Genomic DNA, 72,089 nt, shown 5'->3' with positions numbered 1-72,089 from the left:
CATAGGAAGAACGTTGAGAAAGGAAGGAGGCGATCAGACGGATATAGTTATTAGGGAGGGCGCAGGTTTGGAGCTTGAAGAGGAGACCGCAATGGCATACACGGTCCTAAGCACGTTCAAGGTCGAGAGAGAGGACGATGACGGAGCGACAGGAATTGAGTTGTTCGGAGAGGAGGTGAGAGAGGTGAATGAGAAGATCATCTGCAGAGAAGGATGGTCGAAAGCTACATTGGGTAGAGTGAAGGAGGTGGTGCAGCTGGAGGTGCTGGTGGATGCGTCGGGTGAGGGTGTATTCCAGGACCATGCTGAAGACCGAGGCGAGGCTGATGGGACCGTAGGAACGAAGACGGTTTTTTTTTTTTTTTTTTTTTTTAGATGGGATGGGGCCCCTTCGCGCCCACACCAACGTGGTGACCAAACCAGCAGTTCTACTGTCGCCTCCGTAAACATGTTAGTTTTTGAATCACGCGTCACAGGATGCGGGCTGTGATGTTGTCCATGCGTCTGGGTAAGATTACTCATTAACATGGTCCATCAGGAGATAGAAGTGGTCGAAAACGATTGAAGGGTAGCGGTTGTAAGGGCAGAGGAAAAAAAAGTGCCAAGGCAAGAGCCAAGGGAAAAAAAACCTCTGCGACAGTAGGACGGGTGGTAAGAGCAGTAGCGGCTTACTATCTGCGACAGTGCATGCAAGGTGTGGTTGCGTTAGTTCGAGGTATCGTGCATCGTTACCTTTGTCGTTGTTGGAGCTTGTTGCGGCGCTTGCTGCAGTTGCTGCGTCCCTGCAACAGTTCAAGGTCGTTGTGGATTAGTGGGCGATCGGTCATAGATCGGCTCACTGACGGTGTAGGGGGTGCGTGTGGCTGGTTTGCGTGCTGTGTACACTACGGTTTCCCTGCGGTTGCCTGTTTTTCGGCTAGTAGTACATATGGGTTTCCAGTAATAACTGTGTTGCAGGGGCTCGCCAGTACTGTCATGTTAGCGTTCTATAGACCATAGATGTTCAGTTCCTAGCCAGTAATGTCGTTGGTCTGTTATGCTTCCATCTATGGTTGTGGTCGTAGTTACCCAGAGAAAGGATAAACGGGTTGCGCGAGTGTCTCGTGTTATTGTACAGTCGTGTGGAGAGTTTTTGGAATACCTGCAAGATAGTATCTAGCCGATATTCTCGGTGAAGGTCCGCGATGCGTGTGTAGCGCGGAGCGTTGCTTATGATTTTGAATACTTTGTTCTGTATGAGCTGCAGACGGCGCAGGCGAGTTGGCGCAGCGTATCCCCAGACAGGGGCTGCGTACGTCATCAGGGGTCAAATAAGTGACGTGTACATGGACCTGGACACCCTCCTGTTCAGTGTGCTACGCCTGTTAAGCATAGGGTAGAGTTGTTTGAGCCTCGCGTTAGCTTTGTTGGTCACGTGTTGAATGTGTGCCCCCCCCCCCCCCCCCCCAGAGTAGTTTCCTGTCCAGCCAGACACCGACGTATTTGACCTTCTCGCGGAAACGTATTGGGCGTGTGTGTAGTGTTATTGGGTTGCAGTGCTGATGTTCGCGCAGTTGCTTCGGTCTTCTAGTGAACACGCCATTTCACCAGCCAAGGCTCCGCCATTCTGAGTGCGGTCTGTAGTCGTGAGTTAATGTTAGACGGCTTCCAATCTTGCGCAAGGATGGCAGTGTCATCCGCGTAGATTGCTACCGTCGTGTTATGTGTAGCTGGGAGGTCGTTAATGTAGAGGTCAAACAGTAAGGGCCCTAGGATTCTTCCTTGGGGTACTCCTGCTTGTATACCATGTCGTATCGATTGTTTGCCCTGCACGTCGGTGTTGAAACTCCTGTCCGTGAGATATGAGTGTATGAGACGTACGAGCCCGTCGGGGAACCCTGCGTCACTAAGTTTGCGTATTAGGCCGTTGTGCCATAGACTATTGAAAGCCTTTTCGATGTCCAGGAACACCGCCCCAGTTGCCTTGCTTGTGTTTTATCCGTGTGTTATGTATTCAACGACGCGGAGGAGTTGTTGTGTTGTTGAGTGGTGATTCCTGAAACCGAATTGCTCCGGTCTCAGGGTGTCGTTTGTGATGCAGTGCCTGGTGAGTCGTTTTAATATTACCTTCTCAACGATCTTACTGAGCGCGCTCAGCAGACTGATGGGTCGGTAATTTTGTGGGAGGGAGTGGTCTTTCCCCGGCTTCCTGAACATCAGGACCTTGGCCGTCTTCTAAAAGGCGGGGAAGTGTTGGTGATTGAGTATGGCATTCGTGATGTGTGTTAGGTAGTCTACAGCTTTGTCCGTGAACTCCTGGAGGACACGGTTTTGAATGCCATCGTGACCAGGGGCCTTCCTAGCGGTGGTATGCATGATGGCTCATTTGTCTTCTGCTGTACTAGCTTGTCGGATGATGTTGCGCGCCGGTTGGGCCAAGATGCGTGTGACCTCCTGGTCCGTAGCAAGTGTGAACGCTGGGTCTGAGGGATCCAGGTTCGGTGTGAATGACGCTGCGAGTGTGAGGGCCATCAGTTCCGCTTTTTCTTCCGCAGAATATGCTGGTCCGTCGGGCCCTTGTGACGTGGGGGTGTACAGTTTCTCCCTGGTGAAGTGTCGGGCTAGCTGCCACACGCCAGGTCGCGTGGTGTCCAGCCCTTCGAGTTTCTGGTCCCACTGTTGTGTCTTGAATGTTTGTATTTTTTCCCGGATTATACCCTGGAGCCTGTTAATGTGCCGTTTGAAGTGCTGGCACCTGGTATGCTGCCAGTGTCTCCTGAGGCGGTTCCTCATTGAGATTAGGCCCAGGATTTCCTGGGGCAGGGCAGCACTATGTTTTTGTGGCGTGCGGATTGGTATGGTATCGGCTACTGCATCCTGGACGGCGCCGGTGAGGGTGTCGACTGCCTCGTCAATTTGGGCTGTCTCGTTAATCGCGTGGGTGGGAGGGATGCGACTGTCAAGCGTTTCCTGGAACTGGGTCCAATTCGCGCGCCTGTAGTCTAACATCCTGCGTTGTTCCATGTGCTGCAGTGTTTCTTCGATGTACAGGATAACGGGTTGGTGATTTGAGGGCAGATCGTTTTCAACGGCAACGCTGAGTGTCGTTGTTATGCCCTTGATGAGGACCATGTCTAACACGTCTGGCCTGTGTCCCCTCCGGTAAGGAATATGCGTCGGTTCGGTCGGCGCTAGTGTGATGTAGTTTCGTCCTAGCGCGTGTTCGTATAGTTTCTTGCCGTTGGAGTTTCGTATTCGTGAGTTCCAGTCCGGGTGTTTTGCGTTAAGATCTCCAGCGGGTATTACGCGCGGTTATATGTTGAGTATTGTGCTGATGTCGCGTGTTTTAACGTTTTTAGGGCTGTTGTATATTGACACCAGTGTAGTGTAGGCTCCGTTGAACATGACCCTGACGGCGGTTGCCTCTAGTTTTTCAAGTTCAGGGACCACCATGTTTGTGTGTTCTATGTCTTTGTGTATGATGATGGCTGTTCCGCCGTGACCGGAGCGGTCCGGTCGGTCGGTACGATAGACACAGTAGCCGGTGAAGTTTAGTTGGTTGCGTGGTTTGAGCATAATTTCGCTCAATAGTGCGATAAGGATACCCTTACGCTCCATGAGCGCGGCAAATTCCACCCTTTTGTTGTTGATCCCGTCTGCATTGCAGAACAGGATCTGTGTCAGTGTCTGGTTGTTGGCGATGGCGGTGGGGTGCGGCGTGTTATCCATGTATGGGTGTAATCAGTGTGGTGAGGGCTGTTTGTATGGCAGCCCAGTGCTGCCCGGGTTGCGCAGTCATGAGCTTTGTGCAGGGTGTGGCGACGACTGTCAAGATCTTGTGAAAGATCTGAGCGGTCGTGTGACGGGGGAATATTGTTTCCAATAAACCCTCAGATGTTGTGTTGGTGTTGTGTGTGTCAGCCTGTGGCTCGGTTGTGGTGTTGGCGGCCGCTGGTGCGGGTGTTGGCGTTATGTGTGGGCTGGCGCTTGTGTTGTTGTTATGTGGAACATTTTGAGGTGCCTATGTGTCAGACGTGGTGGGGGGTGGGGTAGCGTGTGTGCTAGTGTCGCTGGCTTGCTGGCTGTGTGGCTGCGCGTCAGTGTTGTGTTGTCGCTGGGTCCTTTGTTGTGGTGCACGTGTATTCCCACTCCTGTTTGCGCGTGTTCGCCTACGCCTTCTCTGGGTTTTTGGCTCTGGGGCTCCTTGTGTGAGTATGTTTTCCTGTGTGTCGTGTGTAGGTTCGCAGGCAGTGGCTTCAGGGAGCGGAGTCGTGTTGTTTTTGGGGGCTGGTGTTGGTACCGGTGTGGTTGCAGTGTCGTGCGTTGGCTGACACGATTGTGTTGTTGTCGTAGCGGTCGTGTTCGGTGCGTGTGCTGGGCGCAGAGGTTCCGCGGCCTGCTCCGCTCCTCCAGGGCGTGTTGCCATGGCTAACGACACTCCGTTCCTGACAGGGTTTGGTGCGGGCTTTGGACGTGTTATGACGTTGGGTGGCTTCGACTGTTGATTTTTGCGCCTCTGCGCCTCTCTGTATACGTTGCAGCCCCTGTAGTTGGCCGCATGGCCTTGGCCACAGTTAGTGCAACGGCGTATGTTTTCGTGTATTAAAGTGCACGTCATTTATGTTGGCGGCCGAGTTTAGGTTCGTTCTGCGCATCCGACGTCACAAAACACAGTCAGCCAATGAACAGAGAACTATGTTACCAGATCTCGACTGCAGTGCAGAGCATGGACGAGTGTCTTCAGTTTTAGAAACGTTCAGTCATAAATAAAGTAATAGAACAATAGCAATGTCTTGATAGCAGACTTTCTTTTATACTGATTTTTCGCAATAAAAAACAGCGATAATTGTTTATTTCCTATTGTACTTCGACGAAGCGTGAGTAATTCATTGTTATACCAACAGTGTTTGTCAGTATTTTGCGTGATGTGTTATAGTCCTCATGGCATTTGTAACCGGACGACCCGCGATAGCGTAAAGGTTAAGGTTTTAGGCTTCTACGTTAATGGTTATGAGTTCAAACCTTGTGTGGTGCTTAATATTTTCATTATTTAAAAATAATATCGAAGTGCCTTACTTCACGAATTATATTTGTTTGAATGCAATTTTTTGAAATTTCTAGTGCTTTGTCTCTTCATTATCCCTTTCGCTGCTGCAGACACGTGCTCCCCGCATTCCGCGCTGTGGGCGATTTTGTCATCACTGCACTGCTCGCCTGTGCAGACACATGGTGTTCCCACTGCTTTGACACGCTTATCATTCGATTTCACAAAAACTATTTGGCCCAAAACTTTGATTTTTACACGGCTTCTTGACTGATACCTTCCCCCCATAAATGACTTAATTTTGTTTCGATGTTCAACGCAGTTATTATGCAGCATTAAATGTAGTAAACCATTGCACGAAATTTTGAAGAGTTTCCAGAGGTAAAAGTCCATAGAGCATACTTTCCGTATGGTCGATTTTAGTAGCCACAATATTGAGTATGAAATGTATACAAGATACCTAAATTTCATATAAAATTTACTGTATAACAATATCTCATTTAATTTAAGTACCACATAGGTGTCGTATGTAATATTGAGAAATATTCCGTCTTTCGCGACTGTAATAAAAGTTTTATTTACACCAGGCGCGTTTGGCTTTATTTTAAAGCACTTCAATCAATGAAAGGTATGGCACATACACAATGGTACTCATGTTCTCTTTCTTTTTTTTGTTCCACAGTCGCAGTTTTACCAATAGTACTGAAATATATTCCTCCTCTGCAACTGTAATAAGCGTCTTATTTAGACCAGACGCGTTTTTCCCTTTTGAAGCATCTTCAGTGGACAGTATTTTGTCTCCTCAATTGCCAAGTCACCTATCGTAGCTTTGTGCTGCGGTAACACAATATTCATCGTTTGTGTCGGCTGATCAGTGTTTTAGCAAATAAATGCTGTTTGTGTGTGCCACACGCAAAAATAGTATTTGACATAGCTCCGAGCTCTTCACTGATACACTGTATATTCAAGTCCTAATGTTTTTGTAAGTCCACAGTTTTGTTTAATGTATTTTGTCTACTTCCTTTTGATTGACTGAAGTGCTTTAAAATAAAGCCTAACGTGCTCAATGTAAATAAAACGTTTGTTACAGTCACGAAAGAAGGAATATTTCTCAATATTACATAAGACACCTTTGTGGTACTTAAATGAGGTATTGTTATACAGTAAATTTTATATGAAATTTAGGTATCTTGTCCACATTTCATTCTCAACATTGTGGCTACTAAAATCGACCATACGGAAAGTATGCTCTATGGACTTTTACCTCTGGAAACTCTTCAAAATTTCGTGCAATGGTTTACTATATTTAATGCTGCATAATAACTGCGTTGAACATCGAAACAAAATTAAGTCATTTATGGGGGGAAGGTATCAGTCAAGAAGATGTGTAAAAATCTAATTTTTGGACCAAATAATTTTTGTGGAATCGAATGATAAGAGTGTCAAAGCAGTCGGAACACGATGTGTCTGCACAGGCGAGCAGTGCAGTGACAAAATCGCGCACAGCGCGGAATGCAGGGAGCACGTCTTTGTAGCAGCGAAAGGGTTGATGCGGCCGTAGTGGCTTTACTTCATGAACTGCGCGCTCCCCCCTAAACGTAAGCTTGCGAACTATGCTATACTATGGCGCTGCTTCTTTTGGCGCGTGCGTCGTGTGCAACTGGCAACGCAGCAATCTCCCGCGTCTGGCCGGGCATGCGCGAGCCGCCAAGATAAAAGATTTGAACTATAGTGTACGTGGGTTGGATGCGTGTTTGCCAGCGCATCCGCGGCAACGGGGTGCCAGGCCGCAGCGGAGGGCCGAATGACCGAACCGCTGGCAATTGTTACATTGTTGTGGGACCTGTGGCGGTTCGTAGATTTCTACCCTTACGTCCATCCGCAGAAGGCTTTTTATATGCAGAAGGCCGCGGGAGGCGGCCGTGTCGGCCATCTCAACCAGGTAGTGTGGTAGACGGTGGTGGGAGCGGAAGCCTGTCATCCTGGAAGCACTTTTGCAGTCGAATCCAAGGAAGTTAAGCGCCGCTTGTACTGTGCTGTTAGGGGTACTGGGGTCCACTCCCTTTACCACGTACTGCTGTGTCCGTACTTCGGCGGTCCTGTACGTATAGTGTTCGATCTCCTTTTCCTTGAGGAAGATAAGGAGATCTTTATATTCATTGTTAGTTGATACGTACAGTGAGGCCCTATACCCAGAGTACTTCGTGTGTAGCGTGCAAGGTGAGTGCCTTTCCGCGAAAGTTGTGTTGAGGACGCTGAGGTCCCCGTAGTTCTGTATTACGACTGGGGGAAAACCAGTCTTCTGTTGTGCGGGCGTAGCTGCGGTTGGTACTTGTGTGGTGTTGCTGACCGCAGGTCGGGTCGTGTTTGTTGTTGTATTGGTGTTCCTAACCGGAAGTGCGGGTTTTGGTGTAGGTAGCAGCGCCCTTCGGCTACCTTCCGAGTGTGGTTGCTCGCTTGTTTGCGTGGTGTTTTTCTGTTTGCGTCGTGGGCCCTCCACCTGCCAGGGCCCAGTGTAGTGTTGTTCTGTGTCTGCATCTGCGGCTGCTGGTTCCGCCGTTGTAGTCAGCTGCCGCAGTGGGACAGTGGTGCAAGAGTCACCAGATTCAGGTTAATGTAGTGTTATGTGCAGTGTACTTGTCCGCGTTGGGGACTCATTTGGGCCGCAGAGGTCGCTTATCAATCGACGCTGGCTCAGCAGTTCCTGTGCTTGCGCAGCGATCTGCCGGTCCTTGTCGGTCAACACCTCCTCAACGACGGCAAGCGGGACGCTGACGTCGACGGGAACAGCCGACTCTCGCGCCTCTTTAGCTGCAACCTTGCTGCGGGTTAGGGCGGGGGAAACACCGGCGGAATCTGCCATCGTAGTGTTTACAGAAGCTTTATTTGGTGTGGGTAGGCACGACAATTATGTTTTGTCTGAAAAGAAAAGGCTAACGGGTAGGTCCTACAGAAGAGGGGGAATGCCCTACGGCCTAGCGTGCGCCGTTGGTGCAGTGGCGCGACACCTAAATGAGGTGCGGGGGAAGAGAAGTGGCCAGCAGTACGCGGGGTGGTCCGACGTGAACGGGCCCCTGGCGCTGAACAACCCTAACACAGAACGAGAGAGTCTCGCTAGGTTTGTAACCGAAGTTACGAGTTACTGTGAGTCGGTGACTCTTACGACAGTTGAGCTTCTCGGCGAGCTACGCGGCTTTTCGACGAAAGGGAGCAAGCTCAACCTTCCGCCGATCCCCCGAGCGCTACTGGCTCCTCGAAAGGAAATCTCTGTAGAGCAGAGCGGTCAGCGAGGCCTAAACCCCAATAGCTACCGTTGCACCGGCCATAACCGGCTGAGAGTTCCTTCCGCTACGACGGCAGGAGCGCGTCTCCACTCCGTGTTATATAGTGGGCTGATGGTACTGCTGATTATGCGTTGAAATCGCGGAGACAGAGGACTACACCGACCAGCGGCAGCGCCCTCACTTGTGGAACTGCAAGACTCAGATGCCGTCGGTACTGTCGCAGGCCGCAACTACGAAGTATTCTGGTGTCTCATCTCGAGCAAATTTCGGAGATGACAGGACTCCACGCGATATTCAATTTTTTACCACCGTCACGGTTCATCAGATTTTCCGCAATGGATTCTTTGATGACGGAGTCCGAAAAGGTTGTTGCTGTGGCTAAAATCTAAGTTTTGTCATTCTCCATTGAAAGTCCGTTGGAAATACCAAGTTTTGCAACTGCAGACTTGCTAGAACGAAGTAGGCCAGTGCTACGTTGATGTTCTGTGCAATGGTCTTCCACTGTACGCGTTGTGTGTCCTATGTAGACCCTACCAAATTGACACGATATATTATAAAGTCTCCCCTTCCGCAGTAACAAATCATCCTTCACCGATCCCAGCAGATCCTAAATCTTAGAAGGTGGAATAGATACCACTTTCACATGATAACTTAACAATCCTCTTTATTTTGTAGGAGATATTTCCAACGAAGGAAAGAAAAGCTAGGGAACTGGTTGGCGCGTTCTCCTCATTATCCACTTCCCGGTTCTTGGCTTTGGTTGAGAAGGCGCTGTTAATTTCCCGATTTTGGCCACAGCAACAAGCTTTTGGGAGTCCATTATCAAAGAATCCGTTGAAATACGCATTGCGGAAAATATAATGAACCGTGACAGTGATTACCAAATGAATAACTCGTGGCCGGCTGAAGTGGCAGTGCGGTTCTAGGCGCTGCAGTCTGGAACCGCGAGACCGCGACGGTCGCAGGTTCGAATCCTGCCTCGGACATGGAAGTGTGTGATGTCCTTAGGTTAGTTAGGTTTAACTAGTTCTAAGTTCTAGGGGACTAATGACCTCAGAAGTTGAGTCCCATAGTGCTTGGAGCCATTTTCTGAATAACTCGTGGAATCACACCATCTCCGAAGTTTGCTCGAGACGAAGACGCCAGAAGTCTTCGATAGCAGCGGCCAGCTACAATACCGATGACAGCTGAGACTTGCAGTTCCACCTGGGAGGGCGGTGTGGCCTTCTGTCTCCACGACTTCAACGCATTTTTTTTTTTTTTTGTCATCAGCCTACTGACTGCTTTGATGCGGCCCGCCACGAAATCCTTTCCTGTGCTAACCTCTTCATCTCAGACTAGCACTTGCAACCTACGTCCTCAATTATTTGCTTGACGTATTCCAATCTCTGTCTTCCTCTACAGTTTTTGCCCTCTAGAGCTCCCTCTAATACCATGGAAGTCATTCCCTCATGTCTTAGCAGATGTCCTATCATCCTGTCCCTTCTCCTTATCAGTGTTTTCCACAAATTCCTTTCCTCTCCGATTCTGCATAAAACCTCCTCATTCCTTACCTTATCAGTCCACCTAATTTTCAACATTCGTCTATAGCACCACATCTCAAATGCTTCGATTCTCTTCTGTTCCGGTTTTCCCACAGTCCATGTTTCACTACCATACAATGCTGTACTCCAGACGTACATCCTCTGTAATTTCTTCCTCAAATAAAGGCCGGTATTTGATATTAGTAGACATCTCTTGGCCAGAAATGCCTTCTTTACCATAGCGGGTCTGCTTTTGATGTCCTCCTTGCTCCGTCTGTCACTGGTTATTTTACTGCCTAGGTAGCAGAATTCCTTAACTTCATTGCCTTCGTGACCATCAATCCTGATGTTAAGTTTCTCGCTGTTCTCATTTCTACTACTTCTCATTACCTTCGTCTTTCTCCGATTTACTCTCAAACCATTCTGTGTACTCATTAGACTGTTCATTCCGCTCAGCAGGTCATTTAATTCTTCTTCACTTTCACTCAGGATAGCAATGTCATCAGCGAATCGTATCATTGATATCCTTTCACCATGTATTTTAATTCCACTCCTGAACCTTTCTTTTATTTCCATCATTGCTTCCTCGATGTACAGATTGAAGAGTAGGGGCGAAAGACTACAGCCTTGTCTTACACCATTCTTAATACGAGAACTTCGTTCTTGATCGTCCACTCTTATTATTCCCCCTTGGTTGTTGTACTATTGTATATGACCCGTCTCTCCCTATGGCTTACCCCTACTTTTTTCAGAATCTCGAACAGCTTGCACCATTTTGTATTGTCGAACGCTTTTTTGAGGTCGACAAATCCTATGAATGTGTCTTGATTTTTCTTTAGCCTTGCTTCCATTATTAGCCGTAACGTCAGAATTGCCTCTCTCGGCCCTTTACTTTTCCTAAAGCCAAACTGATCTTCACCTAGCGCATTCTCAATTTTGTTTTCCATTCTTCTGTATATTATTCTTGTAAGCAGCGTCGATGTATGAGCTGTTAAGCTGATTGTGCGATAATTCTCGCACTTGTCAGCTCTTGCCGTCTTCGGAATTGTGTGGATGATGCTTTTCCAAATGTGAGATGGTATGTCTCCAGACTCATATATTCTACACACCAACGTGAATAGTCGTTTTGTTGCCACTTCCCCCAATGATTTTAGAAATTCTGATGGAATGTTATCTATCCCTTCTACCTTATTTGACCGTAAGTCCTCCAAAGCTCTTTTAAATTCCGATTCTATTACTGGATCCCCTATCTCTTCTAAATCGACTCCTGTTTCTTCTTCCATCACATCAGACAAATCTTCACCCTCATAGAGGCTATCAATGTATTCTTTCCACCTATCTGCTCTCTCCTCTGCATTTCACAGTGGAATTCCCGTTGCACTCTTAATGTTACGACCGTTGCTTTTAATGTCACCAAAGGTTGTTTTGTCTTTCCTGAATGCTGAGTCTGTCCTTCCGACGATCATATCTTTTTCGATGTCTTCACATTTTTCCTGCAGCCATTTCGTCTTAGCTTCCCTGCACTTCCTATTTATTTCATTCCTCAGCGTCTTGTATTTCTGTATTCCTGATTTTCCCGGAACATGTTTGTACTTCCACCTTTCATTAATCAAATGAAGTATTTCTTCTGTTACCCATGGTTTCTTCGCAGCTACCCTCTTTGTACCTATGTTTTCCTTCCCAACTGCTGTGATGGCCCTTTTTTGAGATGTCCATTTCTCTTCAACTGTACTGCCTACTGCACTATTCCTTATTGCTGTATCTATAGCGTTAGAGAACTTCAAACGTATCTCGTCAATCAAAAATGGTTCAAATGGCTCTGTGCACTATGGGACTTACCTTCTAAGGTCATCAGTCCCCTAGAACTTAGAACTACTTAAACCTAACCAACCTAAGGACATCACGCACATCCATGCCCGAGGCAGGATTCGAACCTGCGACCGTAGCGGTCGCGTGGTTCCAGACTGTAGCGCCTAGAACCGCTCGGCCAACTCGGCCGGCTATCTCGTCATTCCTTAGTACTTCCGTATCCCACTTCTTTGCGTATTGATTCTTCCTGACTAGTCTTGAACTTCAGCCTACTCTTCATCACTACTATATTGTGATCTGAGTCTATATCTGCTCCTGGGTACGCCTTACAATCCAGTATCTGACTCCGGAATCTCTGGCCGACCATGATGTAAACTAATTGTAATCTTCCCGTATCTCCCGGCCTTTTCCAAGTATACCTCCTCCTCTTGTGATTCTTGAACAGGGTTACAGAACTCGATTAGTCTTTCTCCTCTTTCATTCATTGTTCCAAGCCCATATTCTCCTGTAACCTTTTCTTCTACTCCTTCCCCTACAAGTGCATTCCAGTCGCCCATGACTATTAGTTTTTCGTCCCCCTTTACATGCTGCATTACCCTTTCAATATCCTCAAACACTTTCTCTATCTGTTTATCTCCAGCTTGCAACGTCGGCATGTATACCTGTACTATCGTTGTCGGTGTTGGTTTGCTGTCGTCTCTGATTAGAACAACTCGGTCACTGAACTGTTTAGAGTAACACACCCTCTGCCCTACTTTCCTATTCATAACGATTCCTACACCTGTTATATCATTTTCTGCTGTTGTTGATATTACCCGATACTCATCTGACCAGAAATCCTTGTCTTCCTTCCACTTCACTTCACTGACCCCTACTATATCTTGATTGAGCCTTTGTAATTCCCTTTTCAGATAATCTAGTTTCCCTACCACGTTCAAGCTTCTGTCATTCCACGCCCCGACTCGTAGAACGTTATCCTTTCGTTGATTATTCAATCTTTTTCTCATGGTAACCTCCCCCTTGACAGTCCCCTCCCGGAGATCCGAATGGGGGACTATTCCGGAATCTTTTGCGAATGGAGAGATCATCATGACACTTCTTCAATTACAGGACACATGTCCTGTGGATACACGTTACGTGTCTTTAATGCAGTGGTTTCCACTGCCTTCTACATCCTCATGTCGTTGATCATTGCTCATTCTTCCGCCTTTAGGGGCAATTTCCCATCCCTAGGACAAGAGAGTGCCCTGACCCTCTATCCGCTCCTCCGCCCTCTTTGGCAAGGCCGTTGGCAGAATGAGGCTGACTTCTTATGCCGGAAGTCTTCGGCCGCTAATGTTGATTATTTATCAAAATTTAGGCAGTGGCGGGTATCGAACCCGGGACCGACGACGTTATGATTATGAATAAATGACGCTATCCCTACACCACGCGGTAGTACTGTAAGCGCAGTATATAAGACGGAGTGGAGGACGTCTTCGTCAGTCCTCGTTCGGCTCATCTGAAGATGGCTGGCAGTTGTCCAGCCCAAATATCGTGGAATGAAGTTTACGACGACCATCTGAAATCCCGAAATCTCTTTGAACAGTTGATTCATCGGGAAAATTTTAAATTTTACAACCTTAATGCTCACTGGTGATCTGTCTACCTCTCACAGAAAACTGCTACTATAATATTTTCCACATCCACCGATATAATGAAAGTACTAAGTTACATTGATATGCAACTATGTCGTGCTTCACTCATATCTCAGGAGGTACATATCCACTGAGACACTGGTAATGCTTCTGTTTTCTCGTATACTCCTAGGGAGAATCAATGGCTTCAATTTTTGGAAATCATTTGCGTGAAAATCAGTGAGAATTAACGTTTGAAGCAGGGCTGGAGAGATCCCAGTTTGCCCCACTGGTTGTGGTGACTGCATGCGATACCCAAGCATTCCATGTTCGAGGTGCAATCTGGCTCTTATTTCCGATTCTCGTGACTAGTTGACAATAGTCTTAACCGAGAACATTACAATCTATCTGAGAAACCGCCCAGTTAAAACGTCGTATCTGCTGTAGAGATTCTGTGATTAGTAAAAGTGCTGCGACGATCGGCGGAATGGAATGGAGCTGCAGATGCTCGCTCTCTCTAACTCGCGGCTGATGTCTAACCCTTTCTACCGCCAGACACGTGCGCTTAACACTTACTAAAGTGCCTAAATAAAATCCTGTCGGTGCTGATGACCGACAAAAAAAAAAAAAAACAAACAAAGGTAACCAGGGAACAGTCTAGCAGGCTGAAGTCAAACTACGAATCCAATGTGTGTGTTGAGTTCCTAAAAATTCACAAGTTTTTATTCATAGCTGAATACAGTTCACTATTGGTGTCTTCCAAACAGTTACGTACCTTTTAATTATCTTCGATTCCCCACTAGCGATACTGAACGCGCTATAAATTTTAATGAAAGTTTCCAGAATGAGATTTTCACTCTGCAGCGGAGTGTGCGCTGAAGTGAAACTTCCTGGCAGATGAAACCTGTGTGCCCGACCGAGACTCGAACTCGGGACTTTTGCCTTTCGCTGGCAAGTGCTCTACCATCTTAGCCACCGAAGTAAGGGTAATTAATGTGCCGTCTGAGTGCCCTAATGACCTGATTGCAAGTTCTCTGTCACTGTACGGTGCTGTTTTGTCAATTACAAATGAAAAATGGTCGAGTTCATATCGCTACCAAGTTAACAGGGGGGGTGCGAAGTGTACGTGTAGACTTAAAAAAGCATATACCTTCGTATGTTGCCATTGGCGGCCGTCGTGCACAGGTAACTTACATTGGACAACCCCCTACCTGTTCGATCTGCCATTCCGCAGAACATCTGCGGATGAACGGTACACGTCGACGTCCATTTCAACTTCCACATGAACGTCCTGCTGACGGTAGTGAAAAGCTTGTTCCGCTATTGAGTGAGGTAGTCGCGGGGACTGTATCACCATCCCGGCAGCCGGAAGGTGTTAGCGAGGCGGAGATGCCAGTTCAGGTGGAATGCAGTGCCGAAGACATTCACGGCAGGGCGGACGTCGATTCGGCACAGTCATCCTCACCGGGGCAGTTACCGCTGGATAGCAGCGATGCGCCAGCCACCTCTGAAACTAAGCCGTGTGAGATACAGGAGAGGGTGCAGATCAGTTTGCCTGAACCACCCATATTGGTAGAGACTGCAGCAGGAACGAAGAAAGGCCGCCAAAGGAGAAGCAAAGGGAATAGTAGCAAAGAGGAAAAGTCGGATGATTTGAGGCCCGTACACATGTCAGAAAGTGGCAGCGAGACTGAACCTCAATCTTCTTGCTCCGTGCGCTGCGAGGACACCGCGAGGCAAGAACGCATTCGTGAACAAACCAAACACCTGAAGGCACTACTGAGCGCTGAGAGGAAACAGAGCACCGTAACGGCTAAGAGGAAGAGCGAGCAGAGCAGCGAGCAGCTGCAGCAGCGCTCCCGCAGGAACTCGTCCGTCGCAGCCCCGCGTGGTGGCCAGACGGATGCGACCACGCTGACAGACTCAGCCGGCGGTGGCGGGCAGGGCGGCACGCGCACCGCAGAGCACCCCGACAGCAACGAACCGTGGTGGCGGCAGGACGAGGAGATGCAGCAGTAGCTGCTCTCGCGCATTTCCATCGCGCTGCGACATTTCCACTCCCTGACCCGTTATTGGTTCTGACATTTCGTTTCGTACTCCAGACGGTCCCAACGTGTTTGGTTCAAAGCCGTCGAGACGGACGATCCAACAATCAGAGCTCATTGTCCTCTGAACCATCATTTGCGATAGCCAAACCTACAACGTTACCACACTTAACGTCAATAGAATTCAAAGTGCGGTGAAACTCCGTTCGCTAACTGATTTCTTGTATGGTACCAGCGTTGACATCGCCCTCCTACAGGAGGTAGTCACAGTCTTAGAAGTGCCCGGTTACGTTCTCACTGATAAAATCAACCTCCAGGATGCTGTAGGCACTGCCATACTTCTGCGTGACGGTATGCCATTTACGGATGAGCAGTGGCTGCCTAGTGGTCGTGGCATTTCTCTTCGAGTGTGCAGATTGTTAACATGTACGCCCCCTCAGGTAGCACTCATAAGAGGAATCGTTCAAAATTTTATAAAAACGAGGTTCCCATTCTTCATAGCGCTTATCGTGCACATCTCATCCTCGGTGGTGACTTCAATTGTGTGCTTAACGACAGAGACCAAACTCCTAACATGAACAGATGTATCGAACTTGAACATTTAATTCATGGCATGCGTCTTCACGATACATGGCAACAACTGCACGGTGAACGGGTAGCGTACACCTTCGTAACCAGCCATTCTGCCAGTCGGCTGGATAGGATCTACGTGTCCGATGCCATCCAGCGACACACTGTGAACTGTGACATAGCTCCTGTCAACATCTCCGACCATTGTGCATATCAGTGTTACCTTATCCTACAACGCCAGCAAATATACCGCGGGAAAGGCTACTGGAAATTGAGTGTCAGCCTTTTGCAGGATGCCCAACTTGAAGAGGAGGTGAACATAACGTGGCAACAGCTCCAGCGGCAACGAAGTCGTTACGATAGCGTTCTCCAGTGGTGGATTCAGTGTGCTAAGCCTAAATTACGCCTCACCCTCATGAGCTACGGCCGACAAAAAAGCTTTTGGCAGAAACAGACTATTTAGTTTTATTATCGCTATTTGAGAGAACTGTACTGTCGCACTAACAATCCTTCTCGCGATATCTACGTAAAGATCAAACGTAATAAAGCGAAAATCACGGCGATACAACGCCAACGAATGCAAGGCCTCATCGTGCGAGCCCACCCCAAGGACGTTGCCGCCGATGAACAGGCCTCTCTGTACCACATCCTGAGAACGACGAAACGGTGTAAAGCCATGTTGATTGAAGCCGTCGTTGATGACGCTGAGAATGCCATCACGAAGCAACGTGACATCATCTCGCACGTCTACGACTATTATAGTCAACTTTACAGGAAGCAATTCGTTGATGAACACTCGTGCGACGATTTTCTTAGGACCTTGAGCTGTCGCTTGTCACAACAGGATAATGCAAATCTGGAATCTCTTTTCACAGAGGACGAAATCCAACTGGCGCTCCACAGTGCAAAGAAAGGGAAGTCACCCGGGCCCGACGGTCTCAGCGCTGAGTTTTACCAGCGTTACTGGAACCTCCTCGGTCCGACACTCCTCGAGATAGCGAATGAACTCTGGCACCTGGAAGTTATACCCAAGGCATTTACGGAAGGTATCATCCTGCCCTTACCGAAAAAAGGGAACAGCAGGAAGGTCGAAAACAAGCTATCCATCACACTCCTGAATGCCGATTTCAAAATCAACACCAGATCGATTAAGCTAAGGATGCAAACCGTTATGTACAAGGATTTAGGCAGTTACCAGTACAGTGCTGTGCAAGGCCGAAGTGCAATTTCAGCTGCCTGCGATTTGAGGGACATCATCTGTTAATATGCTGAAACCAAAGGACAAGGCGCTCTGATCTTTCTAGATTTTGAGAAGGCTTATGACCGCGTACGTCATGACTTCCTCTTTAAGAGCATGAAGAAAGTAGGATTTGGGCATCTCATAGGATTAATTCGCAAACTTACTACAAACGCCTCTTCACGGATTCTCATTAATGGCCATTTTACAAAAGAAGTTTCCATTGAGCAATCCATCCGCCAAGCATGTCCTCTGTCAATGATTTTGTACGCCATTGCAGTAGAGCCGCTACTGAACAACTTAGCGCATAGCGGGATCGGGTTTAGCGTCGAGTCTGTCACTATCCCATGCATTGCGTATACTGACAATATATGCGTAACTGAGTCATCATCGCAACAACTTCTGTCAGCGGAAATTCTTTTACAAACATTCACATTTCTTTCAGGAGCAATACTAAATAGAACTAGAACCACAGCTTTGCAGATCGGTGGCGGTATCGGAGACATATCCCACGTTACCCGCTGCAAGGTCAAGGATTATCACACAACCCTCGGTGTTACCTTTGAGGCCAAACCTAACAAATTGCTGACGAAGAACTGGTCACACATGTTTAATAAATTACGTGCTGCATTGATACTTCACTCCGACCGTGACTTGAACATACTACTGAAAGTTAAGACCATCGAGATCGCCATTACGAGCAAGATGAATTATTTGGCGCAAATTCTTCCAATCTCCGAACATCTAGCCAAGAGTATACAACAAGCGTTATGTTGGTTTCTTTTTAGGGGGCACATTTTCAAAGTTCAATTCGATACCTTACCCTTACCTTCGTTCAAAGGTGGCCTTAACCTCATTAAAGTACACAAAAAAACTGTCACCCTGCTCCTAAATCGCATCAGGAAGGAGTTTCGTACCCGGAGGACCAGTATCATCTTAAACCTCATTCAGCGGTGGAAGCCTCATAGCCTTGACCCACCAGTTAATATCGCCGGCATTCCACTTTCTTACCGACATGTGCGACTGTACTACATGGAAATGAGCTACATTCGACACAACATCGTCGATAACGGAAGCCTGCCGAACAGGAAGTTTTATGGCCTTCTCATGACAACAAACCACAGGAATCGTCTCGAAGAAAATCATCCACATACACATTGGAGTATGGTACGGCGGAATGTGCACAGCGACGTGTTACCACCACGCGTCATAGCCGACTGGTAGCTAACAGTCAACGATAAAGTTGCAACGAATGAAAAGCTACATAAAATAGGCCTTCGTCCAACGCCCAACTGTGACGCATGCGGAAGAGTCGATACGCTTATTCATAGGTTCACGTGCGGACATGCAGAAGAAATTACTACATTTCTTCGTCAATGATTGTCGGTGATAGACCGTACGACGCCCTGTGGTATAGACCTTTTAGAGATCAATCAGCCACAAAAACTGAGATATCCACGAGCAAAAAACAACGCTGCAACGTGGATCATGGGCCACACAGCATCGTTTATTATGCAGAATAGGCATGCTACTTTCCTCGACTATTATTCTTACATAGAAATTGAACATTTTAAAATGAGCCAACATTGTGACTACAGGAGGATATTTGGAAATATGCTGAAAATCATAATTAACTGTTAAATGCACGAAATACAATTTTTCGGATAGCAGAGGTTGCCAGTGACCTGTATGTATGAATCCTATTTGCTTCCTGGGACTTAAGTTCTTGTCCGAATTTTACGATACTATTCAGATGCTCACCAATGCAGAAGGCATTTTTTCTTTCCCATTTTCGTTTTCACATTTCCCTTCTCTCGCAGAGCAGTGGGGCAACTTTCCTTCAACTATGAAGTGATAGTCTTTTGTGCACCATAAAAATTTCTGTTTACTACTTGCCCAAAAAAAAAGACATTTCATTTCTTATATTGCGCAACGGCAGCCTAGAAATGATATATACTTTGTTCATTCTATTCTCATTACAAATTGGAGCAAATGTTTACTTTCCTTCCTTATGAAGAAAAGAAAAATTGCGTAACGGTAAGCGTCGTGCTCTAAATAAAAAAATTAAAAAAGAAAGAAAAAGAACAAAAAAAAGCAGTTGATCCGGGTTCGATTCCCGGCCACCGCAGGAGGATTGTCATTTATGCGTAGTGTGATACTGTGTGTTCAACACCATGCGATCCTCGATTCCCGGCCACCGCAGGAGGATAGTCATTTTTGCGTAGCGCAATAGTGTGTGTTCAACACCATGCGATCCTCGAAATTGCCACGTGTCGCGGCACAGGAAATATCTCCTCGTCTCTCGCCTCGTTCCAGCTAAGTGGTCGAGTCTCGGTCGGGCACACAGTTTTAATCTGCCAGGAAGTTTCATAACCTAAAGTTCACTCGACACTAACGCGAATTCCTCAGTGTCGGATGTCGCAAGGTAATCAACATTCCGACTGATTTGAACACAGTTAAAGTCCAGTGACACTGTTTCAGAATCTGTCATCTAAATGGTGTGAAAATAGTAAGAGTCCAGTCCGACCGTATGAGAATCTTAACTCCCGTTAATATCCCAAAACACAGTTCGGAACGCTCAAACATAGAGTTCCACAGTAACACTTTAGCGGCTAAGTGTGGCTGCACTCCAAAGGAAAAAGAGTCCGACAGCTACGATTCTCCAGCATAGTCCCGTTTGTTACAAAAACTACCCTCAAAAGACACAATGCGTGAAAAACACAAATCCCTACTGGATACCACATCGAAAATATTCTAAGTCTCGATTCTTTGCGCGCACACGTGAAATTCGGCTGAGTTCAACACTGGAATCGCAAAATTACCACGAAAGTGCTGCGTCGAGCAACACAGGTACGGCGTCGGCAAAGTCGCGCAGACCTCTGACTTGGAGCTTTGTGTCAGCTCCGCTTAAAGACCCTCGATCCGAAATTCCCCAACCTACGTCAGGTAACGGCTTTCCACTGATCACCACTTCTTTGCATAACTTTGACATAGAAGAGCAACCTTAACTCTATTAGTATCACTATGCGCGAGGTCAAATTCTCATCAAAAAACATACATTACACAAATTTGTAGCAGCAATAGTTTGCCCAGAATTATGTTTTAATGTTTTGCAATCATATTTCCTGAGTGCGAAAATAGTTTTTGTCCGTCTGTACCACAGAATAACATTACAGTTCTTTATAAGACACAACTTGCCATACGGATTTGAATGGCTCTTTTTGATGTGCTAATCAGAATTTCTGTATAAAAAATGTATATGGATAAAATTATGCAATAATTATAAATAAACAAAGACGACAGATCATAATAATAACAGATATCACAAACTGAACACGCTGAAACGTGTATAGCACCACCCGCTATCATACAGTGCCTTGCTGCTCGTGTATCTGTCTTGTTTTATTTATTTTAATTAAATATTAGCATCAAATTAATAAAATTTGTGTTTTATCAGTGAAATATTAGTGCTGCAAATTATACAAGTATGTTGGTTATTGCGTTTCTACGAGTCCCTCAAAATGAGCGCTTGCTCTGCTCCGTACCTGCACTGATTCAGAAGTTAAAACTTACTCGATAAATTGCACATGTTGCACATGTGTCAGCAGCTGGGTTAATTTGTCTCAGACCCCTCCTTCACCTGCAACATCGCACTTCGTTGTACTAAATCTGCCTCTGCGTGTGATCAACGCAAACTTGGATAAAGCCTTGTCTTATAGCTGTGAAGTCATGTAATCGCCAGCCGCTTGCAACTGACAGGTCCACTGGAGTGACCTGCTGCTGACACTCACACGCTGCCGTCTTCTCCCACTGCCATTAATGGCCGCCGTACGCGTCCTTTAAGCGCAACCCGCTATCAAACTTCTCTCTCTAGATGACAACAAATAACTGTCGTGTCACAGGACGGACCTGAGGCTCGCAGTTACACCCCAGCGATGTAATCCACGACTTCTGCTTACGTACTTATACTTGGTTTACTGTTTCCTCAGGACTTACATTTTACTGCTTACTGTATCGCATGAGCCCGAAGTAGTTCTTTGAGAGCTGTGACAACATGTGTATTGCAGCTGCGAACATTTCGTGAAATAAATGGCCTGATTGTCACACTGCTACACTACCATGGCCATGTGCTCTGGACGCTCGCAGTTATTACTGAGACACTAACTGTAAATCAGGCATGTGCTTCCCAAGGGAAACATCAAATTAATTTTCCTCTAAGATTAAATTTTAATTCCAGAGTATGCAGAAGAAAACATTGGATATGGATTTATATTCTCATCATGCCTTTATTTCTCGTTATGACACCAACAAGAGGATGGTTGAAGCTGAACATTTCATCATTGTCATGGGCAGCAGAGGTAAAAGGTAAGGAGCAGGGCATTTGGCGTATAGCTTTGGCATAAATCATACCGGAAATGGCAGCAAGTCATTTAAGGGAAGCATTAAAATTCACTGTGCCTTCAAAATCTGAGATTAGTATTATAATCATTGTACCACCCCGCTTAGTAAAGCACAAGGAAGCTCATGAAAACTATTTCTTATCCTGCTAGAATTACATGCAAATATAATGTAGCTCATTTAAATTTTGTGATGCATCCCTGGAAACAAACGTGCCCAAGCTTCAATAGAATGCAATTAAATATGACTTCTGCTTACGTACTTGTACTTGGTTTACTGTTTCCTCAAGCCCTTACATTTTACTTGCTTACTGTATCACATGAGCCCGAAATATATGGAAAAAAATGCAAAGGAATGAGGGCTTATCTGAAACTTCTTGGCAGTTGAAATACATATTTCAGACCAGGAAACATAACCGGAATGTCTGACTTTTGTTGGAAAATACTGTACTGACTGAACTACCCAGGCAAGACTCACGATTCGCTCTCATCTTTAGTTCCACCAGTACTCATCTCCTACTTCACAAACTTCACACAAGTTCTCCAGCTTACGTTTTGGGGGACTAGCGCGACTCGAAGAATGGTGGTTACACAAAACTTGCATTTCTTGTTAATATGAGAAGGTAGCCATTTGGTGTAAGGTAACCAGATGGAGACATATGTGTTAAAGGAAAATAAATGAGTATAATTTAAACTGAAATAAACAGACATACACAGAATAGATTTATAATTTTATGAGTTATTTATATTTTGATGAATTTTCCCTGACGATCGCAAATTGTTTGTGTTCACTTTCGATATGTATCTTCAATTTGGAACCAATTTTTCGCGTGACTACACCTTCAGTAAACAACACATTTATTGTTGAATGTGATTGCTTTTTTAAATGTCAAATGAATACTCATTACGCTGGATAAACTTCATGGCGGTTGTTTCAGATTCCGCCTATAGGTGATTCACTTTCAAATGAACACAATTTGATATTCTTGGATTGATGCAAAATCGGCACATGTACTTCATGGTTAGGTAGCATGGCAGTAAATCTGCCGACTCAACTTAGGTATACTATGAACATGGCCGTACAGAATTAACAATGAGCAGGTTCACAAGATAATTTTATAACACCTCAGACCGAAAACATTCTACTTCCTTTTGAACTTAAACTTTGTATACAACAAAAAAGACGTTAGTGAAATGTTCTGATAATATTCGCCTTTTTTGTGTAAAATTTTGACCCGAGAAGAAATGCTGACGCGGTTCGATTTCTTCATTTTAGCTGATATATTAAAAAGTTGGGAGAACTGTCACAGTGAAATTAAGAATACAAACGAGGCTTAAAAGTTATTTTAAACCAGTACTACATGAACTGGGAAATGTTGCTGTTAATGGCAGATTGCTTGCTGAAGGCCAATGCAATGAAAAGTTTGTGCGTTTACCAAATGCAAATTGAAATAAGAATATAAGACCACGTGTGAACATCTCATTAAAGCAGTATAAAGCCTGTAAATTTCTGTGGGGCGAAATTGAATCAAGAAAATCTATAAAATATTTTTGTTGCTCTTCAGTAACCCAATAAGAAATGGTAATAACCGGATTGCAGTCGCTCTTCAACAGATCAGTAGGAGAACAAATCAGCTAACATCAAAATCAGTATAAAAGAAAAACTCAATCAGCAATTACCCAAATACTTTTAGAATAAGTGAGAGGTTAGCGTGTGCCACGGTCTACACTAGCAGATGAAGACATATGTTACAGATATTCATCCTCGATTACGTCTCTTTCAATAACGGATCGATGCCGTTGATACACAAAAGATAAAGTTCATTCATGACACTAAACACTCAGCAACGAAATATTGCTACAAGCAGGACTAGGTAGCAATGGTCTCATAATAAATTCAGATGTGTTGCTCCATGAAAATGGCCATCGCAAAGGAATATCATACGAATCATCTGATAAGTGCAGGCAGTATCCACATGATGCGTGCACCACAGAAGGCAGTGCATTAACAGCGACTGAGGAACATAAAAGTATACCTTAGTCCTTGCTGTACAACCAAGCACACTTCTGGTTTGACCTGAATGTTTTTAACACAGACTATGAATAATAACTCTCCAAATTATAGTGCATAGCAAATTACAACAAATATTTAACATTCACCAATATGAAACAAACTTAGTCTTACGGCATATCTAGAGTTTATTCGGTCATGTGACTGAAATTTACACATTGTACCACTACATACTTAGCTGGAAATTGTTGTGGCTTCCATTTCTCCTTATTTGTCTTTGTTTCCGTTTTTCTTCTTAGTCTTCTGCGTCTTAATTGTGGTGGGCAGACCATTGTGTTCAACCTGTTATCAAATAATTGTGCATAGTTATCAAGGAATTTTATTGTTTGATGTTCTAGTTCTATGCGTGAGTAACAAGTTAGTAGTGTCCTGACGTCATCGGAAAATTCCCTCTGTAGCACCTGCAAAATTGCAGATGGTGGTAAATGGAAGTGTATAAATTTACCTTTACTAGGCTACTAAGAACTCTAGCAGACAAGAAACAGGGTGTAGCGTGTCTTTGCACTTCGTTAGTGAATTGTGACGACCTGCATAAAAAAAAAATTGGAAGACGTTACTTAATGCATGGCATTCAAGATGTTCAGATATGTAGTAACCATTATTTCATCGCAGAAATAATGAAAGTAAAAATTTTACAACAGAGGTACAGTTTTTGAATATGTCTTTAGGGATTTATTCACGGGGAGGTAGTCTGCACCACCTCAAACAATAATCACATTAACCACTGTTTAACAATACGGGAGACGGAAGAAAATTTTTGTGAGCAGCATAGCTGATCCATTATCAATTAATTTAATTTAGTTATCATGCAAATAAAAGCGATTAAATTAATGCAGCTTTCCTATGTCACTACACTTCTTAACCTTGGTTATGCCCCACCAGTATGTGTGTCAGAGTGAGTTTGCAAATATCATGCAGATGAAGGGCCATGAAATATAAATATAGGCGACACTTTGTTATAATGTTGCCTTATTGTGGATGGCCATGCAATATTATTTCCAAGTATCATTCAGGGCCATTTTTTTATTTTACTATAAGATCTTGTTTGGAAATTAGCTACAGTTTTGCTGTAACATAAGGCAGTTTGTTAGCATGTTGCTGTAGTATGGGGCAATATGTTATTATTTTTCTGTAGCTTGTATGTGAATTTGTTAGATTTTGTTTAACAAAGGGTCCATTTGTTCATTTTCACTATGACATGGAGGGCAATCTACTGTAACAAGGCAATGTATGGAGGTGTGAAGTCTCATGTCGTCTCTACCGTGCGACAGCGTAATTTTGCAATGTTATTATGACAAACATTTCGTACTGCAAGATAAAGTTAATACCACTGAACGGGGCCACTATAATAGGGTGGTTTTGAAAAGTAGTCGAAAGCTCAGTAACAGTTTGTTCCTACCAGTACTAATATGAATTGCTGTTGTTTATTATGTTGTTTCATCTAAGTTGCAGATACAGTGGTGTCCAAAAGTAAAGCGACAATTGGGTATTTTTCAAGGTTGCGTTTATTTTGTCACAAAACAATATAAACAGGCGATAGTGAAGCAGAAATAATGTAAAGAACACAGAACATAAACAAATACGACATGCCCTTCTTTTTTCCAAATTAACGCATTGGCACACACTTTCTGACAACTGGTTCACACTCTCCCTACGGGGTGTGACAATCTCTGGCAGTAATACAGGCCTAACAACGATGGAGCACGCTGTGAATGATTCCATCAATCTCGGATTCAAGTAATAACCCCCATTCTTCCTGCAGAACTGTTCGCAACTCTTGGTTTGGTTGATGGATGCTCACGGGATCCAACCTGTGTTCCTGCAGCATTAGAGTACAATGCCATGAGTACAATGTCTTCCATTTCCAAGAAAACATCAACCACCCGTGCACCATCAGGTCGAGCATTATCGTCCATCACCAGAAAGGTCAGGCGAGCAGTACCTCGCAAAAACCACACTTGAGGTCCCAAGATCTCATCATTATACCTGACAGCAGCTAAACCTTGCCGATTCAACTGTACAATTCCATGAAGAGGTGATCGAGTAGCCAACATAATGCCTTCCTACACCATTAGGGATCCACTTCAATATCGGTCTCTGTCCACAGTGATTGAGTCATATTCCACATTCTATCCAGATGCAAATCCGTCGAGAATCACACTCCAGACCAAATCAGGAACTATCTGTGAAGAGGCCATTGGCTCACCGATCAACTGTCTTGGTGTCATGTTGACAACTCCACTATACACCTTCTCTTCTGTGAAGATGCGTCAGACGTACACGCACAACAAGTCTCCAACAATAAAGGCCACTTTCCGAAGCCTTCTGTGCACCGTTTTGCCATGATACAACACATAAAGTTTCGAACATGGCTGCGTTGTCAGAGACCGTTTATAAAGTAAAATTAAAGCAATAACAGCCTTTGGTTGCAAAAATGAAGTCATTTGACCTAGGTGCCATCATCAGAAATAAATCGTTCAAACTGGCATGTCACGTATAAAATAAATATCAACCGATACAGGTTTAGTCACTAAATTTTAAAACAGAAAACATAAAAGGCAAGCCAGTATGGGCTGCTCACACATGTCGACCTGCAGTAGCATCAGAGTCTGATTCTGGGGCGTGTACAGTTGGGGTGATATGGGACCCGTGATACACCTGGATACTGCTCTGTCAGATGACACGTATGTAAGCATTCTGTCCGATCACCTGCATCCATTCACGTCCAGTGTGCATTCCGACGGACTTGGGCAATTCCAGCAGGACAACGCGACACCTCAAACGTTCGAAATTGTTACAGAATGTCTCCAGGAATACTCTTCTGAGTTGAAACACTTCCACGCGCCACCAAACTTCCCTGACATGAACATTATTGCGCATATGGGGGATACCTGATGGGATATGTGCTGTTCGTAAGAGATCTCCCCCCGTCGTACTCTTACGAGTTTGTGGACAGCACTGCAGGATTCCAGGTGTCAGTTCCCTCCAGCATCACTTCAGGCATTACTGAAGTTCAACGCCACGTCGAGATGTGGCACTTCTGCGTACTCGCGGGAGTCGGCAGGTGTACCAGTTTCTTTGGCTCTTCAGTGTAAATCATCTGTAAGCTGCCTCTTGAAAGAACAAACATTTCGACAACATTGGTTACGGAAGCAACGACAGTACGAGGTCGTACAATTCACTTAGGTCCTACATAATGCTCTCATAGCTATACAAAACACGATTCCGGCCACTACTGGCACTTGAAACGTCTTAAGGACATTCAACACATGTCATTCGTCGTCAAACAGAACTGTTTAAGCTTCTGGCTTGGCTGAAATCCGCATTTATCTCCAAGCAGACGCGACGTTTCTATGTTTTTCTGCAGCCCTTTTTTTATTTCTGTTGTTTTTTATGCCGTTACTCCTTTGATTAATTGGAACCGAAGTAATCAGAAGTCGACAGCGCTTCCTATGAGGGCTGTCCACATAATCGGCAGATGTGTACGACGCACGGATTGATGCGTTGCTGAACCAGAAAATGGTCCATATATGTGAGCAGCATATGGGCGTTGCTGCACGGCACTTAGAGACACTAAGCTAACAGTTGTGCCTTGGCGTTGACGGCCTCTCGCAACATTTGATGTGAACCTCTTGCTTAGTAAACAACAGTATAGAAAGAAAAATGAACAGGTAATTGTCAATAATGTACAGATGGACAGCAACCTCTTGCCCAAAAACAGTGCAGGCACAAGGAATCACCAAGCTAGTGGAAATTATGTGCTCCATTATCAGAACTCATCATCCAACGAAGCCAAAAAGGACATCAACATTATACGATGACAGGAATACCATTACGGTACGTCTAATTTCTACCGTCAGATGAACTGAATCGCCAAAATCAGTAATCAGTCATTCAGAAGAACGAAAGTGATGAAAAAAATATGCTAGTGACGTGTTGTTGGTTCCTAAAACGACAGAATTTGTGAAAATCGAAGTGGAAAATAGATATAGTTCCTTTATCACTGAGCAAAGGAGGAACAGTCATTGTTGATGGTGGGGCGCATTCTTCCTAAAAAGAGCGCAATGATTTCAAAGTAAACTTGTCTCCTGAAACCGAGGCCGTTTACGAGCCTCAATAATTTAACACCACCAGAAGTTCTGTGGGGCCTGTATCTGACAGAAGAAAGAGCAGCATAGTCACTGCTCTGAGACGATGGCCAGATCATACGTAGTTTGTGCCACCTCAAAATAATCGGAGGTCACTGTTAAATGATCCGCAAATAATCTCATCGACGTGCTTTGCTTGTAGATGAATGAATTCGATGGCTGAACACCCATTGCATTCGGCACATTGTGTCTGGTTATCATTTATCCCTTGAGCTCGGAATTCGAGCTACCATGTCTAAGCAAATATTACAAAAACCCGTAAATCATGTACCACCTAATAACTGCGGGGAGTATATTTTCTTTTAAACTAAAAGTAAATGTAAAATGTATCTGTCATATTTTATTATACACGAAAAGTAATTCTACTTCAAAAATCTCTCTGTCTTCAGGCCACAAGTGGCCCATCGGGGCCATCCGACCGCCGCGTCATCCTCAGCTAAGGATGCGGATGGTAGGGGCGTGTGGTCAGCACATCGCTCTACCAGTCGTTATGATGATTTTCTTTGACCGGAGCCGCTACTCCTCGGTCGATTAGCTCCTCAGTTGGTATCACGAGGCTGAGTGCATCGCGAAAAATGGCAACAGCGGATGACAGCCCGCATGGTCACCCACCCAAGTGCCGGTCACTCCCGACAGCGCTTTACTTCGGTGATCTGACGAGAACCGGTGTATCCACTGCGGCAAGGCCGTTGCCCGAATTCTATTTCAAAGAGACAGATAAACCACAGAACTTGTGCTCAGTTGAATGGGGATAAGAGAAAAGAGTACACACTGCTGCGAAGAGCTTTGCTCCTCGCTTGGGTTGCAAAATACAATTTTTTCCGATTCGTTTCTATCACAGGCTGAATTCTTTGATATAGTTAATCGTAATTCGCAGTTCACACACGTTCTACTACATTTTTCATAGACAACACGATAAATTTCCTTTAGAAAAGCGGGCATATTCGCTGAAGCAAATCACTTTCAAATATTTTGTATATTTCAAGAAGACGAATTTCTTCAGGAAGTGCTTCTGTATCGACAACACACGTTCTGCAAACGTCTCAAACCAGCTGCGGGGTTTTTTAGGCACACATACCGTACAAAGGTGAAACACTGTACGTGATGACGACCACTAAATAAATTATTAGGGAATAAAATGTACAGGTAGATAGTCTCGTGTGCGGGGCGCCTGTGTGATACAAAGCCGTCCGGGCTATAGGCGAGCAGGGCCTTTGTGAATTTGTGGCGACGCGAGTGTAATTCAGCGACGCCCACGGGCTCTGCCCGGTGTTTCGCGAGCGGCGTAAATATCAGCAGCGTAATGAGTGCGCCTTTCAGCGCTCAAAAGCGGCGACGGAGCAATCAGCTGCGCGGCGACCGCTAAACTGTTTTGATAGGCGCTCGGCGCCCACGCGAGACCGCACCGCGCGCCGCCACAAGCGCCGGCCGCAGGCCCCGCGGTTTCGGCGCCGCGCCGGACAAATGGGCTCGCCGGCGCTAATGACGCGGCCGTCGACGGCTGCGACAAAACCCATTACTCTCCGGCGCGTCGCAGAGATGGGCAGTCGCCGCGCGTTGCGTTTCGCCCGTTTGCGACGAGCGTCCTAAATCACGGTCGGATGGACCGTCGGCGCTGTCCGCGCCAGCGACCGCGCGCCGCAGAAAGGCCCGCGGGGTCCGGCCCGCTTGTTTTCCTTGCCGAGGGCGTCGGCTCCGGAGCTGAGCGGCTTCTGCGCTAAAGCGATTTTCGCCGCGCCTGTGATCGGGTCCCTCCCGTAATTTTGTAGCCAGTGGGAAGGAGTTGTTGGCACAGCCGAGCACCTATTCACCGTAATGGGTGCCGAGGGATTAGAACGGAGTCAGCTCTACCTTCTGGCCTTTCTCGGCAAGGACCACACGGTTTTACGCAGTGCATTTATACAGAGGTTTCAGTAAGAGTGGAAGTTATTGTTTTGCTCATAAACACTGACGTAGATTTCATGAATTTCTCTTGCTTGTCATCTAATGTGAATCCCACATCATCACGGCCTGCTATGCGAATCGCCCGCAGGAGTGGCCGTGCGGTTTTAGGCGCTACAGTCTGGCGCCGCGAGACCGCTACGGTCGCATGTTCGAATCCTGCCTCGGGCATGGATGTGTGTTATGTCCTTAGGTTAGTTAGGTTTACGTAGTTCTACGTTCTAGGGGACTGATGACCACAGCAGCTAAGTCCCATGGTGTTCAGAGCCATTTGAACAATTTTTTGATATGCGTATCCATATCCATCCCACATCAGCGATACCTTATCTACACCATATAATTAACTAAGATTTTCAGGAATTAATGAGGTTGAAACATGCAACCATTTTCGTTATTCCACAATGTTTCTCTTCGACTGGTTGCGAGCAGTCCTCATTCCACACTCCATCAGTCAGTGTAATCTTTATTTGGAGAGCATCGTAAACGTTTCATATTTAATGTCTTCTGCTGACTGTCTCTTTCCTGTGATCTGCTACATCTCAGACATGAGGTTCGTTAACGAAGGGACATTTATTATTTCTAACGAGCACGTGTCTTCTTGTTTCTTGTCATCCGAATTGTTCGAAGGGGCCCACCACAAATTCTTCACCTGCTCTAAAAAAAAAAAAAAAAAAAAAAATGCTTTTACCACTATGGGACTTAACTTCTGAGGTCATCTGTCCCCTTGAACTTAGAGCTACTTAAACCTAACTAATCTCAGGACATCACACACATCCATGCCCGAGGCACGATTCGAACCTGCGACCGTAGCGGTCGCGCGGTTCCAGACTGCAGCTCCTAGATCCGCTCGGTCTCCCTGGCCGGCCTTCTCCTGCTCTAACTTCTTCATCTCGCACTAGTATTATTTCAATATTTGCATCCTACGTCCTCAATTATTTTCTGGATGATACAAATCTTTGTCTTCTCCTACAATTTTTAGCTTCGGCAGGTGCCTCTAGTGTCAAGGAAGTAATTCCCTAATATCATATCACGTGTCAGAATGTCATGACCTTTCTTCTAGTCAAAGCTTTCCACATATGTCTATCATCGCCGATTCTGCGGGAACTTCGTCTTTCCGTATCTTATCAGCCAAGCTGATTTTCAGCACCCTTCTTGTTATGACTTTCCTTGCACACGGTGTGGTTCTTCAGTGGGTACAGGAGCACCTAATACCAAATAGTAAAAATAATATATAGCTTTGTTGCTGTAGTTGCAGCGTCAGATGTTAACAGTACCTTAGAATTTTGGAAAGTATACCGATACACAACATTTATAAATCTGTCACTCTTCAGTACAATGTCTATGCAGAAGATGTCGGGCCCTGGGCACTAAAAAGGCCTGTAAATGTTATTCAACCGGTAAACACACATAAAGGGCCCAGTTCATGCAAGTTCGAACTTAAGTACCAAGGCTACTGGAGCTCCGTAGAGTGGATGCTTGCATCTCATTGGCAGCGCCGTAATAGTCCGTGGCAGCCCCCTCGTGCCACCGTGGCGGCTTCAGGAAACGCCGCAACGTCACTGGCGGCGAACGTATTTGAAAGTGTGACGACGAGGTAGCGGTAGATACTGCACTTCTATAGCATCACATTTCAAACACTTCGACTTTCTTCACAGCTCAATCCATGTTTCACCTCCATACAACGCTCCGCCGGCCGCTGTGGCCGAGCGGTTCTAGGCGCTTCTCTCTGGAACCGTGCGACTGCTACAGTCGCAGGTTCGAATCCTGCCTCGGGCATGGATGTGTGTGATGTCCTTAGGTTAGTTAGGTTTAAGTAGTTCTGAGTTCTAGGGGACTGATGACCTCAGATGTTGAGTCCCATAGTGCTCAGAGCCATTTGAACCATACAATGCTCCAGGCCTACATCCTCAGAAACGTATTGTTAGAGCTGAGACCGATGCTTGATAATCAGCAACTTCCTTTGCCCAGGGATGCCAAACCTTGCCAGCGCTAATCTCCTCTTCACGATCATCTCGCTTCCACTTCATATGTTATTTTCCTTCCAAGGTAACAGAGTACCTTCACTTTTTCAACTTCGTTGTTCCGAAATTTATCACTAATATCATTTTCATGCCGCCATTATCGATAGCAGTGTCGTCAGCCAATCATATCGTTGACATTATGTCACCCTCTATTTTAATCCCTCTCTGAATCTGTCTTTTATTGTTGTCATTGCTTCTTTGATGAACAGGCTGAGGTTTGGGGCAAGACAGTACCCTCCTCTTACACCATTTCAAGCCGAGCAATTCGCTTTTGGGCCTCTGAGCCTCCCTTCGTTTTATGATTTCTTGGTCATTATTTCTTTCTTGAGTCTTAAGTCTTCTAACTTATTTGATGCGGCCCGCCAAGGATTCCTCTCCTGAGCCAACCTTCTCATCTCACAATAGCAGCTGCTGCCTAGCTGGATGTATTCCAGTCTCTGTCTTCCTCTACAATCTATACCCGCTGCAGCCTCTTCTAGTAACACGGGAGTCATTCCCTGATAATTTAATAGATGTCCTACCAAATAATTGGCTCTGAGCACTATGGGACTTAACATCTGAGGTCATCAATCCCCTAGAACTTAGAACTACTTAAAACTAACTAACCTAAAGACATCACACACATCCGTGCCTGAGGTAGGATTCGAACCTGCGACCGTAGCGGTCGCTCGGTTCCAGACTGAAGCTCCTAGAACCGCTCGGTCACACCGGCCGGCGATGTCCTACTATTCCTTAACACATCATTTCACCCAATTTTCAGTATCCTTCCGTAGCACCAATTCTCAAATGGTCCTCTTCTCATCTTTTCCTGGTTTCTTACTGCCCACGTTTCACCACCATACGATGTTCTGTTCCAAAGGTACACTCTGAGAAATTTCTTCCTAAAATTAAGGCCTCTATTTAATACTAGTAGTCCACTCTTCGCCAGGAATGCCGTTATTGCTAGTGCCTGTCTGCTTTTTATGTATTCCTTGCTTCCACCTTCATGAGTTGTTTTGCTGTCAACAGAAATTCGCAACATCGTCTGCTTCGTGATCCCGTATTCTGATGATAAGTTTCTCGCCGTTCTCACTTCCGCTACTTCCCATTACTTTTGTCTTTATTCGATTTGCTCTCCCTCCATATTGTGTACTCATTTGGACTGTTCATTCCATTCAACACGTCCTCTAATTATATTTCACCTTTACTCAGGACTTCAATGTCACTAGTGGATCTTATAATTGATATCTTTTCACTCTCAATTTTAATACCAATTTTGAACTTTTTTTTTTTATTTCTATAACTGCTTTTTCGGTGTATAGATTAAACAGTAGGGCCGAATGACTACAACGCTCTCTGACGCCCTCTTTAATTCTAGCACTTCCTTCTTGGTCTTACCACATCTATGTACTTGTAGGTTACCCTTCTTTCCCTAATACCTACTCCAATTTTTCTCAGAATTTCAGACATCTTGAGCCATTTTACACTGTCGAAAGTTTTCTCCAGGTCGACAAATCGTATTAGCGTGCCTTGAATTTTCTTCAGTCTTGCTTCCACTGTCAACCGAAATGTCACTACTGTCTCTCTGGTGTCTTTACCTTTCCTAAACACAAACTTATCGTCGTCTAACGGAAGCTCAGTTTTTATTTCATTTTTCTGCATAATATTGTTGTCAGTCACTTGTGTGCGAACCAAGTTAAGTAAATTGTCCAATAATTCTCGCCCTTTTGGACTCTCGGCCTTTTTCGGACCTGTGTGGTTGATATTTTTCCCGACATTCTACTACTATATCGCCAGTCCCGTATATTCTTCACATTAGCGTGAATAGTCCTCTTTCCCTATAGTTCACACCTATTTTATGTGAATTCTGAACGTCTTGCACGACTTTATACTACTGAACACATTCTCAAGGTCGAGAAACCCCAGGAAAGATTTTCGATTTTTACTCAATGTTGAATCCATTATCAAGCTCAACGTCTAACCTGGGAATTTAGTACATGTGCCTTTTCTAATGCCCCTTACGGAATATATAAAGGGCTGCTGCATGGCATAAATTTAACTTGGCGACACATACCGTGTCGAATTATGCGATGGGAGCGAGTTTTACCACTTGAAATCACTAATCTCTTGCTAGCTGTCCAGAGCACGCCCTTATAAAGAAGCGTTACCTATTCAGGCCTCTGATTTAATAGTTCTGAGAGCAGAGATTCTAAAACTGTCTGACACGAAGGAGAGGCTTCAGTCCTTGGAAGTGAATGGTGGTACACATTCCACAAGAGCAGCTCTTATATTAAATGAAATGCTTAATTGCATCGATATTGCTTTTTTTGTAAAAATACGATGCCAATAGCCAAATAGCATATAGAACTTGTATGGATCCTGATAACATTCACGGTGAGTGCACTCAGTCCACCGAGCGAGATGGCGCAGTGGTTATCACACTAGACTTGCATTCGGGAGGACTACTTTTTAAACCCACATTCGGCCAATCAGATTTAGGTTTTCCATCATTTCCCTAAATCGCTCCGACCGAGCCAGGTGGCGCAGTGGTTAGACACTGGGCTCGCATTCGGGGGACAACGGTTCAACCCCGCGTCCGGCCATCCTGATTTAGGTTTTCCGTGATTTCCCTAAATCGCTCCAGGCAAATGCCGGGGTGGTTCCTTTGAAAGGGCACGGCCGAGTTCCTTCCCCGTCCTTCCCTAATCCAAAGAGACCGATGACCTCGTGTCCTTCCCCAAAGAAACCTACCCAACCTCCTAAATCGCTCAAGGCAAATGCCTGGATTGTATCTTTGAAAGGGCATGGCCAACTTCTTTCCCAGTCTTTGTCACAATCCGAGCTCGTGTTAAGTCTCTGATGACCTCGATGTCGATGGGATGTCAAACCCAATATTCCTCCCTTTCTTGTAATCAACAGACCCACGACAGTCCAGTATCTTCGGTGAATTGCCCAAGTACATAAGACACAAGAGTAGTAGGGCAAAGACAGCATCCCTCTACCTTGCATTGTTGCCAAATTTATTCAAGATGGCGGATCCAAGATGGCTGCAACAGCTGTGGCCATACTTCAGTGACATCATGGCAGTAAGTTCAAATTTTGGCTAGAAATTTGGTCAGTTGGGCTACCTCCCCTAACATAATCCCCCTCCCAAGCTCCCCTCCCCTCAATTTCCCATTTGGAAATTGGTTGGAAAGGGCTCAGTCTGTGCTGGGCTGCCAGATAGGATAAACGTAAGTCATTACTTTGTATGCATTGTTTATTTAAACAACTTGAGTTGTCATAGACAGTAGCTATGTCCAGCGTGTTCACCATGAGACATGGAATCCAACTGACCTAGTTCGTAACACCACCACCAGAGGATACTGTCGGCCCTCCCCCTTTCCCCATCGACGAAATCCAAGTTGGTGGTCTGGGAAAAAAGGTGGAAATAGGACTCAGTCTGTATATAGCTGCTGGAATGGAGGGTTGGACATAATTGTTTACTGTGGCTAGAAGATGAGAAGTATGTGCTAGAGAAGCACGAGTTTAATGGGTGTAATAGTGGTAACCATGCATCTGAGGACTGTGCCAATAGCAATGATGTTCGGTGAAGGTGACTACGCTTCATCAAATAATGAATAAGAAGCAGGATGGGGCTACATCACATTTCACAACTCATGCTAATAAATATGTGTGATGTAACTGTACATTATTTGATAAAAGTTCAGTCTGCTGAAGGGAAGAGCTCTGCTGGAAAAGAGGCAATGCTACAGGTTCATAGCATGCCACACAGTAGCCACAGGAGTGGTCACATACTACCTGCAGTCATTCTCATTCCCATCTCTCGTGCAGTTCATTGACCATGAACTGCTTCACGAGTTATTACATCTGGTGTTCAAGCAATGTGTGAAATTCTGTAATATATATAATTTGATGATGACTGCACAAAGAGAGTGTGAGAGATTTGCAGATACATAAGAATATTTTAAAAAATCGTTCATTTTGTCCCGTTAAATATCACCGATGCACTTGAACAAGAACACTAAAAATAGGATTACGACACTTTTGTGAAACCGTCCCTGAGACACTTAGCAAGCCATTGTGGGAGAGACGATTGTCTTTGAGCACAAGCTGCTTCAGGAGTTACTAAATCCAATTGAATATATCTCTAAATACACCTTCAAAAAGATCGCTTCACAAAAGTCTGCGTCAGCTTTCTGATGTGTACTGCCACATTCTAAAAAGCCATCACAGGACACTTGTGAAACTAAACCTGAGACACTTCACACGCTTTTGTAGGAAACATGTTTCGCCACCACTTCACACGTTTTTGTAGGAAACAGATCCCAAAAGCGATATGAGCTGCAATATCTAATTTTATATTTCGAAAAGACGATATTTCGAAGGCGAAATAAATATCGCTGTAACTCCAACCAGAACGCTCACCGCTTTTTGATTTTAGTTGCATCTTTAAAGCACTAATACAACAGTTGCTGTGGTGTTCATCACTTTTCTGAAACAGTGAGTGCGCTTATTTTATATTTGCTGCTGCTGGCATCAGCGATCTGTTTACCTCACTTCCTCTAAGCACAGACAGGAAAATCAGAACGATTTCGCAAACACAGTTCTAAGCATGGCCCTACGAGAAAAATGGCTGGAATTTTTGGTCAATTTTCAATGTTCCTAGGAGTGTTGGGCTGTAGATGCTCCTACGCCCCGTACGAAGAGCTCTCTGACGGAATGGGGCTTCTTGTGAATGGAGCATTGTGATAGGTTCTTACTGAATTCACCATCCAAAGTGCTGTTGATGCTGGGGTGGGAGCACTGTCCTCCATTTTCAGCAGACAGACAAATTACGAGACTTTCAGTAGCAAAATTATTTTTTGCAGGTCGAAAACAAAAAACATACGGCAGTCATGCTGCACTGACAGTTTGAAACGTCTTAGTTACATTCGTTTCATACACTTTAACACGTATTTCACGCTATCACACTCAAGTATCTGTAACTTAGCTTTGTACTAGCCCGCCCAGCTACCCGTGTGGTCTAACTTGCTTCCTGAGCGACAATGCGTGCCAGTCCCCGGCACGAATCCACCCGACGGGTTAGTGTCTAGGTCCGGTGCGCCGGCCAGTCTGTGGATGGTTTTTAAGGCGGTTTTCCTTCTACCTCGCCGAATGCGGACTGGTTCCCCTGATTCCACCTCAGTTACACTATGTCGGCGATTGCTGCGAAACACTGTCTCCACGTACGCGTACACCATAATTAATCTACCAGTTAAACATTTGGGGTTCACTCGTCTGGTATGAGACGTTTCTGGGAGTTCCACTGGGGACCGAGCTGCTCAATTAATCTGGATTTGGTGTGTGGTGGTGGTGGGTTGAGTGGACGGATGTGGTCTGTTGTGGGGTTGTGATCCACTGAGAGCTACGTCGGAATGGAGCCACTCCGTCGTTTCCAGGTCCCCAGTTTAACACACTATAGTTTGTCCCCTATGTGGGACACAATTACATTGAAGTATTAGTTTTTCCAGTAACCATCAGATCGTATGTAAGTTACATTAATTTTGTGCTTTCAAATTTCCTTCCTTTTTTTATCATCTGAATGACTGACTGAGTGTATACGTTGAATTTGACTTACATATAGTTGCAGTACAGTATCTGTCTGTCTGCTGTGGCAGCAAAAGCAGAGCTAACGTAGTTTATTTTGCCAAGGCAAACAGATCTGTACCCATTCAGCAGTCATTCGACTGCACTTAAGTTGGTGGCGGAAAGGAACACTCTGATCCCTTCCGGCAACCTGTGGGAGTTCGTTGAAGAGAGAGCGTGCTCCTGGCACTCTGGACTCGACCGTGGGTGAGTCAAAAAAAAAAGGTTCAAATGGCTCTGAGCTCTAACGGACTTAACATCTAAGGTTATCAGTCACCTAGAGCTTAGAACTACTTAAACATAACTAACCTAAGGACAGCACACACATCCATGTCCGAGGCAGGATTCACCAACCTGCGAGCGTAGCGGTCGCGTGGTTCCAGACTGTAAGCGCCTAGAACCGCTCGGCGGGTGAGTGAAGATGGTAGTCTTAAGAGCGACCTGTCGTTGGTGAGTATTTTAATATGTGATGATGTAGCTATTCTGGTGTACACATTTGATTTACAAGTTTATTTCAAAGTTCGTTAGTCGAACCCTTACGTTTTTCAGAGTGTAGTCGGAGGTACATATACTTTATTTAGTATGTTTTTCCAGTCTTTGCTTTGTGTGATCTGGAACCTGGTTTCGGAAGTTCCTTACTCCAGCACGGTTTAAAATTCATTTGCCGGAATTATCTTTTAACTGGATTGTGTGTGTAACCTTTTCATGTGTGTGTGCGTGTTGTATTTCTTCCATTTCTCATTTCGTTTCAGTTTTCAGATTTTGTAACTTGTTTCATACCACGTGATTGTGATTTCACTGTGTGTAATTTCAATACCATCTTTAATACGCTATATTCTTCCTTCCGTGTGATATTTCATCGCAGTTTGTGTCAATGCTATTTACATTTGTGTCCTTGAATTTTCCACGAGCCTTAACAATTCTGCTTTGTTCATGAATATTCATGGCATTTGCGAATATTTCACGTGGGCGTAGCTTAGTTTGATGAGCAAGGTAATGTAGATAAAACTCTTGTCAGATTGTAGAGCTTGTTTCATACCACGTGATTGTGATTTCACTGTGTGTAATTTCAGTGCCATCTGTAATACGCTATATTCTGCCTTCCGTGTGATATTTCATTGCAGTTTGTGTCTATGCGATTTACATTTGTGTTCTTGAATTTTCCACGAGCCTTAACAATTCTGCTTTGTTCATGAATATTCATGGCTTTTGCGAATATTTCACGCCGTCGTAGCTTAGTTTGATGAGCAAGGTATTGTAGATAAAATTCTTGTCGGAAAGTGTACCATAGTACCCTTATCCACAACAATTCAATCGAAACGAAAGGGATGAACCTCAGAGCCTCTGACTACTGTGTTGGGCAAATTACTTCTCCATTTCGATTCTTATGTGTGAATTGCGTATGTTTGTGTGGACTTTTCCCATGCGGGCCGAAGGTCTACTTTTTATTTATCTCTGTCATATACCACAACATCCAAAATAATTGTAGTGTAAGTGAGATAATAAAGTGCGTAACAGGAAGCGACAGATGATAATTTTGAATTATTTTTTGAATTTTTATTATGATGTTCGTATTGTATTGCATGTAACTGGGGACCTAGAAACAACTGAGACGCCTCGTGCCCACCATACATGGTAGTGGTTCACAACCCCACAACAGGCTGCAGCAGTCCACTCACCACACCGCCACCCCACACTGAACAGCGGGTTATTGGGCGGTTCGGCCCGCAGTGGACCCGACCCTCCCCCACCACCCCCCACCCCCACCCCCACCACAGGATCATCTCACACCAGACGAGTGTAACACCAATGTTTGCGTGGTAGAGTAAATATGGTGTACGCGTACGTGGAGACAGTATCTGCGCAGCAATCGCCGATATAGTGTAACTGAGGCGGAATAAGGGGAAGCAGCCCGCATTCGCCGAGACAGATGGAAAATCGCCTTAAAAACCATCCACAGACTGGCCGGCATATCGGAGCTCGACACTAATCCGCCGGGCGGATTCTCAACGGGGACTTGCACGCTTGCCGCGTGGGAAGCAGTGCATTGGACCGCACAGGGCGGGCATGACGTTTTATTTTTATAAACTAACTAAGATGACTGTTCCTCAAACAAACCCATGCACTTTAGTAAGATTATTTTCAATAAATCCCATGTGGCGTTTCTGAAGAGCAAAAGACAGGCCTTATATCATTAGACTTTCATCGTATTATTTCTTTTGTTGAGTCTTAACCTCCTGCTCGCTCGGAATAATCTAATTTGATTATTCCTATATGCCCATTCCATATAGTCAATTGCATCTTTTTATTATTGTTAACATATTAGTTATGCTTACAATTTCAGTAATTAATTCAGTTATTATATTAAATTTTCCCTATTTTAATTGAACTGGGAGGCGACCCAGAAAAAGTTTGTGACACAAGAAACTTACGATAAACAGCGAAGTTTCACACTGGATAACTTCCCACAGCTTCTGTTTGAAAATCACTCTCCATATGGTTACCCTACATGCGAACATAACAGGAACTGTAGAGTAATAGTCAGGAGGTAGGATATATTAATGCAAATTTCTCTTTATCTCTGGAACAACTTACGCGTTGTTTCGTGAGGATTTCTTCTCAAGATTTTACAGCTTTGCTCTTCCCTCGGGATTTCATTATTCTGTGTGGTGTACTACAGTTATTTTGGGTGTTGTGGTACATGACAGAGATAAATATTACGTAAAGATGAGAAGTCTTTTGTTTTATTGTGCTTGGGTGGATATTACGTATGTCGATTCTATACGTCAGGTTCTGTGTGATAACTTGTATTTAGGCTGCGTGTGGTTCTTACATCCAGGATGTTTGTTGTGGAAAGTAAACTATTGTTTATTAGTCATCTGTGACTTTAGACTTTTGATAGTGAAATTTCTTACAGAAGTTGGCTTCACTTATGTTGACTCGCACCCGATCCAAAAGCAATAACACGCGCGAAGACATAGACATGATGGAACAGAGTAATCGTTCAGCTGCGGAGGCCGAACAAACGGGCAGTATAGTAGAAAGGATTCCGTACTTCTCTGATGTAGTGCAGGGGAATAAACAGAATTCAACAACAATACGTGTGTAAGTTCTGAAAACGAAGAGACACCATTCACTTTCGCGTCGGAATGTACAGGAAAGTCCTTAAGTAGGAGTAATGTTAGTGCAACTGAGGCCCCAATCAACCATGTAGTAAACTATCAATTCGATATAAGAGAGACAGTAAGAATATTATCTGTGGAGAAACGTAAGGCATTAGAAGAAAGTAACAAATAATTATCTGTGGAGAATCTTAAGGCTTTACAAGAAAGTAGTAAAAAATTATCTGAGGAGAATTTTAAGGTGCCAGAAGAAAGTAATAAAAATTATCTGAGAAAATGTTTGAGGGCATAGATCAGAAACTGGCGGGTCTCGCAGTAAAGATGAAAAACGATATAGTTGCGGAATGTAAGGAACAGATCCGATTTCTCGACCAGTGTATTTGGGCTTTGTAAGAGGGTTACTTACAGGCTAACGAACAACTGAAGCTGCAGGAAGAGCGTCTTATGCGGGACTTCCATGCGCTGGCTGTGTCGTGTAAGCACGAAAATGCGGAGCTGCTGACGGTTGTGGAAACGTCCAGAGGCACAGGTACCGGAGCGCATCAGCGGCTTGGTGGACGCTAACAGCAAAGCGATCCGGGTATTTGGAGCCGAGGTCGCAAGCATGGAGAGAAAGTCAGGGAATTTGTTCAGTAGCAACAATTACGACAAGAAGGCACCGAACAGCGTAGTTGAAACGGTAGAGTGAACATCTCCACTCAAAACTCAACGCGGCCAGTGAGATGCAAATATACAACATAGGGACTTACGACATAACTGTGTGAGCGGCTAGCGCACTTAGAGGACCTTAAGTACAGCGCAGAGGCCAACGCCGGTGTCTGTAAATACAGACGGGAGAGTACAGATCTGGATTCTGGACACTGCGCTGATTCAGAAGAGGATAGGGGAGAAAGAAAGCGAAATGGGAGAGATCACGAGCTATCTCCATAAGAGGAAATGCACGGATTTGATTATAAACATTCCCTCTCGCTGAGAAAGTTCGACGTGTTCCGAAACGCTCCAAACGAGATACATCCCAGGGCTTGGTTACAACAGTTCCAATTTCCCTTTCCTCCTCCCTGGCCAGAATCGCACAAGTTTGATTACATGTGTCGGTGCCTCGAGAGTGCGCCAGCTACACACATGATGTCGGCAGCAGGTGACTGCGGACTGAGTCAAGGCTTTCCAACATACTTTTCTACAGGCTTACTGATGTGAAGGTGGCCATGAGAGCTTTAAACATGTTATTATTATGATGCCGAAATTGCATCATTCGGACTTTTCAAGCCTGGCTCAGTTATTATAAGATACGCTGTACAAAAATCAGTTCTTGTGAGATACATACCGGCAGAACTAATTCTCATTTTCATTATGAAGTTACCAATGAACTTGCGCCACATCATTATTGCAGGAAGGTATAAGGACGACACAGAGGGATCTAGAATCACGCTACAGGAGCTTCGAAACGATGCAGATGATGGTATATAGCGGATCATATTCGCATGGACAGAGGCGTCGCGACCGTAGTCACAGCCGCTGCCGAAACGAGAGACTGGACCACACGCGGAAGCGAGACCGACATGAGAATGAAACATATCAGACGTATTAGATGTTGCTGAGATATGGGTGAATTCCTAATGGATCAAAATGCTTAGGTCATCGGTCCCTAGACTTACACACTACTTAAACTAGCTTTTGCTAAGAACAACACACACTCATGCCCGAGGGAGGACTGGAACCTACGGCGGGAGGTGCCGCGCAGTCGCTGACATGACGCCTCAAACCGCGCGGCCTCTCCGCGCGGCAGTTATATCAGAGCTGGCGTAATAATAACAGGCATCTGAACGATTATTCTGTTGCCTAGTGTCAATGTTTTCGCGCCTATTACTGCTTTCGGATCGGGTACGAGTTATCATAAGCGAAACCCACAACCGCTACATATCACTGTCAAAACTCTACAGCCACAGAAGTCTACAAAATAATAGAATCCTGTCTTGCAACACAAGGAGAGAGAATATAAGTATAACAAGCAGTCTAAATAGAAGTATCACACAGAACGTGACACACGAAATCGACAGACACAATATACACCCACACACAACAAAACAAGAGTTCCCAACCTTACAAAATATACATATACACGTCAAAGAATAATGGAACTCCGAGTTAATAACAAAGATGTAAAATCATGAGAAGAAATCGTCTTGGAAGAACACGTAAGTAGGTCGAGGGTTAAAGAAAAATTTGAAATTAATTCATCCAACCTACTGACTGTTTATGTACAGCTTCAGTTATGTACGCAGGCAGGATCTCCACATGAATGGGTACTAATGGGTAAAGGGTTATACGGAGAATCATTTGCAGATTGAAACTGGTGAAAGTTAGCCAGTGTGAAACTCTGCAGTCCACTGTAAGTTTCCTGTGCCACAAAATTATTCTGGGTCGTAACCCCCTTATATTACAACTGGGAAAATTTAATATAGGAAATGAATTAATGACAGAATTGGTAATTTTAACTTAATATTAATTAAAAGATTCAAGTGAATATAAGAAATATGCATATGAGAACAATTTAAGTGCAACCGTCAAATCAAATAATTCAGAGCAAGCAGGGACGTAAGTCTCAAAAAAGAATAATACAGTCTGACAAAGCCTACAAATTTAGGGCCAACGTTTTGTTCTTAAGAAACGCCAGGAGAAATGCTTTGAAAATAGTCTTCTAGAAGGGGTTGGGTTTGTCTGAGAAACAGTCATCACAATTTAACATAGTGTATTAAAATGAAAAATTCTCAAGTAATTCCAAACTATGATCTGTCGTTGCCTGTTATATACTTTATTAACTCACTTATGTTATTATTATATTGAATGCTGTGCTACACCGCGGTGAATAATGAAAAAAAATCTTCGGCACGCATGGGAAAAATTCACGCAAAGTTACACCATTTTGTCATAAGAACCGATATATAATGTATTTGGCCCATCACAGTAAGTCATATGCTCAGAGGTTTATCCCTATGGCTGTAATTGAATTGTTGTGAATAGGAATGCTATGGAACGCTTTCCGACGAAGAAATTTATCAGCATCACCATGCACATGGAACTAAGCGTGGAACATCCTCAAATGACGTGATTATTCTTGAAAAAAGCAGAATTATTAAGACGCGTGGAAAATTGATGAAAGCAAATGTAATTCGAATTGTCACATATAGCAACAAATTATCGCGCAGAATTAAGAATAAAGATTATTAAAGTTGGTACTGAAATGACACACGGTGAAATCACAACCACGTGGTATGAAACAAAACTACACAATCTGAAAACTGAAACCAAATTAAAAGCAGAAGAAATAAAACATACACACACACACACACACACACACACACACACACACACACACACACACACACGAGAAAAGATAACACGTCCATTCTAGTTTAAAGAGAAGTCGGGCAACTAAATTTTAACCTCTACCGGAGTAACGAACTTCTTACACCACGTGTTCAGGTTACACAAAGCGAGAACCGAGAAACTTACTAAATATAGAATATATAAGAAAAAATACAAGGATTAGACTGCCAAACTTCAAAACTGACCAGCAAATCAAACTTGTACATCAGAATAGCTACACAACAGCACACATTACCACACTTGGCAACTACAAGTCGCATTTAAGACCACCATCTTCACTCACCCTAGGTCCCTTCCAGCGTGCCTACAACGAACTTTCCCCAGATAATCGGAAGGGGCCAGAGGGTTCTTTTCGCCACCAACTGATCTACCGTCGAGTGACTACCGCAAGGGTACAAATCTCTTCGCCTTGACCGAGAAAGCAACGTTGGCTACACTGTTGCCACTACAGCAGACCGCCAGATGCTGCAGTGGAATTATATGTAAGAAATATTCAACATACGCACTCACTCAGTCAATTATACAGATGATAAGGAGAGAAAAGAAATTTGGGAGCACGAAATGTAGGTAATATACGTAGGGGTGTATGGCTACTGGAGAAACTGATACATCCATGTAGTTGTGTATCACTGACCGGGGACAAATCTAAATTACAAATAACTGAGCATGACAGTAGTAAATAGAAATTAAATAGTATAGAAAAAAAACTAACAGAGTCATATCAACGTAAACCCTGCAAAAGTGCTCTACAGATCATAAAATACCGAAACCAGCGCCAATGACACTTCCTCAGTTACACTGCTCTGCTACAGTCTAGGAAAGCATGAACAATTTTTCAGCGAGGAACAGATCTCTATCTAGGCTACACCATCACGTAACATATCTATGTTTTAAACACTCAATTTGCATCCTGCACCCTACAAAAACATCACTTCTGCATCCTGCATACAGCTGTCGGCCACCAGACAGCCGTACCCATACCATGACGACCCACAGCTCCCAGACAAACCGTAAGCACCTGCACTGTATATAGGCCTCACAGCACTAGGTATTTCCCGAGAGGTCGATCGGTCATACACCACGGCCAACGGTCACGAGTCAACTGCCCCTAATCATGCTTGCCTGACTCGCGATCAGAGCGCCCTCAGAGGACCGCTGTCAGTCTCTTAACTTGTGCACAAGGACTTGCTTGGTTCCCTGCGGCACGTAGCCTTTACTGTTCCACGCTCTGACCTGCTTGCTTGTTTGCTTGCTGCCATGATTTCTACATACATCTACAGACTCTGGGATTACAAAACGTATGTAGGAATATTTTCATAAGGTACGCAAGAATATTACCTCATCTAAACGATAGTTCCCGATATCAAGCTCATAGCAGATGCTGCCGATCGCTTACACATTATAATTTCGAAGATGAAGAGTGGACATTATCTCTAGAAACCCGAAACTTAAACGAGGTGCAGCGATGTGAAACGTGCTACAAACCCCTGGGTAACTTTTCGTGAAAACTCGAAAAAATAGGAGAACGAGTAGTTCAACTCATATTTCTTTAACAAATTACGATGTCAGTGATATAAAAGATTCGAAATCATCCTTCTACTTTGAAAAGTCATATAAGATGCTTCTTAAGTCTAGGGAACCAGCAAACGTCTTTTCCACCTATCGTTCGCCATTTACATGCACATAACACGCACGACCATCGACGTTCTCTCAACCAAATAAAGATGGGGAATATGCAACAACAGTCAACCGGACAATTTACATGAGAGGGAATAAATGTCCAGCACAAACAGACATCCATGTTAAATCTTCTCAAAGTTACAAGGAGAACACCCTCAATCACGAAAGCTGTCCAGCACACACTGAGTTACAGACTTAGACCAGCTGCATTCTTGTACCCCAGCCGACCTACGCAATTCGAACGGCTCCCGCCATATGGCAGTTCCAGTCCAATTTTTCACGATTATTGATGGCAATGATATAACAGATTCCAAATCATTCTTATAAAGTCAGCTAAGGTGTTTCTCATGTTTAGAGAACCAGCAAACATCTCTTCCAACTGTCTTTCACCATCTAGATGGTCACAACACACACCAGAATCGTTATTCTCTCAAACCAATGACAGGAAACATGTGGCAGCAGCCTACAATTTACATGACGGGGAATAATTTTCCAGAGCAAACCCAAGTCCCATATTGAATCTTCTCAAATTTCCACTCAGAACACACAAAATCACGAAGGCTGCTCAACGCATACTGAGTGTTAATTCGTTATTCAGCGACATAAAGGGGGACATACTTAAGTCAGCTGCTTTCCTTACTCCAGACCCTCTAGATCGGACGGCTCACGCCATAATGCAGAAACGTCAGTTGTCGACACCACAGGCCATTGCCGCCACGTGCCTCACAGTCCAGGCAGAAGCGTCCAGGAAACCAGTCACATACATTTTATCATTGTACTTACAATAAAATATCTCGATTGCAGACTTAATATGATGACATTCCACACTGAGCGAAATATCGTAAAATACCCCCTCTTGGCAACGAAGACTCTGGAAATATCAAAATCTGTAGCATTCTTATAACTGGGTATAATATTCTATGCAAAAATTCTTTCATTTCATCCTACGGCTGTCGTAGTTTTTCTCATCAAATCCATATCTTTCTTACGATAGGGCCAATCCGTCTCTTTTCACTTGTCGGGACACTGACCACAGTTAACATATACTATCACAGTGAATCTATCACACATCCAACACTACTAAGCATAATATTTCGCCAAAAACGGAATGCTGGTGATACCAAACAATACCAAGCATATATCTGCAATGGGTGGATATGTCTCATTTCTTATTCTTTTGAGTGGTACCAGTGTGTCTTAGGAAGAGAGACATAATCGTGTTATAAGCGTGGAATGGATTGCATGTGTGACCCTGTGGTGACATACAGCACTATCTACATGCAATTATTAACAAGAAATCTCCCAGTCATCAGAAGACTTTTAACTCATGTGTGATGATGAAACACATCCATCCTGTTGTGGCACTTTCGTCTAGATGAATGAAAATTAATCCTATGTACTCCATTCCTCTGTTGGATGTTGGCCATAAAATCGAGTCTTCAGTTTCATAAATGCGGTGAATCAAAGTTAGCAACAGATGTTTGTGAGGCACTGCAATCACCGCATATACATCTACTTGACAGATGTCCTGTTTATGGAGTTAGTGGCAGTATGGAGTGTATTTCACATGTCAAACACTGGTGCTATGCATTTGTTTCTTTCCTTGAAAGAGGCGTTCTCCGTTACCAATAATCATTTTGTAAGAGTGATGCCGGCATAGTGATCGGATGTGAACTGTGGGTGCTGTACACCTCTGGAAAGCTATATTGTCCATGTATCACAAAGAATCGATGTTTTAAGGAAGTAGTGTTTTTCATTTTACAGTTTGTCACCATAGTTTATTGTAGAGAAGCCTGCAAGGAGGATGTACATCTTGTGCTACAAGTGTATTTCTTATATTGGAGTAGTAAGCATTGTATTGCAGATACCTAATGTGTTAGAAACCCCACCTCTCTAATATTATAGAGTGTCTTTAGTGCAGAACTGTGTAGCTGTACAATGCTTGTGTTTATGTTCTCTCTTACCAGTATCTTCTCGGTGCTCCGTCCAGACATTAAAACAATATTTTAAAATCGATAGCACAGTTGATTTCGTAAAATGCTTCAAACTCCATTCGTCAGGAGCTCTATCCTGCATAAAAACCACACGTTTCTTCTTAACCATCTTTTTATAATCTCAGCACTTTGATATCTACTGCTTTACACCAATAAGGGATGCTAACCTCATCAACATGTGCACCCTAGAGAGATTTTGTGCACTTGGATGGGTGCTGTGCGTAATATTGGTGTGGAACTGTAGTTGTAGACTCGGCTCGCTCTGTTCCTTCACGATATGAGGAATCTAGTGGTCTACTCTTGGCCAGCTGCACATTAAATCGGTGAAAGAGTCGCTGGGAGGACTGGTCAAACCCAATGCGAGGAGATCTTTCGATCCCTATCTTAAGAATGTGAGAATGATCTGTGACTACCATTCTCACATGGAAAAATGAGCGACAATAAACGTATATTATGCACTATGATGGAAGTGCTAAAAATATGTAGAGTGCTGTCTGTTATACTTTGGTCCACATACTCGAGAATTAACAATGAATAGAAGTACTGCACCATCATCTATCAACATTCACAATCTGGCATATGGTACAGCACTCACGAAGTAGACGAGGGGTGGTTTTAGTGATGATAGAGAAATTGGGAGGCATACTGCCGTGTCATAGGTCGGTGATCAAGTTATGGGAAGCTGATACAATTGCTAAAACTAATCACAATATCAACTTCGATGATGGTTACGGTATATAGATAGTATCTTTTCCATCCCATCCATCCGCTGGTGCACTATTGATTACCACATAATGGTTGGCTAACATCACTTGTTTGAGGTGGAGGAAGAGTCTTGAAGAAGGAGTAACACTTCCCACGAATGGCCAGCACTGAAACAGTCATCACATACATCACTGAAACATGAGGAATCAGTCCAAATGGAACTCTGAGCCATCTGCTACCCACCACCATGTAAAGTGAGTACAAATATAGAGGTCATCAATCACCTTTGGACAGCTGTTTGGAATCTTCCAGTTTCCTTATGTTGTAACTGTCTTTTATTTCAGTCACCAGGTGTGTGTGTTGTTGGAGAAGCAGAAATATGATTTACACCATGCGACGTCCAGTTTCTTGTGAGAGCCAATGGATCGAAACATGTTAATGTTGGTTTATAACGTGTTTGGCAGTGTACAAACCTGTAGTCATGCACTGCTCAGACGCATTTCAGCAGAAAAAAACAATGTATCCAACAACAAGGAGACAGGGGCCCTCTTCTGCAACTGACAGTTTGTGGAACATGGTCCTCCTACAGTACAGGCAACAATACTATACACTGGTCTGCCCAGGTGAATGAGTGGTTCAATGTCTGTATATTTAGTAGGCTAGCCACATACGCTCGATGACAGCACACAGACAGCACTTGTTTTCGATGTAGATATTGAGCTCTCTGTTGGAAAAAGTTAGCTGAGTTTTTATAGTTTGTAGGTTTTTGGTCTGTTAAATGGTAGGAAATAACGGTCATTGAGAAAGAATGTGTGGGTGACACACGTGAAACCACCCTGAGGGACGCAGATCTCCTGCGCACTTTAGTTCCTGTATGTAGTTTGAAACATACCACAATGCAGTAGTCATTCTCCCAGCTCCCTAAGTGAATGTACTGTCGTTTACACTGCCTCAAGGTGCAGAAGAAAGCTTCGTTTGACGTTAGCCTTACACACTGTACATGGTTGTGGGACCTACGACAACATGTCCCCATTCGACCGAGTGGTCAAAACTCAGTCCTGTCGTATTTATTCAGCTCACCCTGTTTCTCCACAGGTTGCAGAAGGTGGTAGACATAGCGCACCCCATCTTTTTCTGACTTAAATTAGATCAATCTTATGCACAAAGCTGCAGGGAGGGTGGGGTGTGAGACAGGAACTGTTACAAATGGCGTAGTGGCTGTCTAAATCTATGCTGGACTTTGCTGTAGCAGTTAGGTTCGAAATAGGTGACTCGCTTCGAGATATGAGAGTACCACAAGTATAGTTAACCAGTGGCTGTAATCATTAAAAGGCATCTCCCTAGGATCCAATGAGTGTATGTAGTTGAATGGAAAAACTTCATTTCTGATTTTTTATATCATTTATACCAGAAAGCGTAACCCTATAGATCTGAAAAGCCAGTGTATTTTGTACATTTCTTACGATCTCAATCTAACATTGCATTTTTTTAAAGTGGTTCTTTATGTAGCATACCACGTACTGTGCGTGTTCATTCTCAATGAACCGTTACCCACCCTTGCCTATAATCCAGATGATATATCGCAGAATCTCTGACATGGTACTAAGATAGAATGTATTACAAATACTGGAGAAATATCTAACGGTTCGTGAGGGAGTTGCAAATATCAGCTTCATACCACATTTATTGTCTCTATCACTTTCCAACTTTGGTAATTTCATTACTAGCTTACTCTGCCGACAACGTGCCGCCGCACTATCAGATTGTTAATACACACACTGGTGATCACCGTCTACATTCAGTGTCGTGGTATCTGTGTGTGGAAAACTTCATTAGGAGGTAATTCCATACCTTGATTTATAAACTTGTATATTTTTTAACATGGATATCGTTAACGGTACTTTCTTAGCACCTGTAGAACCAAGATCGTCTGAGACAGTAACATATCCGTTGGTATCGTGGTTTTTTAATAACTGCTCGCTTATAAGACAATTACATCTCTCTTTCTAAGACACACTGTTACCACTCGCAAGAAAAACAAAACAGACAAATCCATCCATAGCCGATCTTCGCTCAGTGTAGTTTGGTATCGCCAGAATTCAGTTATTGGCGAATTATTGTAATTAGTAGAAAGGGGCGCATGACAAATTAGCTGTTATCGGGGGGCTTGTTATGAATGTGTACTGTGGTCAGTGTTACGACAAGTGCAAAGAAAATGGCTTCATCCTGTCGTTAGGAAGGCATGGAATTGGGTTAGAAAACTGCAATAAACAGAAGGAGCAATGAAAAACTTTCTCTATGGAAAACTCAATCCCGTCATAAGAATGCTCCAGATTTTTATATTTCCATAGTCACTGTCGTCAGGAGGGGGTATTTACGAAACCACGCTCATTACTGAATGTCGTCAGATTGAGATTGGTATCGTAAAATCTGTTTACAATTATAGTGATATATAAACGAGTAGGCTTCCGCGGCCAGAGTCAGTCGACATAAGAGTTTACAGGGTATAGTGCCGGCCGAAGTGGCCGCGCGGTTCTGGCGCTGCAGTCTGGAACCTCGAGACCGCTACGGTCGCGTGTTCGAATCCTGCCTCGGGCATGGATGTGTGGATGTCCTTAGGTTAGTTAGGTTTAACTAGTTCTAAGTTCTAGGGGACTAATGACCTCAGCAGTTGAGTCCCATAGTGCTCAGAGCCATTTGAACCAATTTTACAGGGTATAGTACCGCGTCATAATGTAAAAACTACTGCTGTTGCTGGAGAAAAACCAACGCTTCGGCCACGATTGCAGCGGCCTTCTTCTGGGTCTAATGGTGCGTTCTAGCTATTCAGTGTCCTTTATATTTTGTTGTTACTGTTCACTGCGCATGCCAGCCATTACGTCATAACTTTAAAAAGGTAGTAAGTTTCATTGGTCACTTAAGGAAGAAGGAGAAGGAACTTTAATTTAGTAGGTTATTGTACAATGATTGGTGGTCACCGTCGAATGAGAAGCTTGCTGCTGTCTACCAACTGCTGGACGTCGGCCGCACGGCGGCAGTTACTCGCCGGTGGTGCTCGTGGCTCGTGTTGACAGTGCGGTCTGTTGGGCTCTGATTGCTGGCAGCCAAGGTGCGGCAAGCCTGAGTCCATCCTCCCTGTTCATGTTGTTAGGGTGTTCAAGTATTTCGATGGCCTCTCTGATTTTGCGTTTCGTCATAATTGGCTGCTGGCCAACACAAAGGCTTCGCTGAATTTTATTTCTTTTCCGCAGTCTTGCTGGTGTTCGGCCACTGTGGATTTGTTGTGTTGCTCTAGACGAATATAACGCTCGTGTTCCCGAATGCGCGTTGCTATTGGCCTACCAGTCCCGCCGATGTATGCCTCTCCACATTCGCATTCCACCTTGTTAACGCCTGCGGTGTGTAATGCATCCACCTTGCCCTTAGTGGAGCCTAGCACGTCCTGGATCCTACGACCACTGTAGAGGACAGGCTGCAACCCAGCACGGCGAAGGTGTTTGCCTATTCGGTCAGTAACGTTTTTTATATAAGGTAAGCGCACTGTTGGCTGCAGTTTGTTCTGCGCTGGGTGGCGGTAGGATTGGGCGTGCCGATACCTGTCTGTATCTGTAGGCTTGCGATATACTCTGTGCCTCAGTGTGTTCTCCGTTCTCCTGTACACTTCGACGTCTAGAAGTGGGAAAGCACCATTCTTTTCTACTTCCAGTGTGAACTGTATCTTCCCGTGCATATTGTTCAAAATATTGATGGCACTTGTGTAGCTCCGCTTCACCATGAGGCCATATAGCGAACGTGTCGTCCACGAATCTGAACCAGCAACGTGGGCGTAAAGGAGCTGAACCGAGGGACGTTACTTCAAAGGATTCCATGAATATGTCGGCAGCCAGGGGAGATAGGGGAGCCCCATTGCTACGCCGTCTGTCTTCTCGTAGTATTTTCCTTGCCATTTGAAGTACGTTGAAGTCACGCACAACTCAACCAGGCCGCATATGTCTGGCGGGACATGCACTTGAAGTACGCAGATAGTTTCATCTACGGGCACGTTCGTAAATAGTGATTTCACGTCAAAGCTGACGATGATGTCCGTAGGTATAATTGTTTCTCCCTTTAGGCGTTCTATAAAGTGCGTCGAGTTCTTCACATACGAATCCGTCTTACCAACTAGACGCTTTAGTTTGCAAGCTAGGTACTTTGCCAAATTGTAAGTAGGTGAATTGATCCCATCACTATTGGTCTCAAAGGACAACTTTCCTTATGTATCTATGGCACACTGTAAATTCTAGGAGAGACTGGTACTCTGAGAATAAGACCCTTGTCTGTGTCAGCGTCAATTCTCGAGTCCTTAATCGCGGCCTGCGTGTTTCGAATTACCTTCGCCGTAGGGTCCGCCCTTAATTCTTTGTAGATGGGATCATTTAATAATTCTTTCATCTTGTCTTCGTACTGCGAGGTGTCTAAGATGACAGTAGCATTGTTTTGTCTGCTGTTAATATCACAGTTTCGTCATTGTTCTTCCGTTCCCTGATAGCTGCTCTTTCCTCTCTGTTAAGGTTGTGTTTCTGTGGCTTGACACGTAGTAGAACTCGAACGGTATCCTGTATAATTTTCTCGGCTTCTATCGCAGATGTGTACCGAAGTGCTGTTTCCACGGATTCGATAATTTCTTCCGTGGGAATCCGCTCAGGTGTGACGGCAAAGTTTAGTCCTTTAGCTAGTGCTTCTGTAGCTGCGTTGCTGATGGGATCAGATGAAAGGTTCACCACTGTTCGAGATGTATCCAGTCGAGGCGTAGTGTTCCGTGTCGTCTTTCCTAGCTACTCAAATTTCTTCTACTGGCGAATGGCTGCGGTCTCACTAGTTGCATATGCTATCAGGTGAGTGATTCTGTCGATGTTATTTCAGTCGGTAGGCGATAATGTAGATGCTAGCAGAAGATGTATTTGGAGCCACTATTTGTTGTTGAAGTCAGGTTATTTCCGCAACTGCTGGATACGCTCCCTCAGAAGAGATTTACTGGTTCGCCTGTGGATACTTCTTGCTTTGTGAGTGTCGATACCTCATTTAAACTGAACAAATGTAGGTACAATGTCATGATCCCGACACCTCTTCAAATAGATAAGATCGTGGAGAAGTATTCCTTTCTTCTTCCTGAATGTTTCCAGTTTGTGGATGTTGCTGTGTTTTTCCTGTCCCTATCTCCGCCGACATATACATGGAAGCATTTGAAGCAACGACCCTCGGTTCAGCTCCTTTACGTCCACGTTGCTGGTTCAGATACGGGGACCACAAGTTCGCTATATGGCCTCATGGTGAAACGGAGCTACACACGTTCCATGAATATTTGAACAGTATGCACGGGAAGATACAGTTCACGCTGGAAGTAAAATAGATACTTGTCATCCCATTTCTAGACGTCGAAGGGTACAGGAGAAGGGAGGGCACACTGGGGCACAGAGTATATCGCAAGCCTACACATACAGACAGGTATCTGCACGCCCAATCATACGACCACACAGCGCAGAAGAACTCTGTCATCCGTTCTTTGGCAATCCGTGCGCAGCGCCTAAGTGATGCTCAAAACATCACACCTGAGCTTAAAAGGTTACGCACAACGTCTCTAGCCAATGGCTACACCCATAAGTCAATATACACAGCCTTGTCGACGAACACAAGCAAGAAAGATGGGCAAGAAATAGACTAACTGCAGCCAACAGTGCGCTTACCTTATATGAAAAACGTTACTGACTGTTTAGGCAAACACCATCGCCGCGCTGGGTTCCAGCCTGTCTTCTACAATGGTCGTAGGATCAGGGACGTGCTAGGCTCCACTAAGGACAAGGTGGATGCATTACACACCGCAGGCGTTTACAAGGTGGTATGCGAATGTGGAGACGCATACATCGGCGGGACTGGTAGGCCAATAGCAACGCGCATTCGGGAACGTGAGCGTTATATTCGTCTAGGGCAACACAACAAATCTGCAGTGGCATAACACCAGCAAAACTGCGGAAAAGAAAATTCAGTGAAGCCTGTGTGTTGGCCCGCAGCCAACTATGACGAACGCCAAATCAAAGAGGCCATCGAAAAACTTGAACACCCTAACAACATGAACAGGGAGGATGGACTCAGGCTTGCCCCATCTTGGCTGCCAGCAATCGGAGCCCAACAGCCCACACTGTCAACACGAGCCACGAGCACTACCGGCGAGTAACTGCCGCCGCGCGGCCGACGTCCAGCAGTCGGTAAACAGCAGCAAACTTCTCATTCGACGGTGACCGCAAATCATAGTACAAAACACAAGAGCCAATAGAGAACAGAGGTCACGTTCTCCCTCCACCGCAATAACCTATTAAAATAAAGTTCCCTCTCCTTCTTTCTTAAGTGACCAATGAAACTAACTACCTATCTAAATTTGGTACGTAATGGCATGCGCAGTGAACAACAACAAAATATAAAGGACACTGCATAGCTAGAACGCACCATTAGACACAGATGAAGGCCGCTGCAATTGTGGCCGAAACGTTGATTTTTCTCCAGCAGCAGTTGTTTTTCCTTTATGACGCGGTACAATACCCAGAAAAGTTTTATATCTACAGTGATGTAGTATATATGACTGGTATCCTAGGACGGTTCTGCTGGGGTGAGGGACGGGTGGCGGCAGTGGCCTGTGGATGGAACAATTGACATATAGGCATACGGCGGGATCCGTCCGAATTAGAGGGTCTGGAGAACAGGAATGCAATTGACATAACTGTGTCGCCCTCTAGGCGTCTAAATTGCGAACTATTAGTACGGGATAGGCATCCTTCGTGATTGCGTGTATTCTCCGTGGATATTTAAGGAGACTCAATATGCGACTTGCGTTTGCTCTGGACAATTATTCCCTCCCATGAAAACTGTCCGGTTGACTGCTTCTACGCATTTCCCGTCTTTTTTGGTTGAGAGAACATCAATTGAGGTGTTCATTGTGTGCATCTAGCTGGTTAAAGTTTGAAGAGACATTTGTTGGTTCTGCTACACGTCTACAAGTCTATGGCGGCGGATCCATACAGCTACAGGAATGCAGATATCAACAGAAATTATAAGACATAGGCTCCACGAGCGGCAATTACGTGCCAGACGCTGTCTCAAATTTCCCACTCCTAGTTGGGTTGGGAGTGGAGCTTGTGTCCCATGGGCACGTAAGTAGTCTGTTTTGATGACACCCATATTATTCTCCACCCAGGGAACACTGATACTCATGTGCGGAGGCAACAAGGGCAACGTTTTCACGCTAACCGCATCTTAGACTGTCACTCTCGTCTCATTTTAGGTGTAATCATGTTTGGCCACCGGACTCCCCTTGTGCCACTGCATGTGAGGACGACTGTTGTCAAGCACCGGGTAGATGTCCTGACTCGCACTGTGGCTCCATTTGGTGAAAAACACTGACCGTCGAAAGTGCACGCACTCATTTTCAGAACGTTGTGGGCACCTGCCTACCGGTGCATAGAATCAGTCGGATGGAATGGCCTTCATACTCTCTATACTCCCCATATCTCAACTCCGTTTACAACGCACGGCCAATGCTAAAACGAACGGTTTTCAATCGTCCTGTCCCATCAGACACCTTGAGATCATTATAGAAGCCGCTCTGTACGAACGGGGCCATATCTCAAAGGTCTGTCTAGGGAGTATGAGTGACCGAGTTCAGAAGTATCGCCAATTACGAGGAGAGCCACTTGGTTCATAAAAAAAGTGTTATGCAAAATGACAGTGGGAAGAAACTGTTGCGCTTGCAGTGGAATCTTTTGTAACGTTTTGTTTTTGCTCTTTTTCTTGTGTTTGTCAAGTGGTTATATGCTTATCTGGTTAATTTTGTAGATATTGAGAATACCGTTTCAGTTGTGTTTTTCTCCGATGCTTAGACAACGATCGTTCTCGGGCTATTATATGCCCATAACGGTTGTGATACAGTGAAAAAGGCATGAGACCGAATCTTTTATAATTGTGATACGCAGTAGCACACACGAGAAAACAAACAAGAAGTACGATATAACGTTTTTAGAAAAAACGCTGTAAAACGTAAGACAGTGCCAGAGTGACACCAGGCAATAAGCGGAAGACTGACCGAGTAAAGAAGTATGGAATGAATCCCAGGACCCCTAAATTTTGCACTGGGACCACGAGCGATGCGACGGAGAGTACAGGAAGCGGTGTCCCGTCAGCGGCCGCAGAGCACGGAGTAGCGAACACGAAGGAGGAAGCAAACTGGCAAAACCAGGTTGGCAGTACTGTTATCTGTTGACGGGAAGAACAGTGCGGTGCCAAATAGCCTGGCCGTTACCAATTTGATTTACACGTGTGTATCATTCTTCGTGTTCAGCGCTCGCGTTGTACACTCTCCAGCGTCGCGCTCGGGTTCACAGCACAAAGTGTAAGTGCTCTGGTGTTCAACCGTCCTGTTTTCAAAGAAGATTATATGGTGCTTCTTTTTTGATTCCTCGTCTACTGAATACTACTGCGTGTGAAAATCATTATTATATTCGGTCTCTTGTTCGTTTTCAATATCACACCTGCTGATGGGCACATGTTAGCCCGAAATCGGTCGTGTTCTGAGCACTGGAAAATAACAAAAAACCTTACAACTAAAGCGATGTTTTCAGTCTCTACCATAGCTCTCAGCTGCGGATGTTCCTCGGGTAGGACTGCTTCTTTATTTTTATCTTCTTATGGCTGTATCTGACAGAACCAAATCAGGTTTATATCGTTTCATATCCAGTATTAATAATAAAGCAATGTACAACATCTAATTGGACAAATTTTATATCTGTTGAACTACAAAGAGCATTACTCATTTCGTCATTGTCGTGTTAAGTTTGAAAATGGAAGGTGAATGACAGCTGCGCGAAAGTCGTATGGAATGACAGTTGAGCGAACTATCTTCACACGACCGATGTTAGCAACCGAATTAGAGAATGATATTGACAGGGTTCAGTTAACACTGACGGGTACTCAGTCGATGGTAGGTAAACGTGGAGGTCCCACAGCAGGCAATGGCGAAGTCGGTTTGACATTTGGCAAGCCTGTACCTCCAGTAACTTTGCACAAGATTACCTTAGTACTCTTTTCGATTACATACAAATTATAAACGTGGAGGACCACCGAAAGTGGAATCTAAAGCAATCGCAGAACGACAGTGAACTTTCAATTACGGATTGTACGCTGTCTACAATCATAAGGAGACAACGTAATGAAATAGGAGCTTTCCCAAAATTCTTCTGACCCTAACAACGTTGTCCGCATAATAAAAATCATAAAAAATTAGTAATATTTCAATGAGCGTATGATCTCTGGCACTGAATATTGGACAAACGAAAAGCCCAAAATTTGGGTTAATTACAAAATTCACTGTATATTACACTGATTCGAACAGATTACTGACTTATATCCAGGATAGTATTTTATGCGTCTCCAGCAACAGTAGTTGAACATATCGAAATACTGGGCAATCAGTTGTATAAGAGAAATTTAGTATCCTTAACCGGTTTCAGTTAGCGTCGCTTTTCTGAAGGTAATTACTGTCGCATTATTTGCGATTGTCAACAATAAGATGCATGCAACACATTGCAGTGGTACTAAAAATTCAAGATGTTAAGGGAGACAGGTAAGCAAGGTCTTACACTGGTTTTGAAATACCTTAGTATGACGAGTTCTGAGATACAAACAAATGCCAGCCAAATTTCATCTGCCTGATTATGCTTTACCAACAAAAATTCACCTACTCTTTGCTGAATCGTCATAGCTAACCGGTTTAATGTTGGTCTAAATGCGGAACGCCTATTTTACTATCATGTGACACTAAACAGCACATAATTCTACATGCAGTTTGGATATACACGCAAAACGAAGGAGGAAGATTCATAAATACTGCCAATACACATTCATGCTAAGTAAAAGACGAAGATAACACAAAATGGAAAATTTATGGTATTACGTTCTGAGGTCATTTTTCATTTGGAGCCCTATAATGTACATATCAATGTTATCAAGAATGACTATAGAATTTAATAAGTTCATAGAAAAAATTCGATTTTTCTACCCTTTGTAAATACCCTGTGTCTCTAATAAGGAAATTAAGTTTAGTGTAACAGTTTTAAATTACTGAAATTATGATTTAAAGTACCTGGAATTTAAGTTACGTGAGATAAGTAACTACCTTGAGAATAATGATAAATAATTAATGTAGTTACAGCAAAACAATAATACGTTATTTATAGGGGTTCTTTTCAAATAAATTTATGAGAGGAGATCAACAGTCTTAATATCAGATGAATAAACATTAGCTGTGGGAAATGTATGTCGTTATTCCATGTTAGCGGCCCATAAACCACAGGTTTAATTCTGTTTAAGAAGTGCCGCAGTAATTTTCTCCTTGAAATAGCCAGTCTTATAGCGAGACACTAATTAATGAATTGCTTATATACTCGTTGACTAAAGAATCTGTAGTCTACGATGTTTAGCAAACGTGGTAGGCATTTATGTTTATTCTACACAGCACGTATTCAGTGACGAAAACATTGTCCGAACACCATAGTTTTTTAACTACTTTGTGAAACATTGTTCCGTGGCAAGAGGCAACTATTAAGTTCGGACTCGTGATACATACCGAAAACAGTTGACTCAGCAGGCAAGTTATTTCACTGTCCGCACGTCGCTTTTATCAAGTTTCTTTGCGAATTTACATACCGCGACAGGAACCACTTTAATGTAATTATCTTTCTACCTTCACAGTTCGCTATATAGATCGTAAGCAGTCCGTGTTACACACTGAAAACACTCTCTAAATCTGCTTCAATACTCGTATCATTTTCTCTCTCACGCACGACGACGGCCTCTCACTATTCTTGAGATTCCTTTGTTACTTACTGCCTGACATAGCGACTCGTCTACCTGTCGTCTCTCTCACAAAGTCATACAGTAGTTCAATAAACGTAACAGTAAACACCGCTCACGGATTGGGTCTTAGCTGGAATTTACACTGATTATTATGTGATGAAATTCAGTGCACTTTTTCCAAAGCAGTTGAACATTCGCATTGCAGACGATGCAGTGATATCTGGCGAAAGAGGATTAGTTCAAATGGTTCAAATGACTCTGAGCACTATGGGACTCAACATCTTAGGTCATAAGTCCGCTATAACTTAGAACTACTTAAACCTAACTAACCTAAGGACATCACATACACCCATGCCCGAGGCAGGATTCGAACCTGCGACCGTAGCAGTCCCGCGGTTCCGGACTGCAGCGCCAGAACCGCACGGCCACCGCGGCCGGCGGAGATTGGTGGTTGCAGAGTAGTCCTGGAACGGCGTCGTATTTCTTAGACCCAGTAAATTCATATTTAGTATTGAACAGTAATCTCAGTATTCAGGACAGTCGCTTAATAGTGCATAAAATCAACAACTACATGATAACTGTAGGAGAAACCCATCCTTCGTATGGGTTAGTCGACAAAAGATGAAAATAAAATTTGGAATTGCCTCTGAGGGACTATAGAGACACTTGGTTATGTAGTGTGGCTTGTTTCAAGTACATTACAGAGATTACACAACTTGGCCGGTAATCGAGATGCCTACTAAAGACAATCAATGATCTGCAAAGAGAGAACAGATTAATCCGTTTATGTACAATATGTGCCCTTGATAACTGAGACGAGCAAAACGTTGAGTGCTGTAATGCTGAGTTACACACAAAGAGCGTAAAGTTTTTGATTGTAGCAAATACTACTGAATGCTGATACACTTCGACAGTCTCTGTATTTCAGTAGTGTTTATTAGTGTCGTGCTATTACAATATATTTTCCTGACTGCAGTCTTCTGTACTAATGCTGATAATTATAAAGGCGCACTGAATATAAGGTTCATGTTCCGAGTGCGATTTCTCAAAAAAAGGCGTTGCCAGTAAGAGTCGGAGCAATAACGACATATCAAATCCGCATCCTCTGGAGGCGCGAATGCCTGGCGGCCCGCTTTGGACAGCGTGAGTCACGAACGAACGATATCGCCCGGCGGTGAGCAGGTGAGAGATTTGAATGTGCTGTCTCTCGCTTAGCTGTGAGTTTCGTCGGGTACTGATGACGAAAATGTCATCGATTCCACATTCCTCCAAGCCGTCCCCAAAAACGTACACCGTTATCTATTGCATGATGTGGTGTGGGTGACGACGAGGGGGGGGGGGGGGGAAGGGGGCGAGAGAGGATCCATACCAAGGTGCTGTTGATGGGATCGATTGTGGCATGATGGTAGATGGTGACGACGAACCCACGTCCCGACACTGGCCTTGCGAACTTCCGGGAACATTGGCCAACAAACCGCACCTCTAAGCAAAAGAAAAAGCGACTGCTTCGATGGTGCTAGCGATAGTGGTCGAATGCATTGGAGTGAAAATAGTTCAAATGGCTCTGACCTCTATGGGACTTAACTTCTAAGGTCATCAGTCCCCTAGAACTTAGAACTACTTAAACCTAACTAACCTAAGGACATCACACACATCCATGCCCGAGGCAGGATTCGAAACTGCGACCATAGCGATCACGCGGTCCAAGACTGTAGGGCCTAGAACCGCACGGCCACCCCGGGCGGTGCAGTGGTGTGAGAAAAGGATATTTGATATATGCATCGACTGTAGTGAGCCATCTGGTATTTCAGAAAGAACCACGAAAACAATTATATGTTTCCAATTCCCCATCAGGCGGAGGACGAATGAACACTGGTTGGCACAACGCTGCCTAGTTCCCGGCACATGTGCAGCAGCAGGTGGTTATGTCTTCTCCTTATCTATTCAGCCCAGAGGCATGTACTAAGCTGGCGCGCCGGCTGCTTCGTTCCTACGATTCTCCAACGTCCTCTGTGTAATGGTTTCAATTCTTGCTGTTGCCAATATGTGAAAATCAGAATCCGCCTTTTCACGCTGGGACAAGGCAAAAAAAAAAAAAAAAAAAAAAAAAAATTGCATCATTCCGAAGAAGAAGGGCTGCTGCCTTGTATATGGTATTTGCTAACTACTTTAGCTGAGACTAATATTGAATTTTCAAGCCAATCCATCCAGATTTTGTACTTATAGTAGCGACTGACCTAGTTCAGTGGTCTGTACAATGCGCTGTGCTATTACATCACTTTCGGCCACTGATCCTCTGATGAGGATGACTGGGTGCAGCTGCAGAGTGAAAGATCATGTTCGGTTCCATTTTCTTAAATCAGGATTTGTGTGGAATGGAATTTACTTTGCGTTTCCTTTGCAATCACATTTGTTGTGAGTGTTCCGATCTATGACAGTGTCAGCACTGAGTGAGCGTGGTGGAGGACGCTGAACTAGCAGTCATGTGTTTCATAACATTTCACACAAGACTTCTGTTATGTTGAACGAGCCAAGAAAACGTCTGAACACGTGGCGCATTGTTTATGCTGTTGCTGGCGGCGGCGGTTGTGTGCCATCTGAAACTGGGGTCGCTTTGATCTATTCGCCGTCAGCGTTACAACAACAGGCGCGATAAATTCAATTTCATCGATGCCTTGAACTTCCTGAGATTTCATTACTTTAAGAATGTCTCTGAGTCCAGAGACATACCTCATATGGTATTCTGTTTTTAGAAGGGTTTGAATAGTGAGTTAACTAGGTATTTCGTCTTGAAATGATACTCCTTAAGAACAGATACATTCCATAGTCATGCCCTTCAGTTCAGAGTCCATTCCTAGCACCATTATTATGACGACATGTGCTAATAAATATGAAACGGACAGCAGCTGCTTGGATTGTGTTTCGAAGAAGTCGTTTAATGTTCCAGCAATTTCTTCGTAGGGTAGGGTTTCGGGCTGTAACACAAGGAACAACTTGCTACACTATAGAAAATATGCGCCCTAACCCTCGATACAAAAGATCATCGTGATTTACCTGATATGTTGTATGCACCGAAGAGTTGTTAGCATCAAAAGGGCGGAGGGTTGGACGAGGCTGTGGTAGGACGCAAGGAACCTGCACTTACGTCGTCGCTAAGTGCTTTGTTTGCAGTGCATCCATCAATCTCTCTATAGCAGTTAACAACGAGAAAACCTGTTGGCTCTGGAACTGTATAAGTACACTGAAAGACTGCAATAGAGAAGTTGCCACTGCTGACACAGACAAAGACACTTCAATTAGGTATGAGTTTAACAAGGAAATTATGATAACTTTCCGGTGTTGTGATCACTGCCACTGTATTCCCACCCATGTCGCCAGTTGATATTTGATGTGTCGATAGTAGACGTGGATTATAAAGACAACCGGACTTTTACAAAAGAAGAACACATGAATAAATTTGTATACAGTATGAACACTTAATGAATGAGATATACGTAACGCTGAAAGCTGTAGGTTTTCCTGTTTTACTGTGTTATATACAAAGAGCATAAAGTACTTGACTGACCTCTGCTAGAGTACTGCTGTGCATTATGCGATCCCTATGAGATAAAATTGACGGAGGACATCTGAAAGTTTCTAAGACGGCAGCTCGTTTTCTGTTTTCGGGAAATAGGGGAGAAAATATCACGGATATGACATTCGAGTTAGATTAGATTAGATTAACACTTGTTCCTCTGATTATGAATATGTCGCCTCGTAAAGATGGCGAACGTGTCATTTGAGAAATTTTTCTTTACATATCATAATTCAGCTTTCTGGTATATAATTGTGAGATTACTAATAATATCTACTAATTCATGTCTTGTGTATATGTAGTTGTCATTCTGAAACTCTAATTGATGGTTGGCTATCTGTGAGAGTTTTGATGCTATTAGTGAATATCGCTAGTTCCTTAAATGTGTGCAAGATTATCTTGGATGGGCTCCCGCTATTATTCTGATTACACGCTTTTTTGCATAATCCGCTTTAGTTACAGACGTTTGTTCAAACTTTACGTTCATTAATGGTGTTATGCCATCTGCTGTACAGAATTGTCTACACCGCGTTTTAATAAAATTTAATGGAAGTGTATTTGCAGAGGACCACTTAATAATATTCTGAACGATATTATTTATTTATTTATTTTATTTATTTATGCATTTATTTTACCTGGCAAGATTAGGGCCTTAAGGCACTCTCTTACACCTAACCAGGCATACTCAGATTCAACAAATTTCAGTGTCTACAGAAAATTAGGACGTATAACATGTTATACAGTATTAATGTTAAAGAAAAAAAATAGAGATTATAAAAGTAGTGCCATGATAATTATAACAATCAAAAATAATTATAACAATCAAGAATAATAAAAATAATAATAATAATAATGATAATAATAATACTAATAATGACTATGTATATGAAAGTAAACATATTTTTCTTTTATGAGTGTCAGTCCTATTGCTAGTTGGGAATTTTCTCGTTATATTCTTGCAGCTTGTGAGCTATTCTCATCAAGCAGAGACATAAGACGATGGAATGGGGTGAAAGAGATATAGAAGAGGTAGATAGGTTAGAGGAAGAGAAATAGAATGGTAAAATTCGAAGCTATGATGGAGAGGAGAAAGAAAAAGATGAGGAGGGGCACAACAATGGTGGCTATACCGTCCCTAATATGTAAGTCTTAAGTTCCCTCTTGAATGTTGAGTGGTTTTGGATAAGACGCAGATCACAGGGGAGCGCGTTCCATAGTCGTATGGCTGAGATGGAGAATGACACGGAGAAAGATTTGTGTTATGTAAAGGTACAGCCAAGATGTTAGACGTATCCGATCTGGTATTGCGGTTGTGGAATGATGATAGGTGTTTAATGTGAGAAGATAAGTATTGGGGGCACCAGTGGCTAAGAAATCGATGAAGTAAGCACATCGTGTGGAGATCACGTGCCTTATGTGGGCGTATCCAACCTAGCTGGGAGTATGAAGGACTGATATGATCATACAACCGTATGTTGCATACGTATCTAACACAAGCATTCATCACTAGCTCGAGGCATCTCGAAATTTCATTATTTGTGCCATGTTGAACTACATCACAGTAGTAAAGATTAGGCAAGACTAGTGTTTGGACTAATTTTTGTTTAACATGGGTTGGAAATATTTTTCTAAATTTTTGAATTGCATGTAGGGAGGAGAGCGATTTCCGGCAAGCTGTGACTGTTTGTTCTTCCCAGTTTAGGTGTTCATCCAAGATTATTCCAAGGTCTTTTACTGTTTTTTGGTATGGTAGTTGGGTACCATTGAGGAGTATTTGAGGGACTGTTTCGCGAAAGTACCGACTGATTAACTTTGGATGAGATATAAGTATGACCTGGGATTTCTTGGGGTTTAGTTTCAGACCTAGGTTCTGTGCCCATCGAGAAACAGAGCAAAGATCTGCGTTCATACTCGCTACTGCGTGAGCAATGTTCTTGGGGCTTGCACTTATGTACAGTTGGATGTCGTCGGCATATAGATGGTAGTTGCAGGAGTGAATCACTGAAGAAATATCATTAATGTACAGAGAGAAGAGTAATGGACCAAGGACGGAGCCTTGGGGAACTCCAGAGCGCACGTTTTTCCATAATGACTTTTCCGACCCACAAATGACTTGTTGACTTCTGTTTTTGAGGTAGCTGTCGAACCAGTGTATTGCGCTGTTTGAGAAATTCAGCTGCTTCATTTTGATTAGTAATATATCAAAGTCAACTGTATCAAAAGCCTTGCTAAAGTCAAGCAGTGTTAGGATGGTAGCTTCACGTCTGTCCATAGCATGTTTAATGTCATCAGTTACTTTGATTAATGGAGTTGCTGTACTATGGTGCTTTCGAAAGCCTGACTGATAATTGTCGTGGATGTTATGAGTTTTGAGGTAATCCGTCAGCTGTTCATGGACGATGTGTTCTAGGGCTTTAGATATTGCAGGAAGTATGCTGATCGGCCTGTAGTCACCTGGCGACTTAGGGTTGTCAGTCTTGGGTATAGGTTGAATTAAGCTTTCCTTCCACTCGGTAGGATATGTACTACTGACAAGAGACAGGTTGAAGATGTCTGTGATAACTGGAGTAATAGTGTTTACGACGTTCTTAATCATGCCAATGCTCACTCCATCATTTCCTACTGCCTCGGAAGAGATTCGCATAATTGCCTTGTGTACTGTGCCGGTAGTGACATGTTTTAGGAAAAACTTGTCTCTCGAGAGATTGATATCTTGGGGCTGGTAATTTGTCGCTGCGTGGCAGTTTACGGCTGTTGAGAAGAAATCGTTTAATTCTTCTGCAGACGCTTGATAAACAGCGTCAGATCTTCGCTTCCCTATACCGAAACTGCGCAGATTTTTCCACAGTGCAGCAGATTTTGATATGCCGCATACGACAGAGCGGGCATGTCTGATTTTGGCATTCCTCACGCTTTGCTTGGTTCTATTTCGGAGTTTCCTATAAGCTTCGTACGCCTCGGGAGTTGGGTTACGCTTGAATGCCCTATGTGCAGCATCACGTTCATTCATTAACTGGCGTAATGCAGTGGTGAGCCACGGAGCGGGAGCTCTCTTTACCTTGACATTGCGTTGAGGAGCATGTTTATCATACAGTGCAATAATTTTGCGACATAATTCCCGAATTTTTCCGTCTAAAGTCGGTTCATTGCTTATATCATGCCAAGGGATGTCTGAGCAATCCTTTTGAAGAGCGTCATGGTTAACATTTTTTAGGTTTCTGTAGGTTACCAGGTGAGATTTTTCTTTGGTAGTATGTACTGAGTAATTTAAGAAAATCACGTCATGAGCAGAGAGTCCTGGAGCGGATGTCTGATTGGCGCGAATTATTTTATCTGGTCGCTTTGTTGCTATTATATCTATGAGTGTATGGCTGTGTGGCGTGTGATGAGTTGGGTCCAGCGGTGTTAAACTCATATCATTGGAGTGGAACAGTCTCCTAAGTTTTTCTGCAGAGGGAGATTTTAACTGTAAGTCGATGTTTGTGTCGCCCATAATGATTATGTGTTCATACAGTGTCACGAGCGAGGACAGGGCAGACTGAAAGGAGGACATAGCACCGACGTTTGGAGGTTTATAGATTACTCCAATTAGCAGTTTCTGATTTGATGTATTTATTTCGAAAAACAAGAACTCTGCTTCTCCTTCGCCCTTTGCATCCGATGTGCATAGTAGAGTAGGTCTCAGATCAGAGCGAATATAGGCACCCACACCACCCCCGCGTCGTGTTTCATGATCTGCCCTTAGGAGAGAGTAACCAGTGATTCGGATAGCGTCGGAAGATATGTTTGGTTTCAACCAAGTTTCAGAGACGAGGATAATATGGAACAGCGATTGGCAGAAAAGGTCACAGAACTCGTCGAAGTGAGCCGTTAGCGACTGAGCGTCGCGTGGGCCACAAAGAGCCCGCCGCCGGAACCGGTCCGTCCCATTGTGGGCGCCTGTAGGACCGAGCGCGCTCCGTCTACATGCTGGCCGGAAGAGGGACAAATGCTGGATTTCGCGGGGGAAGACTTATTTACAGTTGTGTCCAAGGTCGTGACTGACTCAAGCGTCTGTGGGCTAAAGGTGAAAGACAAGCTGGAGGTATCGGAGAAGGGAGCGAAAAGAAAGATGGAAAGTGGCAGCAGTGGTTACGAAAAAGATAGTAGTAGTAGTAGTGGTAGTGACGAGGATGAAAATAACAGATATAGAAAGGCGGTTTTAAGGAGATTCCTGTTAATGGAGAATGTTAATTCCCGTTTGACTGACAATATGAATATAAATGAGCACTTATGATAGGCAACTAAAGAAGCAATATTTATGTGAAACAATTGACTGATTTTAAATAGAGTACTTATGGTACATATAGAAATAACAAAGCAATATTTACGTAAAAAAATGAAAAGAAAGAATAAAAATTAACTTATATTAGACAGAGTAAAATATGAGACTTTGTGTCTCGCGAGATTTCGCTCAGTCTTTCAGTTCGGACATGTTTGTCACCGTTTTCCTCCCTCCTTCCGTCTTGACTACGATTCTGCCATCCTGGGTCCATACATTTTGAAGGCCGAACTGTGTGATCGCAGTGTTCAAAACTTTTAGTCTTTCGCGCGTCAGATCTTCCCTCAGGTAAACCCACTCCTGGCGAGTTTTCTTTTCTGAGCAAACACTTCAGCTCTTTTCCGGTATGACACAAATTTAATTATTATGGGCCTGGGTTTCATCGCACCTGGTATCCTGCGCCCAACACGGTGGCTTCTGTCAATATCGGCCACGTCGATCTGCACGCCAAGTTTTTCACGCACGAGGCTAATGGCCAGGTCGTCGGTGTTTTCACGATCGTTTTCAGCTACCCCGAACAAGCGCAAGCTGTTCCTTCGCTGATACTGCTCAATTTCATCGGTGGCCGCAGACAGTTTAGCTTCTAGGTCGGCGGCTTTTTTCTCTTGTGCGGCCAAGGACTTTTTAAGAGACTGGATTTCGGTGCTGTTGCGCCCGACAGACTCTTGCAGTTTGTCCACGACCGCCGCCGTCACAGAGTCCGTGATGGATTGCACTATTACGTCTAGCGTGTCTTTACTGTGCAGCGCCGCACTCACCTGGGACCGGACGAGCTCCCCGATGTCGGGAAGCGAGGCCTCACCTGCCGCCGGAGACCGGGCGCCCGCGCTGCCTGCGCCCCTGTAGCCTCGCCTGCTGCCGCTTACTCGTGCTCTTCCCATTTTTCACTCACCTATCACTTATCATTTGTGGTAACCAACGGAGAACAACACACCACGGCAAGTAACACTTGTTTAGTCGGATGTACACGTTGTGGACTGCCGCACTTCTCTGTAACACCTTCAATGAGCGGAAAAACTCGCGAGCCAAAGAAACGCGCGTCACTCAGTGGCCGCCATCTTGTGTTCCAATTTTCTCAGCAAATTTTTGTTTGTTGGGTGTGATTACTATATTGGTATTATTAGCAACAGGAACTAACATTGTACCTTCGTTAATATATAGCGAAGAGTCCTTAATGTATATCAAGAGCAGTAAGGGACCGAAGACTGCACTCTGTAGGACACCGTTATTGACACCTTCCCAGTGTGAAGAATCTACTGTTGTTTGCACATCATTTCACCTCCGTGCGCTCTTCCACTTCAATATTAATTGTACTGTTTGTGCACTGTCCTATTTGTAACGCAGTAGTTTTGCTTATCTAGAAGACATCCGTGGTTTACAGAATCAAAAGCCTTAAACAGACCACAAAAAATCCCAACGGGTGATGTTCGATTATGCAGAACATGAGATATTTCATCAGTGAAAGGGTACATAGCATGTTCTGTCGAAAAGACTTTCTGAAAACCAAACAGACATAGTTAAAAACATGTGAAGCTCCTCTTGAATACATTCCTTTTTTAAAACTTTTGGATTAAGGTACTGAAAGTGAGATTGGGTGGTAGTTGCTGGTATTAGCCCTATCTCCATTTTTATGGCATGGTTTAACAAAAGTATATTTCAGTTTATCGGGAAAATACGCTGCTCCAAGAGGCTATTACGTATGTGGCTGAGAATCCTACTTATCTGTTACGAACAAGCTTTTTGTACTCTGTTGGAAATTGCTTCAGTGCCATGCGAGTTGGGTGGCAATCATTAAAACAAAGGTATTTATCGTTCCAGAGAGAGCTTTTCAATCTCCAACGCTGCAATCCGAATGTGAAAATATTATGTTTCAGCCTAACTAGGTAATAAAAAAATGATCATTGTATTAGAATAAGAGAATTGAGAGCTGTTACGGATATGTTTAAGTGCTTGTTTCTCCCGCGCGTGTGATATACAAACACTGTCAAAGTGGTTCGAAGAATCTTCTGACAAGCACATAATTCTGAATTGCAGAGTATTTTTGGACATGTAGAATTGTTCTTGAATAGTGGTAGACTTCCAGAGTCCCTAAATATTAGTAGTGTTCCACAGCATCGAGCTACGACAGTTAACGATGGCTGGCCTGATCGCAGTGTTCAGTATTAAGGTTGGTAAGTCTAAAAATGCACTGAAGGAGGGGGCGAAGGTTTGAGAGTGGGTGCTTAAGAAGACGAGCTGGCCAGGCAGGGTCGAAGCGGTGACGTCATGTCAGTTCCAGAATGTACCTGTGGCAGTCCCCGTGAGCAATGAAACTTCGAGACCGTAAAGCGTCGTGATGGCTGGAGATTTGAAAGTGTCCGATGTCGCGGTGATTAAAGCGGATGGCAGCGCACGGGGTGCAGTCAACGAAGGTGACGTCAGTATCGAAACTACTATGACTAGAAAGAAACTTATTGTGAGTATCAAATAAGTACACATTGTTATATTAATAAATACTTATTACACCAGAAATATACAATTAGTTACATACTCATCACAGTTTACAATTTAGAACATAGCTGAGAGGGAGTCGTTACAATCCTCATGATAGTTCTCTGTACTTATCAAATTTTCCGTAACCATGAGCATTTGATATAAACGCTTTAAGCTTGAGAATTTTCCGGTCATTAGTAAGACAAGAAGGAATAACTGTCGTCCTTGTCTCTGTAAGACTTTGTAGTGTACAGTGTCAAAAGACAATAAATAAGTAAAAAATCAAATTAATAACTGTCTCAGATTGACAACTAAAACTTCAGTTTGTGGTCCGTGTGGAGGACGTCATCAAAAAACTAACTGCAGACACTCTGGAACTTTATCTAAGTATCACTACCTCTGTTCAGAGGCGTGCTTTTTAAGGGGGTAGACCTGAGTGACAATCGATTTTGGAGTCAATATTGATGACTTTTTTCCAATAGAATAACAAACAAGTTACAAAACTGACTTACTGATTTGTACCTGTATTGTACACCCTGAAGACTGTTATATTTTTTCTTAAGTAAGTCTTTAGCACCCTGAGGACACTCCACGACGTTTACGAAAGCCTTCGCAGAGTGCGAGGATTGCTGGTGGGAATTCTCAACAGCGCAATATTCAACCTATACCAAAATTTCTAAAACTGGTTTCGGAATGATGGTATTCCCTGACGCAGTTAGTAGGTATATTTTTCAAAAGAAGTTTTCAACTAAATAGTGACTCTCTGAAATAAAATTAAATTTTTTCGACTAAAAAAGTTGCTCTAAAGACGTGTACCAAGTACAGAAGTTGAAATACAACGCAAAAATCCTTAGTATAACAGTAAAAAACGCCGATTAACTAGTTATGAGTGGTATAAGTAATCGCTTATATATTTCTTGAGTTACGCGTCCCGCCACCTTCAAGAATGTTGTTTTAGTAAAAGATACTAATCGTTTAAAGTTTAAGTTTGTGCGTTTTACTGCTGGAATATTGAATTTTGAACTCACTAAACATTTAAGCGGTAACGTACGCCGATGTCGAAATGCTATCATTATACCGATTAACTCGCTTCTATTTACCAATCGAAGAGTTTTTAGCACGATTGGGAATGCCTTCCGAACCTTTGCTATGCGTATAAATGTGTTTGGTTGTCATTCTCAAGCACTCCTGTTTCACTTCGTGCAAAAAACAGTTAAATGACAAGTTAGGCAGACGTGGGACCGGTGCGTGCATTCACACTGTTTACCCAAATTGAAATACGTTATGTAGTAAAATCTTGACGAGCAGAGCATTTCAGTTGATTCTAATGCCCTCTGTGACACTTTCCGAAACTAACAGGACCCCTATTCCATCGATAACCATTACGACAACACATCAGTTACATTCGAAAGCCCGGATGCGTCAGAACACATACCCCCCGACCCCCCCACCGTCAACACGCACACACATTTTATATGAATGAATTACCAGAATAGACTTCCTAAGGATCATTTTAACCCAATATAAAAAAAAGAAACAGATCAAGAAATGTCTACTCCAGTCTACCCCCCTTAACAGACACCGTCGTCTGCCTCAGTATGAGTACACTATGCTACATTGCATACTTTAAAAAATATTACACAAGCATACATAATCGATGAGTTCTTAAATCATAATCAATGTTACCACAATTAAGACGGAAGTACGCTAAAGCGGTGAATTATTTCATTGCCTTCATTTTATTATTTCTATTCAAAATAACTATTAATGTCAGCCTGTGCTACTTGTCCTGATATACAAGTGTATTATTATATTCATTTTACTATAATACTGAGTGAGCTAGTTGAGCAATGATGTCTAGTTGCATCCAGTTTGGTCAATGGCTGACGAGAAAAGATCAATGCAGAAGAACCAGAAAAAAAAAGAGAAAATCGTCCACAACATACGATGGACGGAATTCCATCACAGTGTTTCTCTGTTATTGTTTACTATCTGTGCTAACAACTAGACGTCTCGATTTAAATATTAGCAGTATTTAATCAAAACACTACATAGCCCCTAAAGACCACCAAAATTTTTTTAGTCACTTCGAGAGTTCTTCAAAATAATCATCGCGTCTGATGTAAAGTGCGTCAGGTGTTACAGTTTCCTCCTTTATTAGTTAAGTTACGGAAGGCCACCCAAGACCAGTCCAGATTTGACTTGAATTTCTGGGTATAGGGACATATACGTGACCTACAATCCATTCTGCGTCGTTATACATCATAATCAACACTGTGGTGACCTTAACTTATGTGCCTCTCTGAATGGCTTGGAAGGTGGATGCTTTAAATACGTAATTCAAGACACTACTTTGTATACTTTACGCCACAGGATCCACAGGAAATCAGGCGACGTTACGCAGGATTCACCACTGTGACTAGTGGCGTGATTAAATGGAATACCAAACTAAATGCTTACACACTTATTAAAATATAAGCAGTACATCTAAAGGTGCGTATATATATATACATGTCAATCGTTTGTATTTACAGCTTCTAGTGACTAATCTTTAAATAACCCAATTTTCTGTCGTTGAAATGAGTAAGATAAGAAACTCCTACAAAAATTGAAGTTGCACAGGGAAAATAAGTTCGTCTTATACCAAGTTGCTAGCCGAAGCGG

At 43.8% G+C, this 72,089-nt stretch overlaps 1 pseudogene; it reads right to left on the bottom strand.

Moving 5' to 3' along the window:
- Positions 1–28,299: 28,299 nt before the first annotated feature.
- Positions 28,300–28,417, bottom strand: LOC124623455 (annotated as a pseudogene).
- Between the last annotated feature and the right edge of the window lie 43,672 nt (positions 28,418–72,089).

This window comes from Schistocerca americana, chromosome 7 (assembly GCF_021461395.2).
Source record: "Schistocerca americana isolate TAMUIC-IGC-003095 chromosome 7, iqSchAmer2.1, whole genome shotgun sequence".
NCBI lineage: Eukaryota > Metazoa > Arthropoda > Insecta > Orthoptera > Acrididae > Schistocerca > Schistocerca americana.
The sequence above is the reverse complement of the archived record's forward strand: the minus strand, read 5'-3'. Positions and strand labels throughout refer to the sequence as shown.